The 72,089-nt window shown below is 41.8% G+C and overlaps 1 protein-coding gene across 2 annotated transcripts; it reads right to left on the bottom strand.

The window, feature by feature from the left end:
- Positions 1-14,243: 14,243 nt before the first annotated feature.
- Positions 14,244-46,754, bottom strand: OPRM1 (opioid receptor mu 1). 2 transcript variants are annotated; one of them, XM_073335232.1, is made up of 4 exons: positions 46,219-46,754; positions 24,619-24,971; positions 20,125-20,645; positions 14,244-15,727 (listed from the first exon to the last, which is right to left on the bottom strand). In XM_073335232.1, exons 1-4 carry the CDS (start codon positions 46,521-46,523, stop codon positions 15,689-15,691), a joined length of 1,218 nt encoding a protein of 405 aa, XP_073191333.1. In that variant the 5' UTR covers positions 46,524-46,754; the 3' UTR covers positions 14,244-15,688. The 2 variants fall into 2 exon arrangements, with proteins under 2 accessions (XP_073191333.1, XP_073191334.1); XM_073335233.1 differs by having other exon boundaries at positions 46,234-46,754.
- Between the last annotated feature and the right edge of the window lie 25,335 nt (positions 46,755-72,089).

The raw sequence follows: 72,089 nt of genomic DNA, 5'->3' as shown, positions 1-72,089 counted from the left end.
GGATGGAATGATGACCTTCAATATTTTGGTGTGTGCAGAGAAAGTGATGTTAGAAGTTATTCCTCTGGGCATCAGAGTACTTCTGCTATTGCATTGCACTCCAAGGAAATTCAGATGATACTGACAATCATATCCAATAATATGGATTCACCAAGGGCAAGTCATGCCTGACTATTCTAATTGCCTTCTATGACGAGATAACTGGCTCTGTGGATCAGGGGAAAGCAGTGGACGTGTTGTTCCTTGACTTTAGCAAAGCTTTTGACTCAGTCTCCCAGAGGATTCTTGCCAGTAAATTAAAGAAGTGTGGGCTGGATGAATGGACTATAAGGTGGATAGAAAGCTGGCTAGATTATCTGGCTTAATGGGTAGTGATCAATGGCTCCATGTCTAGTTGGCAGTCAGTATCAAGTGGAGTGCCCCAGGGGTCGGTCCTGGGGCCAGTTTTGTTCGATACCTTCATTAATGATCTGGAGGATGGTGTGGACTGCACCCTCAGCAATTATGCAGATGACACTAAACTGGGAGAAGAGGTAGATACCCTGGAGGGTAGGGATAGGATATAAAGGGACCTAGACAAATTAGAGGATTGGGTCAAAAGAAATCTGATGAGGTTCAACAAGTGCAGAGTCCTGCACTTAGGACGGAAGAATCCCACGCACCACTACAGACTAGGGACTGAATGGCTAGGCAGCAGTTCTGCAGAAAAGGACCTAGGGGAGACAGTGGACGAGAAGCTGGTTATGAGTCAACAGTGTGCCCTTGTTGCCAAGAAGGCCAATGGCATTTTGGGATGTATAAGTAGGGGCATTGCCAGCAGATCGAGGGACGTGATCGTTCCCCTCTATTCGACATTGGTGAGGCTTCATCTGGAGTACTGTGTCCAGTTTTGGGCCCCACACGACAAGAAGGATGTGGAAAAATTGGAAAGAGTCCAGCGGAGGGCAACAAAAATGATTAGGGGACTGGAACACATGACTTATGAGGAGAGGCTGAGGGAACTGGGATTGTTTAGTCTACGGAAGAGAAGAATGAGGGGGGATTTGATAGGTGTTTTCAACTACCTGAAAGGGGGTTCCAAAGAGGGTGGATCTAGACTGTTCTCAGTGGTAGCAGATGGCAGAACAAGGAGTAATGGTCTCAAGTTGCAGTGGGGGAGGTTTAGGTTGGATATTAGGAAAAACTTTTTCACTAGGAGGGTGGTGAAACACTGGAATGCATTACCTAGGGAGGTGGTGGAATCTCCTTTCTTAGAAGTTTAAGGTCAGGCTTGACAAAGCCCTGGCTGGGATGATTTAGTTGGGGGTTGGACTAGATGACCTCCTGAGGTCCCTTCCAACCCTGATATTCTATGATTCTATGATGTGTAACCCAAAATATTTCTTAGTATTTAATGAAGTCCTATGAATATTCAGGTTTCTCAATCTCTGTAATAGTGAGTACTTTCTTTTGAGCATTTACTCACTCTAATTGACAGTGTTGCTAGAGAAATGCACAAGATGTTCTGGTTTAATTATTTTTCTTTATTTGTAAACCTGATTGTATCTCATATGCAAGAACATTACAATACAGAATAACATGTTTGTATATTCTGGCACCACCATTAAAAAAGCAATCCAGTACAAAATAATCCGGAGGTTTATAAATGACTAGATAGGTAATAGTAACAAAGGGCCTTAGAGCTATACTGATCCATCATGATGTTGATCAGGTGATCAGGTGATCCTCCTTTACAACTTCTGATGTGCTGCAACTTCACATGTGGCTTTTTTACTTTTTGCATGCCATGTCAACTTAGGCCACAGTATCCAGAAGCCAGTCAAATGTAAAAGATGGCCAACTGTAAATGATAACTTGTGATGGATCAGTGTGTGTGCAATGACATTATCTCTTGGTAATGCAGAAGCTAGTGTGTCACTGCTGGAGGAGCAATTTGAATGGTGGGCCACCGAGTGGTGATAATTACATAGGGTCTCCATGTCTGCAAGCAGCTCATTATCACACCATATGTATATTTTTCTTATAAAAAATGGTAGCACTTTACCTAGATTTCTTTCTTATCATTGTGTCAGTCCTTGGAATTCAGATGCCGTGTAATCTTAAAAAGAAAAACATCCTTTTTTGGAGGAAAGGCAATCTTTTAGTATATAAATAGTCTTAAAAGTAGTAGTAACAAACATACATATGCAATCTATAACCTCTGTTCAATCTATTAGCTTTATTGTAATAGAGATTTTAAATTTAAAATGACTGTCCAAGTTTCCCTTGGTCCAATACTTTAACATTTTTTTCCTCCAGTGTTTTTCCATGATTTATATCCTCCAGCTATTTTTTAAGAATTGAGGAATTCAAACCAATCTTTGGCAAAATGTATCTAATTATTATATTGGCTTGTGCTGGCTCAACTAATAAAAAAGAGTTAAATTCCCAGCTTATGGAACATGATTTAAATCCGTTGACTTTGATTATGTTGTCCCTTGTTATGTCAGTGGTGAATTTGGCCCAATAAACTTACTACAGTTTGCATTGTCAATATGTACTAGCTATTTATGTAGTAATGTAGGAATACATTCAACAGTTTATTGGCTGCTGAAGTGGTGGGCAGTAACTTCAATACGTGACTTGTTTTTAGAGGAAAGAGAGCTTTTATATTATTAAGGAGATACTCCAGGTAGTTCAGACCCCAAACCTAGATTTTAGTTTAAAATAAAATGTGAGCAAAATATCATAAATTACTTTTTCAATATTTCCCTGTGGCATTTGCCATAGTGCAGCATTGTTCTAGTGCAAGAGAACCAGAAAGTGAAACTGAGTAGAAATCATTGAGTCTACCACTACTGGAGTGATATGCAAAAATGGTGGAAAAATGAGAATATTTCCATTTTTTGTCAATGATTCATTGACTTTTATTGTTTTTAGTCCAGCATGAATCAGTAACCTAGTGCCGAATACAGCCAAGCACATACACCAGTATGGATTGCTTGGTAAGGCCAGGGGCATACATATAAGAATAATGAATGTAGGTCACTCTTACAAGATGGGGGACTGTGTCCTGGAGTACAGTGACACTAGGAAGGACTTAGAGGTAGAGAGTCGACTGAACATGAGCTTCCAGTGTGATGATATAGCTAAGAGGGGGTGAACACGATGCTGGGATGCATAAGCAAGGGAATATCAAGTAGGAGTAGGGATGTGGTATTACCTTATTATACAGAATTAGTGTGACTCCTGCTGGAATAACATTTTCTTATCTGGTGTCCACATTTCAAAAAAGATGTTGAAAAATTGGAATGGTTCAGAAAAGAACTATATGCATGATTACAAGTCTGGAAAAATACCTCCTAGTGGAAGACTTAAGAAGCTCGATCAATTTAGCGTATTCAAGAGAAGATTAAGAGGTGACTTGATTACAGTCTACAAGCACCTATATGAGAATGAGACTATAATGGCAGAGAGCTCTTTGATCTAGCCAAAAAAAAAAGAAAGCTGTTACAAGATCTAATAGTTGGCAGCTAGACAAATTCATTCTAGCAATAAATCACAGATTTTACACTGTGAGGGGTAATTAATCATTAGACCAGATTGCCTTGAGACATGATGGATTCTCCATTACTGGAAATCTTTAAGGATATCCTTCTAGAAGATATAATATAGCTCAAACAGACAATACTGGCTTATTAGGGTCTATGGCTTGTATTATCATAAAAATATAGGGCTGCAAGGGACCTTGAGATATCATCAAATCCAGCCCCCTGAGTTGAGGCAAGACCAAATAAACCTAGATCATCCCAACAGGTATTTGTCCAACCTATTGTTAAAAACAGTCAATGATGGGGATTCCACAACCTCCCTTGGAAGCCTATTCCAGAGCTTATTTACTCTTATAATTAAAATGTTTCTTCTAATATCTAACCTAAATCTCCCTTACTGCAAATTAAGCCCACTACTTTTTGTCCTACCTTCAGTGGACCCAGAGATCAGTTGATCACAGTGCACTTTATAACAGCCCTTAACATATTGGAAGACTGTTATCAGGTCGTGCCCCTCATGTTCTTTTCTCTTGCATGTTTAGTATGTTCTTGTAGACTTTCCTCATAAATCTGGTTTTCTACATCTTTTAATCTTTTTTGTTGCTCTCTTCTGCACTCTCCAAAGTCTGGCATCCAGAATACTCCTGCTTAGGCCTCACCAATGTCCTGTAGAGTAGGACAATTACCTCTCAGGTCTCACATATGACATTCCTGTTAGGACACTCCAGAGTAAGTTTTTGTAAGTGCATCTTATTGTTGACTCATTCAATTTGTGATCCACTACTTCCACCAGATCCTTTCCGGCGGTACTATCACCGACCTAGTTATTCCCCATTTTGTAGTTGTGCATCTGATTTTTCCTTCCTAAGTGTAGTACTTTGCACTTACTTTATTGAATTTCATAATGTTGATTTCACACCAATTCTCCAATATGTCAAGGATGTTTTCACCTGTAATCCTGTCCTCCAAACTGTTAGTAACTGCTCCGAGGTTGGTGTCTTCTGTAAATTTAATAAGTGTACTCTCCACTCCATTATCCATGTCTTTAAGCTGGAGGTCAGACTAGATGATCATAATGTTCCCTTCTGCATTTGTCTGTACAGCACTTAGAAAAATGGGGTGTTGATCTCTGATTAGGGCCTCAAGGTGCTGTTGTTTTCCAGATCACTGGATAGTAGCATGTTAGCAATATTCATTGGGAGTCCCAGGCCTACATGCATACACACTCTGGGTACCATAATATATAAAAATAATTAGAAAAGGGTTGGGGTAAGGTCTTATGGTAGCAGATACAAGGAGTGTGTGAAATGGAGTATCATATTTCTCTTCAGCTTTATGATGAGCCTTTTCTTTTTGCTGTTCTTAGTATTTAAAAAGTTTATGAATAAAGCAGAATGTGCCATGAATATTTGATCATTTTTCACAGAATTCTCTCTCCTCATGGAAGGTCTTTTATGTTCATTGTAATAAATATAAGCATATTCAGCATCACAGTTGACACCCTGGCACCCCAATATTTACCACTATCGTGTAATTACGATATGTTTGTACAAAGTATGCTTTATGAGGTATCATTCTAAAAGTCTTGATCTGCTAGACATTAATATCTCATTGGGTTGTATGTGCTATCCTCATATGTGAAGTTAGGCTATGTATGTGTTACTGAAACATGTTATGAGATTGAAAACACCCACAAGTAGCCTTTCAGGTACAACAGTAAAAAGGCTAAACAATGTTAATGGCTCATTGAGGAAATGCACACAGACACAAGGGTTACCACAGGAACTGTGTAGAAAAGAAACCTCTCAGAGATAGCTCTACACAATGGAAACTGTTTGACCCAAGTCACAGTGAAAGAGCTTTCCAGCAAGTAGGAAGAAGATATAAAAGGGGAAAATGATGGTACCTCACTTTCCCTACAACACCACACCTGGCAACACCGGAGGGGCAAGGACTGAACTGTGGGAAGTGATGGTCCCAGGCTACAGGGCTTTTTAACCTGTGTATGAAAACCTGGGAAAGCCAAGGCAGCTTGTGCCTTAAGAACCTGTCAGTCTGTTTATCACTCAGAGTGAGAATTTGCTAATTCATATCCTACCTATTTAGTGTGTTAAACTCAGTTTGTGGTTTTGTTTATTTACTAAGGTAATCTGCTTTGATCTGTTTGCTATCACGTATAACCACTTAAAATCTATATTTTGTAGTTAATAAACTTGTTTTGTTTAAAACCAATGTGTGTGGGAATTATAACTTGGGGCAGAAAGCTGTTGCATATCTTCCTCCACCTTGAAGGAGGGTGCAAATTTCATGAGTGTAAGCTGTACAGTTCTCTGTGCAGCGCAAAATGGTATAATTCTGGATTTACCCGCCAGACGGGGGTGCATGCCTTCGTCACTGGGCAGTGCCTTAGCTGAGCCTTCCAATGTAGAGCTGATCTCAGCATGTGCGTATAGCTGCAGCTGGGTGTGTCCCTACCTATATGTGTGCTGGTTAAGTGCAGTCGGAAGCCTGATGGAGGGCTTGACAGGCTGCATAGCAGTACAGTGTAAAGGGAACCCAGGCTGGTGGGTCAGGCAGGCTCCGTGGTACCCCAGTTCCAAGTGGCACCCTGAGGGAAACCTGTCACAACAGTGTTAGTAGCCTATATATTGGGGTCCAACAAGTGTTTCACTCTCACAAACTTCTTTTTCATTCTAAAAAGTATAAAGCCTGAAACTATCAAACACACTATCATTGTCAGTTTTTCCTAAAGTGTGACTCTTCCATCTCTCAACCAGAAGGGGGAAAAATAATGCATATTTAGTCCAAGTAGATGAAAAGTGTCACACCATAAGTTAAAATAAGAACACAGAGAGAGTGTGAGAGAAAAATTTACCACCAGTTTTTCAATTAAAGAAGAAGGAGACATTTTATTTAAGTGTAGTCCCTCAAATCTTAGGTAACCAGGCTTATAATAATAATAGTAATAGGCAATAGTTTTTCTTTTAAAAGAGGGGAAAAGATCAATTTCACAAAAAATAATTAATTTAATCCTAAACTGTGAAGGCTGTCTAATGACCCTCAGCAGTACGTTAATGTAAGCAACTGTTCAGTACGTTAGCTGCATCCACTCAGAGGATGTCTCTTATAGTTCCCAAATACAGGGCCTAATCTCCAGACCTAGCCCAAGCTGCAGGAGTTCATGCTTTTAGCTTTTGAGGTTCCCTCATTTGTTCCCGATATCAACCAAGATGTCAATTGTCTCACTAGCAGTGGCTGAGTGAGGGGACTGACTTTAACAGAATACTCTTAAAATAAATAAATAAATAAATTAAATAAAAAAGACCGACATACTTGCTGCAGAGAGGGGACAAATTGTGACTGTCTTAAAAAAATTTCTGAACTGACTTCAGGAAAAGCCTGATGTGTGATTAGACGGGACTGATTCTAGCTGTGGTCGGTTTTGCCATCCAGACAAAATACCAAACAGAAGGTAAAAGGATGTTAGGGTTGGACGTCTCTTCATAGTATAAAACACAAAATGGCAATCAAAGGGTGCTGTGTTTTCAGCAGTATGGGTGAGTTTCCTTTATCTTCACCAAACAATATGTGGCCTTTACTTTCCCAGATTGAGTGTATTCCTAGATTAACATAGCAACAAAGGCAAAATGCATGGATGAAGTCTGAAAAATATATTCCAAGTCATATGGATAGCACATGGATTTTGCTTAGACTATGAAGTGATCCCTTCAAAGGTTGCTGATATTTCATGGAAAATCATTATCTGGAAAAGTGAGTCTTCCCTTTTATTTTATTTCACATTGTCTGCACTTTTCTATGCTTCTTTTACTTCTTTCCCGAGGACACTGACAAAAGCAGGAGGGTTATTTCTAAAAAATCCTTGTGTTCTGCTGATCTTCATCTAAACTTCTCCCTTACCTGAAGTCAAACTCTTCTGTTTGTGGTGTCATATTTATGTCCATAGGAACCTAATAAGTACTGTGATAATTCCTTTATAATTCTGAGTTGTACAGTGATTCTGACTGACAACCAATTGTGATGTGAGAGAAGACTCTGAACCGATCAGGAATAAACAGCAGCAGATGAACACTTCAATACACATCTTCATACAGATGTTCTTAAATAAAGAGCAAAGAGGAGGAATATAGAATTATATCTAAACAAGATACTACATTAAAATAACATTAAAGTTGTAAAAACAGGCACACAAAGGTTAGGAAATGCTAGAATTAAGAGGCAGATAAAATTCAAGTGGTAAATTGCAACAAATTTAGTTCATTCACCTTTGCTCACTACTCCAGATCCCTGGGGTTTATTCTAACTATTCAAAACCCGGAGCTGCTTCTAACAGCTAACATTAAACAAAACAAAACAAAAAGAGAAATGCTTTTGCCTCCCGCCAAAAATTTCCAAAATACTCATATGAGGGTTGAAGTTGGGACAGTGGACTTACTCTATATGTTGGAGTGTACACTCCCTCCTACAAGATTGAAGAGCTAAAATAGGCCAATTAATGTTATAGGCTACACTTGGATGTGATGGCTAATGGCTGATAAAGCCCAGCTGTGGGAGGAGCTGGGACAAGCTTATAAAAAGAGGTAAGAGACAGCTGAACTGGCCTGAGGGTTGCCAACTTTCTAACAGCACAAAACTAAACATCCCTGTTCTGACCCACCCCTTCTCTGAGGCCCCATCCCCACTCACTCCATCCCTCTCCTCTGTTGCTCGCTTTCCCCCACCCTCACTCACTTTCACCTGGCTGGGGCAGGAGGTTGAGGAGGGTAAGGGCTCTGGATGGGGGTGAAGGCTCTGGGGTGGGGCTGGGGATGAAGGGTTTTGGGTGTGGGTGAAGGCTCCAGCCTGGGGAGGGGGAGCGGTGCGGGCTCCAGGAGGGAGTTTGGGTGCGGGAGGGAACTAGGGTTGCCAGCTTTCTACTTGCACAAAGCCGAACACCCTTGCCCTGCCCTGCCCCACCCCTTCTCGGAGGCCCTGCTCACTCCATCCCCACTCCCTATGTCGCTCTCACTCCCCAACTTTACTCACTCGCTTATTTTCACTGGACTGGCTCAGGGGGTTGGGGCCAGAAATTAGGAGTTCAGGGTGTGGGAGGGCAGTCTGGGCTGGGGCAGGGGGTTGGGGCATGAGGGGGTGAGGGCTACAGCTGGGGGTGTGGGCTCTGGGGATGAGGGGTTTGGGGTGCAGGAGGGTGCTCTGGGCTGGGATCGAGGTGTTTGGAGGGTGGGAGGGAGATCAGGGCTGGGACAGGGGGTTGGGGTGTGGGAGTGGGTCAGAGGTGCAGGCTCTGGGCAGTGCTTACATCAAGCAGCTCCCAGAAGCAGCAGCATGTCCCCGCTCCAGCTCCTAAGCAGAGTCACGGGCAGGCCGCTCTGCAATGTGCCACACACCCCCAGCTCCCATTGGCTGCAATTCCTGGCCAATGGGAGCTGCAGAGCCGGCACTTGGGGGAAGCGTGCAGAGCCCCCTGGCTGCCCCAACACATAGGAGCCAGAGGGGGGGACATGCCGCTGCTTCCGGGACCCACGGCAGGTAGGGAGCCTGCCTTAGCCTCACTGCTCTGCCGACTGGACTTTTTAACATTCCGGTCATCAGTGCTGACCGGAGCCACCAGGGTCCCTTTATGACCAGGTGTGCCGGTCAAAAACAGGACACCTGGCAACCCTAGAGAGGACTCTGGGCTGGGCTAGAGGGTGGGGGTGCAAGAGGGGTTTTGGGATGTGGGGTTCTGGCAGCACTTACCACAGCTCCCAGGAAGTGGCCTCCAGGTTGCTGCAGCCCATAGGCATGTGGGCAGCGAGGGAGGCTCATGCCCACAGGTGCCCCCCCACAGCTCCCATTGGTCCTGGTTCCCAGCCAATGGGAGCTGCGGAGCCAGCACTCGGAGCGGGGTAGCGCGTGGAGCCTCTCTGGCGGCCGCTTCCGGGAGCCACGCGGATCTAGGGCAGGTAGGGAGCCTGCCTTAGTCCTGGGTCCCCGCTGCATCGCCGACTGGACTTTTAATGGTTTGGTCGGCAGTACAGAACCGGAGCTGCCAGGGTTCTTTTTGGACTGGGTGTTCCGGTTGAAAACTGGATGCCTGGCAACCCTAGTTGGGCTATGGTACTGTGGCTAGTTGGCTAGGGTAAGCTGAGAGCTTGGATGGGCTGAACAGAGCTGGAAATACAGGCTGAAAGAGAAAGGCTGAAAGTTATGCTGGCAAATGAGGAAGAAGCAAGGGATGAGAAATGGCTTCAGAGTAGGAAGAAGTGGGGGAGGAAATAGAAATATCAGTATCTGAAAAACCGGAAGCAGGCAGGGAATGGGAAAAAAAAAGAGTAAGGAATAGGATCAACATTCTAATCAACAAATCATTAGTGGAAGATATAAGAATAGGAGATGTTAATCCCTTGAAAACAGCAGAATGGGTCACATGAAGTATTGCAGATCTATTAAGCTCTAAAAGAATGCGGCATAGAGACTTATTAGTGGAATGTACACATAAGAAATAGGCTGAGAAAATTCTTAAAACTACAATTTTAGGAAAAAAAAAAGTAATTTGCCAGCCACTTAAATTTATGACAGAAGCAAGAGTGGTAACATAGAGGGATCCACTAGGCATGATTGAGGATGAAATTAAAAGGGCACAAGTCAGGACCAAGTGCTGTTTGTTAAGTGACTGATTAGCAAGAGAGGGGAGAACACACAACGTCTACAACTGTCTGAATAACATTCAAAGGTGCAGTGCTGCCTGATAGGGTTAATATAGGGTATCTGTTCTTCTGGGTTAAGCCACACAGCCTGGCTCCTTTGAGATGTTATAAATGTCGAAGATTTAGGCATGTGGTGGCTCTCTGTAAGGTGTGGAGGAGAACACTTGTATGAGAACTGTGTAGAAGGAACAACTAAAATGCAGCAGTGGTGGGGATAAGCCCAGTGCATCATACAAAGTGTGCGTGGCAGCGGAATGAGCCAGGGAGATACATAAAACTATCCATAAAACAGCCTATGCAGAAGCTACCAAAAAAAATTCACAGCATAATGTGGAGAAAGAGGAAAATGCCAGTGAAGGAAAAGAGCTACTGGTAAAATAATATGCAGTTCAGGGCAGGAAAGATAACATAAGGGGGATAGATGAAAATATATGGCTTGTAGGTAAAGATAAATTTATAGCATTTATGAAAGAAGTGATTAATTGTACTCTACAGACAGGGAAGAAGACTGAAAGAATAAAAATTATAACAAAAGCCACAGGAAAGTATTTGGATATAGCCAATCTCTTGATAGGCTGCATGCATGCAAATTTAAATGAAGGTAAAAATGTAGTTTAAGCAATGTGATTCTAATGGTGTTTTTTTTTTCCTGGAATGCACATAGTTTAATAATGCATGGACAGGAATAAAAGAAAACTGTTTTGTAAAATGGGAAAGCAAACCTGATGTGATATGAGTACAAGAAACCTAGACGGTGAGAAAAGTTATATTTGTTTAGACTGGCAGCTATGATGTCCTCAGATGTGACAGAAATAACAGGAGGAGGAGGGGATCTGTATATTTATAAAGGAAGGTCTTAGCTACATTCACATGGATATACAGAATATAAATCTTGAGTTCAATACTGTTGAGGGTCCTCTGCAGATAACAGTACCTTAATACCTATCTAGAATGTTTACAATCCATGTAAACAAACTAGGCAATCTAGAACTGGAAGAGATAGTTAAAGGTGTCATAGGCCCATATATTATTTGTGGAGACCTTAATAGCCATAATGAATTATGGGGAAGCAGAAAAACTTATTATAATGGCAAATGCCTGGAACAGTTCATTGACATACCCAATCTGGTATAGCTCAATACTGGAGCACCTTCTAGGTTTAATTCAGTGGCTGGAACATTTTCATGTTTAGAGCTGGGAATTGCAACAAGCAACATAATAATTAAATGTAGCTGGGAAATCTGTAAAGATGATGGAAGGGGAAGGCCACTGCAGGAGTTCCTACCTGGAGCCTTAGAAATGAAAACTGGGGACTCTTAAAGAGTAAGTGTGCTGAGAATCTAAGTACCAACTCTATAAGTAAAAATCTAGAGGAATTTCAATGATAATATAAAGGGAGTTGTAGCAGCAGCCAACCTCACCACAGGTAAGACATCAAATTGCCACAAACTCCAAAATCCAGTTCCCTGGTGGAACGAAGATTGTAAAGCAGCAATTAAAGAAAGAAATAAGGCATACAAGCAAGCAACGAGTACAATGAATAGCAAGGACTTACTGAACTATACAAGATGTAAAGCAGCAGCAAGAAGAATTATTAAAAAGGCAAAGAAAGGGTTGGAGAAAGCATTATGAGAAAATGAACAAAGATTTCAAGTTTTCAGAGTTATATAAATAAGTTAACAGAATGAATGGAATATGAAGTAAAAACAAATGTACACCTGTCTATCATAAATGCGGCAGCACCAACCATTCTTTCTCTCAGGTGCTTGGCTAGCGGTTTTCTGTTCACATGCTCTGGGTCTAACTGATCACCATATGTGGGGACAAGAAGGAACTTTCCCCCAGGTCAGATTGGCAGTGACTTTGGGGTTTTTTGGGCTTCCTCTGCAATGTGCAGATGCGGGTCATTTGCCAGGATTGTCAGCGTATATCTCACTTAATCATTTCCCTGTCTTTTCTGGGGGGCCAGAGGCAATGGTGCTCCTCAGGCCCTTCTGTTCTCTGCCAGGGGTAGACATAATAGTCTAGTCTTCTGGGAGCTGTAATACTTTGATCCGATTTTTGGTGGTTGTGTTTAGTGTGGGTGGTGGTGGCCTGTCACGTTTAGGAGATCAGACTAGATAATCTAGTGGTCCCTTCTGGCCCTAAACTGACTATAAGTATAAACACAGAATTTGACCCCTGGTCAGATGTTGATCCCTGCATGTTTGGATGCAAAGTTCACGCTTACATCTGCAATTCCAACCACGTGGGTTGTTTATTAAGAATCCTCTGAACGGAGAGAAGTACAGTACTGCAGTAATTTATAGTAGCTGGATACTATATATGACCAAAAGTCTTTGAGAATTCTTCCAAGTTGGGGGAGGAGAATGCATGGAGTCAGCTTGTGTAACTAGCAAATAATCGGGTATTACTTACATTATTTGGAATTTGTTATACTTTACATGTGTAAAAATAATTTTCCTAACTTGTATATTGCTTGACTGACAGGGATCATATTCTGTTTTAACACAGTAGTCTGTGTAACATTCGTAATTTCAGCATGGTTTCATGTGGTGCAAGTCCAGGCAGAGTTTAGCCCCTATGTTTTGTTTTTATAATAAAACATAAGAAATTTCCATTGTTGCACAAAGAACATTGATTTTCTTCGAAGGCAGCTGGATAGTTAAGAACATGATCCTTCAAGGTGACTCTACTGGAGCACTTCTGAAAATGTGGTCACTTGTTTACATTCCCAAATATTTATTTTGGAGCCAACTTTAAGCACTCATTTTTACTATTCTCAACTGAACTGTGTTGAGGACATGTGGCAGGATACTAGGGTGCCAGAAGTGTGACATTTGTATCCGAAAAGGCCTGTCCACAAACAAATATCAAGGAACTTGGTTACACTGTGTTTGTCCCCTAATGAGGTAATAAAATGGTTCCATTTTTGTAGTGTAGACTGGATCTTAACCTTGTTTCCTAACTAAGCTAAAAGCTTGGACACTGAGACAAGCCTTTAGATGTTTTTGTTGAATGGATGCCATTTGGAATACAGTACATTGTGCATGAATGAAAAGCACAATTATTTTTTATTAATGCATTGCAACAAAAAGTCACATAGTAATTTGTGACATTTTAAATCATTGCCAGAAATGAAGGAAATGCACTTTTCTAATGCTTCTCATGCTTCACTACAATGTCTGCTAATAGGTATTCACACTGAATAATGATAAAAGTACTTAATTATTGAACTGTAGGAAGCCACATTTTTAAAATATTTGACTAACCATGAAGAGTGGACATTATTCCATTCCCAGGCTAAAAGAAACTGGGGTTTTAAATAATTAAGCACTTTGAGTGGAAAACTGAGTGCAGGAAGCCATGACTTCTGTTTTTAATTAATATATTGCTCTTCTGGCTTACCACTAGGGGCTTAAGAAGTTGGTGATCTTTATATTTCACTTGGAGTTTCTTAAACTCCATTAAATGGACTATAGCAGAATGGCGACATTGTTGGTGTTGGTCAGTAACCAAGCAGACTGAGGATTATTCAGTTTTCCTTCCTGGTACAGATAATGTGTGAGATGATTCTACTTCTTGCTGTCAGCCAAGGAATAATAAAATATACTAGCAAAGTGTGCATCACATTCCTCTCTAAAGGCTCACCCATCATTGCAACCAGATCAAGGACTTACTCCTTGAAATCTGTTGTTGTAAAGATGACCCATGCGAGAGGTTCATAGTTTTGTGTTACTGCAAGAGGTGGCTTCCCTGGATTAAATTCTGTGGCAACATGAGGCAGCTTTCAACAGAAAGAAACAAATGGGTTCCATTTTATGTATTCTACTGATGCACACGGTCAGATACTCAGCTGGAAGGAATTGATGTAGCTTCATTGACTTCAGTAGTGCTACCCTGATTTATACCAGATTGGAGTTTGGCTCTCCATCTGTATTACACTATTCATGACAGAAACAAACATGTTTACACTATAATATTAGAATTTTATATGCACTTTAATTACAAGAGGGAGAGTAGGTTTTATTTTACAATGCACGTAAATTCATGTAAGTACGTTTTGCCTCATGAATAACTTGACCATTTAATTATATACAGCAAATACCAAATAGTGGCTACAAAATACCATATTACCACAAATTTATCTACATGGATAGTTGTCTTTTATACCAGAAAGCAGGTTACACAGCAATTGCTTCTGCACAGTGTTTCTTTTGTACATTTTAAAGTGCTTTAGCAGCCAACAGAAAATGGAAATAGAGACTACAATTTTATTACATTGATTAGAAAAACATAAATGTTATGGGCTTGGTTTTAAAAAAACAATTTACTTGCAAAATGTAACTTTACTGTTTTTCTTTTTAAAAAAGACCTAAAGTGAGTTCTGTATTTGCTTAAGCTCGTCACAGATTTAACAATAGTGATTCACATTTTATATAGGTCCTTTCATCCTGAAGGATCCCAGAGTGCTATACAAAAAATGAGTACTTGGATGTGTCTGAGATGTTACTGATTGGACAGGTGAAACTGGAGAAACTAGCTCAAAGAGAATTTATAAACACACTGTGCTAGCTCTGAAAAGATTAACAATATACATATATTCACAATGGAATTTACAGAAAAAGCTGCAGTCCCTTTATTGATCCATTTTACCAGCAACAACAACTCAGAGGAACATCAAACCTTTCCAACTGTTATTCCCACTTGCTTCTTCCTGAACAAATGACAATGCATTCTTTTTATTGGTAAAATATTTTTGTATGTTAAAAGTGGAAAAGGAGGTTAAGGTTTGGGTTTTTGAAGTGAGCATTGAAAAAAGTGAGTAATTTTCCATTAAAATGCTGAAAGGGTCATACTTTTTGAGAAAGTTCTCTGTGTGACACAGGTAGCTTTGATCTCCTTTGTTATTGTAGCTGATTAAGTGATGATTGTTCATATAAAAACCGTGTTGTAACCGATGCAAGAAAACACCATTAGAAAGCACATTTCTAGCTGAAACTGTTCCAAAATATCCCTTGCTGTGTTGTATGCAATTCTGCTTCCATTTATTAGAAAATGACCTCCATTAAGCAGCCTATATTTGTCCATCCCTTGAGTTTTTGCTTCCAACCTAATGCTACTGTAACCATTCAGAGCAAAACTCAGGCCATCTGACCCCACTAATGTCCAGTATTCCCCTTTTAGATAAATGTATATATTCTGGATGAATATGTATATTTGGTACACTGGAGCATGCTAAGCCCCCATTTCATCTGACTCTGCCTGCTATTAGGTTTCATGCTTCTGTAACGAGCCGTGCAGATTTGCTTAGTGGCAAATCACTTTTATGGATTTTAAAAGCAAGCACTTTCCTCCAGGAGGGAAGAAGTGTCTCCTACACATTCCCCACAAACACACCTTGGCACTGGTGTTGTGATTGCTTTGAAGGCTATGCGGCAGGACACCCTCTCATGGCAGTGGTGTGGCTTCAGCTTCCAGAAGTTCCAACTGAAAGGAAAGAAATTGTAAATACCATGAGTAGGTCATTGATTTCCCCTCCCATGTGTTTCTTGCAAATATTTTTTTGGGGTGAATTTACCCAGCATTTGCTGCTACTATCTCACTGTGCAAAGCTAAAGGCAAGAATTTCCTTTCAGTTTACATCAGGAAGGCAGAGGAAACTACCACAAAAATTGTGGTTTGAGCTAGTGATCTGACTCTGATTTCAAAATAAGCGTAGTTCTTCCACTTAAAACCTCTTGCTGGTTCTCAGTAACGTAAGGTGGCAACAATTGTGTTCATTTAATTGTTTACTCACATATTTGAGTGGGCTAGACTGGTGTGAATCGACATAGTGCCATTGAATTCCACTGAGTTATGTTGATTTACACCAGCTGAGGATCTGGCCCAATATGTTTACAACAGAGGAATTAAAATAGAGAAATGTCTTCTCCATGACATACACTATGTTACCATGTTTAAACTAGAATACATTACATGCCAAGTACATAATGGTGGCAGTTTTCTTTCTGTACGGAGAATCCTATGTGAATTTCATTAGTAGAGAACAACTTTGGTCCCTTCAATGCACTTTTTGTAGTCATTGCTGAAAAGTTAGTGTTCTCTGTGATACATGAACATCTTCTTCTAAGCTTTTGCTTCCTATTGTGCCAAATACAATCAATTGTCACTCTGCTAAATTAAGAGTTTTAACTTTTCTATAGCTCATCTGTAATAGTCCAAAAGTTCAGTCTGAGACGGGAATTAAATCCCCCGCCCACGAAGCCCCCAATAGCATATCATATGGTAGATAGCTATAGTTTTCTTTGTGATCAGTGCTGCACCTGTGCAGAAGGGCACTACCAACAATTTCAACAGCAAAACCTGCCAGTTTTTCTCTCCTTGAAAGCCATTTATCATTTCTATGCTCTGACAATGGGCTATATTTTTCAGTGTTGTAGCAAGTTGAAATCAAGGTGAAACACCTTCCAAATGAAGTGTTTGTTGCTCAAAAAGTAGAGCTCCTGATTAGACTTAGACCACTGGTTTGGTTGAAACAGGAAAGGAGAAGCTCTCCCTGCACCAGTCACAGAGGAAGAGGTGCTTCAGGGCAGCCCTGCTCACCCAGTGAAACACAGGAGAGGAGCCTCTTACTTTTCTTTTAGCAAGGAGGTGTTTTCTTTAACTCCTGGTTTAAAATAAGATATGACCTGAGGTCAAACCCGAGCTCAAATTTAGGTTTAGCAGTGTCAAAATTTCACAAGCTTTATTTCAGCTCTGTCTGCAACTCTGTGGTGGAAATTCCACTAGCAGCTACTTAGTTAGAAATGGATTATAATCCTCAGATCTGAATATTCCTATGCTTTGGGGAAATCTACATCCAAAAATGAATGTTGTGGCTTAGGCCCATCTCTAACTTTTATCGATCAGTTAAAGCTTTCCATTTTTCATATACTAATGAACATGTGTGTTTCCTGATCATTTAGTTCATTTCACACTTTTAAAAACTAGCTTCAGCAATTGCATGCATTTTTATAAGAAAATCAGTTAGTTCCAGTCCACCGAGTGTCATTTATTCTTGATTTTCTTCATGAGTAGTAAGCCAAACAGATTTGAGAATCACATACATTAGAGAAAAAGCAATGGGCTCATTTCTAGAGCCACTCCATGTACAACAGTTATAGAGCTTCAGAATAGGGCCCAGTTCTAAAGAGCTGCTGAATTTAGCAATAAACATTCACAAAAATGACACTTTTCTGCCAACCAGGTTATTTAGGAGTATTCCATTGGATCCCCCCCCCACACACAATGCTTTATAGTAATTGAAGTATGCTATTATTTATAGTGTGGCTATGCCCATTTTTAATAATATAAGGTGCAGTTCTCCCTTAAGATATACAAAGCAGAATTTGATCCACAGCATACTTCTGAGATGGTGCAAAATAATTTAACAGGGGAAAAAAAAGATAGGGGCTACTCTACCTTGCAAACACTGGGCATAATGTAAAGGTGGCATGCTCCGCTCCTGGGAGATGAAGCAACTTGTGTCACTCTTCGGTGGTTCTCCCTGGCTAACTCAAGGGATGGAGCTGATGGGTTCTGAAGTGAGTACTTGTCTAAACCTTCTTGGTTAAGGGAAGCTTGGCACACTTTGATTTTTTTTTTTTGACTGTGGGGCTGTATATAAATGTATAAATGCACTTACAGTGATGTATAAGTGAGGAAGGAATAAAAAGCAAAGAAGGAATGGAGGGATCCTGAGGAAGTCCCTTTCCCCAAATAAAACTGCTTAATGTTAAAGTACTTTGGACTCTTCTATGAATGACCCAGCATAGGTATGGAGTATAAAGGAAAGGTCAGACACTCAGCTGGTGTAAATGGCATAATAGCTTTTTGTTGAATTTGATGGGACTATTCGGGTTAATATCAGCTAAGAATCTGGTCCAAAGATTTTAAAATCACTTCTTACCCCAGTCAGGTGAACACTATCTGCAGGATTCTGTTTCCTAGGTTAAAATCTGCTTGAATATTTTTCCTGCATCAAGGATGCTAATGATCCTATTGTTACTGAAAAAGACCTTTTTATTATTCTTTTTGGCAGCTGCTGATTATCTTAACAAAGATCAGCTGTTAACAAATTGTGTTGATGATGACTGCTGAATTCTGAAAAGTCCAATTCATTTTGATGGATTCATTTCTAGCTAATTGATTGTCATCGCCACAGTATCTGAGCACCTACTTCAATGAACGCAAGTGAGATACTGCCATCTTTTCGGAACAATTCAATGAATTGTCACTTTCTGACACACAATTCTTTGTCAAATTCCCAAGCAGCTCAAGTCTCAAGCACTTTGGGCTTAATCTTGCTTGGGTTCTCAGTGCCTTCAGTTCTCATTAACTTTAGTGGGAGTTAAGAGCATTCAGTCAGCACTTTGTTACGGTCCTTTGTCTGTTCCACTGAAAATGATATGAATTGTGCTGAGCAGTCTAAGGAATTAGTACTCATACGAAATCCCCTCTAAGGCTTTGTCTACACTAGAAAGGCTTGTTGGTATAGCTATAGTGAGAGTTCTGTCAAACCCTCCTAGTGTACTGTAGATGCCGCTTATACTGGAAACAGAGTGCTTTTGCTGATTAAGGGTCAGTCTACACAAACACTTAATGTTTGCAGCAAGTTGGGGTGTGAATCTACCCAGCACCAGCAGGTTTTGTGCCCTTTTTCTTTTTTATGTGAATTGTAAAGAAGACTCAGAAGATCTTGATAAAGGTTTATTTTTCTGCTTCATTTCTTTGATCACAGGAACGTTACGTTTTTCTTTCCCTGTTTAGCTTGATGTTTCCCGGGGAAGACTCAGATGTGGAATAGAAGCTCTCAGACCTAATTACAGGGGCATGGGTGTTGAATCACAAACAGAAGAGCTTCTTATCCAGCAGTTTGACAATTGAATTAAATAGGTGTCAATAAAAAAAAAGACAAAACAAACCCCAGAGTTTTAAACAGCTTGAATAAAAATCTCTTCCCCTCTCAATAAATCCAGTTTGATTTCCTTGGTACCTGTGATGCCATAAACCTACTCTTTCTTTAAGGCCAGTCTTCACACACATGTTGTACTGCTTTAATTATACCAGTATAGCTGAAGTGGCACAGACCTCTTGGCACAGACCTGTGGACGCACTTATTTTGTCATAAACTTGGCTTGCATTGTAATAACTTATTCTTCTATGGGAAGGGGTTACAAAGCTTCTTTATACTGGCAGAACTGTGCCCACACTGGGGGTTTCACTCGTATAACTATATAGGTTAAAAATATCACACTTCTAACCAACATAGTTGTACTGGTACAAAAACTGTGTGACGACTGGGCCCAGGCTTGCATAGACTGCCAGGAAAAACAGGACCTTTCAGAACTTCTTCATAGACCATAAAGAAGCAAAAAGATTGCACAAATATATTTTCTGCCTTTGAAAATCATCTTTAAAATGGGAGGAGGATAGGGATATCTATTTGGCTTACCACCATGCACTAGTGGTGTGAATAGAAAAGTCTATGATCCTTCATCAGTCATTCACAGAATGTTCAGCAGTTGCAACCATTCTGTAAGTAAGACCATTCGGCTTCTTTCTGTGTGTGTGTGTGTGGGTGTGTGTGCGCAGCCACACACACACACACATGGCCTGATCATGCAAAGTCCTTTTGAGAGCCCCCTACTTCCAAACTTCATTGGGTATTGCGAGCACTTAGCATCTCACTGGATTGGGTTGTGTGTACGTGTACACCAGCTGTAAAGATAAACCAAGCTACCTCCTGATACCTATAAATCAGTAAAGACTGTAACTTCGGAATACATGTCATCTCCAGGAGGGAGGCCTGAATCCAGAGATGACATCTCCACTGCTAGTCATACCTGATGGTTAGTCCTATCCACAGTATTGGCAGTGGAGGCATGATCACGAGTGTTTTGTCGGATGCGGGTGGAGTTTTGTTGCTCGATAGTGGAGGAAGTGGGAATGCAGAATTCTCTGAAACATCTTTTGAAGTTTTCATCTAGAAATGCATAAAGGACTGGATTAAGGCAGCTATTTGTGTATCCTAAAGCGATACAGAAGTGCCAGGAGACTGTTTGGAACGTAGTTTCTGGAATATTGATCAAGGCTTTAATGATGACATAAATGTGGATGGGAGTCCAGCAGACAATGAACACCGCCACCACTACAAGGACCATTCTCGTGATTCTCCTCAGGTTTCTATCCTTCTCTTTGGAGCCAGACAGCATGCGGACACTCTTCAGGCGTAAAATCATCAAGCCATAGCACACGGTAATGATCAGGACTGGCATGATGAAGGCAAAGATGAATACACAGATTTTCAGTAGGTTCTCCCAGTACCAAGCTGGGTGAGAGAACGTAAGAGTGCAGTCAATGGAACCTAAAGTAAAACAAAATTATAGAGAAGAGTGAACAGTTCAGTGTTTAACTTGCTTTGCTTTAGTCTTTTCCTCCCCTCCCCGCGCCCCACAATATTGTACAATGCAATTTTATAAAATGAGTAACTGAAACAAAACAGTTTGAATGGCTGATGCATGTTTGTTTGCAGCCATGCAGGTACTTTACCACAGGTCTGTACATTTCCTGAAGAATGCAGTGTTATTGCTAGAGAGTTGTGACATTTTTGTTTGAAAGCCAAAACCAAAAGATTCTTGCTTTGTTTTTTTTGTCAAAAGGTTCACTTATGGTTTACAAACAAACTTGGGAACAATTTTCAGTTTCAGCATGAAATCTTTTGAAACAGGGCAGTTTAAACAGTGTTTTGTTTTGAGGATTTGGGGGTTAAAAGAACAATGAGGAAGGAGGATGGTTTTCCAGCTGTAGAAAGCAGCATGAAAAAGACACAAAAGCAAGAATGGGAGGAGGGGAGCAACAAGATGAGTGGGTGAAGCAGAGGGAGTGATAGGAGATGAGTTGCAAGCAGGGGATCTCAAAAGTCAGGAGAAGTTTGAATTTTATGCAAAATGAGACAAGACAGCATTGGAGAGATTTGGGGCTCAGTCCTGCAAGGTGCTGACCTGCATGCTATCCTGATCCAGCAAAACACATAGACACATGCTTACACACACTGAAATCAATTGGACCATTGTAACAGGGCAGGCATCTCTCCCTCCCTGGGGTCCCTTGAAAACAGTCTTGGACCACTTCTTTATTGTCAACACCTCTGTTTTCATTTGTTTCCTCCACCAAGCCATCATCAAAATTCCTGTGCAGCACTTTTACCTAGAGTGTCCTTCAATCCTCAGCCCTTTCTCCAGGGAGGAGAAGAAGACAAAGCAATCTCACCAGCCAGCAACCTGGCTTCCCCAGGGCCCTGCTAGCCCTCTCTCCTCCCTTTGCACTTCCTTCTTTTGGTTTTTAACTATCTTATTAGCGGATGGAATAGTTAGCTTCATAGCTTATCAGCCCACAGTCTTCTGCCCCCCAAGTCAGGCACTAACTACTTTCCCCAGAGAAACGTCTATGCAGGGATAAGAAACCTGTAACTGGCCCAGGTCAACTGACTCTGGCTCCCAGGGCTCAGGCTCCAAGCTGAAAAATTGCTGTGGAGACACTGGGCTCGGGCTGGAGCCTGAGCTCTGGGACCGTGCGGCCTGAGCATCTACACAGCAATTTTTCAGCCAAGAGCCCGAGCCCAAGCCAGTTGGCCCAGGCCAATCGCCATTTTTTTAATCCCTGTGTAAACGTATGCAAAGTGACCAGAGTGCTGGCTCAGCTGCTAGCTCCCAGCAGTCTGTCACAGTCACCTGCACGCTCACAAAAAGCACGTGCTTAAGTCCATCCCTAGTTACTACAGTGTTTACATTTGTGCATAAGAGCTGTGTTGACTCAGGCTCAGAGTGGTCAGCACCTTGAAGGTTTGAGGCCTTAAAGAAGTGCATGGATGGCTGAGGGAGGGAAAGGAAGATTAATTTAGCTGCTGATTGTTAGAGTAGAGCGGCAAGAGCCCAGGAGGCTGGAGAGGAGGTGATTATACCAGTCTTATTAAACATGGATAATAATATACACATTCAGAAACATAACTCGCTGGCTGAAATGATCAGGTAAGATGTCATCAATCAGATCAAATGTGATAAATATTTCCACTGAATGTTGGGAGTGAAGGTGATTTTGTGTGTTTATATGAAATCCCAAATGGTAGAATTCAAGAGATTCCCATAAATATTTTTGAGAGTGTTTTCTTTGCAATTTAATGTATTTAACACACATGAAATGTATTGGCTAGGCAGTTCTTTTTCTGTTATCCACATAAAGACAGCAGTTGCAATGCAAGATTTTCCACACTGCCCTCAAACCATAAAATGGGTATCTCCACATCTGTGGATTTTTCAGATTTCCCTCTCATTTGTATTATTGCTGCACTTGGAGTTCTTAATCTGCGTTTCTACATGTGTGTTTAAATTATCTTAACCATGACAACTCATCTTTTTAACTCTAAATTGTGACAATCATAGTGGCTACTCATGTTCCAGTGTGAAGTTCCTTTCTTTTGTTTGCTCTTTGGCTGGTAGCCACAACTCCCAAATGTCAAGCCGTAGAAGATACTTCTGCTCCACAGCATCAATATCTTAGCTCTCGTATCTTGTTGGCTTTTCTTTTTTAGTCCTGGATCTACTTCTGCGTTTGCTAGAATTATTATGCAGATGAGTTTTCTACATGGCTCTGGTGTTATTCTGGGTAATATTTCCTGTTAATGTGCTCGTTAAAAAGAAATTCTGAAATGCTAATATGCTATTATATTCTGGCATATGAGGGAAATGTAATGTTTTATATTATGGTGAATGTAAATCACTAGGTGAGTGTGCTTGATTACAAAAATAAGTTCTGTAATAAAAAAGGAATATTTTTATAAAGGCAGAATAGGCAAAATCTGAGTTGCATTGTAGGTGCTTTATATGTCATAGGAGAACTTTATTTACAGCATTTCTGTGCATCTAATATATGTATGTGTATGTGTGTGTGTGCACACACATACATACAACGAGAACAAAGCTCTTTAGTGATCTAAGCCAAAGTTCTCAAATATTTAAAGAGGGGAAGTGACATACAATGCCTTCCATATATAATATACACAAACAAGTTGTGCACACAGCTATTACCGTAATGCAAGTTAACATAACACCTTACAGTTTCCGTATGAGGAGAGATTAATAAGACTGGGACTTTTCAGCTTGGAAAAGAGATGGCTAAGGGGAGATAAGTTTGAGGTCTGTAAAATCATGGTTGCTGTAGAGAAAGTAGATAAGGAAGTGTTATTTACTACTTCTCATAGTACAAGAACTAGGGTCACCAAATGAAATTAATAGGCAGCAAGTTTAAAACAAATAAAAGGAGGTATTTCTTTACAGTCAACCTGTGGAACTCCTTACCAGAGGATATTGTGAAGGACAAGACCATAACAGAGTTCAAAAAAGAAATAGATAAGTTCATGGAGGATAGGTCCATCAATGGCTATTAGCCAGGATGGGCAGGAATGGTATTCCTAGCCTCTGTTTGCCAGAAGCTGGGAATGAGTGACAGGGGATGGATCACTTGATGATTACCTGTTCTGTTCATTCCCTCTGGGGCACCTGGCACTGGCCACTGTCAGAGGACAGGATACTGGTCTTTGGTCTGACACAGTAGGGCCATCCTTACGTTCTTAAACCATATCTTCAGATTGTGTGCAGTATCACTAAGCTAACTCATGCTCTTGTCTCTGTAATCCTATTCTTTCTATCATCCTTCCGCTGTCCTACCCCCCTCCCCGGGTCATATTTTTACTTGGAACTTGATTGGCTATCTGAGACTCCTGAACCCCATGAGGAGTTCCAATAAAGTCAGTGTGGGGAAATCTGTTTGCAGGATTAGACTGTAAATGCTTTGGTTTGTACTAGTGGTGCCCTGCACACTTTTTGATAGTTAAGGCTTGATCCGGTGCATTAAGGCTCTTTCCTTTGAAATCAATGGGAACTTTGTTACTAGCTTCAGTTGGCTCAGGATCAGATCCTAGGTCAATGAGTGTCTTTCCACTGATTTCCTTGGGCTTTGGATGAGGCTCTTAATAGGTCAATAATAATTTTTTTTACATGAAAACTGGAAGCATATTTTAAGAAACAAAAGCTCTTGAAAGTATGTTCCTTACTTGTCAACTATAGTTTGTGTACATTTCATGACGTGACAGGCTTCATCTACATATGTGTTCATCTGCAGTACTTGGTGTATATTTTGTAAATATAGATTTTTGTTTTTTGGAGGGGCAGAGTAGATGTGGAGGATAAGACTTAAAACCATAAGTCTGGGGACCTTATGGTTTTAAGTGAGCATTTAAACATTCAGTTTAACTCAACCCCAGTTATGAAAGTCAGACTCACCGTGCCTGTATTTTGTGGTTGCCATGAACATAACTGGCAGACCTATGGTTGAAGAAAGAATCCAGTTGCAGACATTGACAATTTTGGCATTTCTGGGAGTGCGAAAATCAAGAGCCTTGACTGGGTGGCAAACAGCTATGTAGCGATCCACACTCATGGTGCAGAGTGTAAAGATACTTGTGAACATATTGTAGTAGTCTATGGATATAACGATCTTACAAAGGATTGTACCAAATGGCCATGTTCCCATCAAGTAATTCACACTCTGGAATGGCAGAGTACTTGTTGCTAGGGCATCTGCCAGGGCAAGGTTGAAAATATATATATTGGTGGCAGTCTTCATTTTGGTGTACCTAGAAAAATCAGCAAAGTGGGTGAATGAACACAGCTATCAGTATTAATCAATAAAATCAATACCAGTGACTTACCTGTAGGAAGCAACTGTGAAACAACAGTATTGGCTTTGAGATTATCAGAGACACATTTTATAATTAATTTTATTTAATCAAGAAACTGTCTAATGCACAGGCTTCAAATGAAATATTTTTACACACCTCCATGAATGTTTGTAAAACAAAATGAAGTATTGCTCTAATAAGTGACAATGCAATCTAGGAGAAAATTTGCAGAAGAACCATTATGGCTGAAGCAGAATTGAGACAAAAACTGATTCAACAAATATTTTTAGTATCCACTGGGCACTACACTAGATGAAAAGAACTGCTGTATCTACTAAGTATTGGAATTGCAGTATATAAAAGTGGAGACCTAAATCATATATATTGTGGCATTGCAATGGTTCAGATTCTTGGTGAAGAAGTAAACAAAGAGAAATGTCCAATATGTCTAAAAATCCAATTTTATTTTAAAAGTTTTTGGCTTGCTACTAATTTTAGGAAAGTTATATTTAAAACTTACAATATTACATAACAAATTTACTATAATTATGTTACAACAGTGGAAAATGTAAGACGATCTCATATCCTGACCTGGTATATTGGTCTGAGTGACTTACATAATTAGGAAAAATTGAATGAGAAAAGAGCTGCTGTTAATATAAGAACTAACTCTTTAGAAGTGTACACTTAGTAACCAGCTTTAAAAATCAATCAGTTAGTTTTAAATCTACCAAGTACCTTTCAATCACAGCTGAACAAGTAGGTTTTTGTTGTTGTTGTTAATTTAAATCTTAATTTGAGTTAGGCCTGGCCTGCACCTCAAATGTAGGTTCACCTAGCTACGTTGCTTAAGGCTGCAACAAATGTTGTGCCCTATATGACATAAGTAGGCTGACCTAATCCCGTAGACACAGCTAGGTCGATGGACAGAAGGATTCTTCTTCCACCTAGCTCCAGTCTCTCTAGTGGGTAGATTTACAGGGACGGTAAAACCCCTTCTGTTGCTGTAGCAAGTGTCTATGCTATAACTCTCCAGCGGCATCGCTGCAGTGCTACAACTGTGCTCCTGTAGTGCTTGTAGCATAGATAGACCCTTAATATTGCTCTGAGTGGTGCATTAACTTCCCCTTTTGTTTCATTAACCTTTGTGAACATCCTACAGTGTAGTATTCCCTAAGCCATTTGATACTGCATGAGGTCGTTGAGTTTAAAAGATTTGCAGTGGTAAAATGAAACTTTCTCTCACAAAGTAAGTTTCAGGCCATTCTGCTCGGGAATTCTGATTGCTTCCTAGGTTGCTAAGCACATTGGTTGTCCTGTTCTCAGTGGATCAGATGATCTTTTTTTAAATTAAACTCCTTTGTGGTCCCACAAAATAACATATAAAGTGCCTTACCAAACAGAAAATGTCTTTCATTTTAAGGACTGATTTGTAAAAGAAACAAATTACTAAAGATCTTTTTAGGAGGCCCTCTGGGGAAAGACGTAAAAGGTGTAAAGGAAGATATTCTGTGTTTCTTTCTCTTGCCTTGCTCTGTTTAGGAGTTTTACTGAATAGCTGCTGGTTGTAAGGAATTGGTGGCCACCATTAACTAGTGAAGGCAGATTTGTACAACCTGAACATGGTTTCAAGAACTTTGTTTAAAACTTCTGATCTAGCAGAATATCTGAAGCAGCTACTCATCTCCTAATTTTCTCATTTTATAGCACTGTGTATGTACAGCCATAAGCAACCTACATTTAATGTTTTTGTTTTTTTTATAGTTTTCTCATAGTTTAAAACTAAAACAGCAAGCGGTTGGTATCATACTCATTTTGCTTTTTTGGGGAAATTATGATACATAGTTATGTATCTAAATTATAAACCAAAGCACAGAATGAATTCTGCAACAATAAAGTACCCAGGCTGCTCATTCTACTGCTACTCCCCACACTGCCAGGACAGAAGGGTTAGTACATAGGTTACTCAACAAACATCAAGGTGATCAGAGAGAGACGTAGGTTCTGTGCGAGGTTCTCAGAGTACCCTGTGGAGACTTCTTTCCTGTGGAGAGGTACTTAGAAGAAGCTGCTGTGATCCTAAGAGATACTGAAACTGTTGGGGGAGATTCCATGTAGGAGAGATTCAGAAAAAGCCAGAGCTATCAAAACAACAGATAGGGAGGAGGGAGAAAAAATTGGCTGGTAGGTGATGGTTTGCTGGAGGGAAAGGGTTAATATGGGCCTGAGAGCCAGTTAACCAGCCTGTTTGCGCCAGAGGGTGGGCCAGGCCTAACTGGAAATAAATCTCAGATGGGGGAAAATAGAGCTTGTTGCCATAAAGAGGTGGGTGAACCCAGCTGAAGGAAGAAGACTCACAGGAATGAAAGTGGGAAGTGTGCATGTGTACTCACTTGTGTATGTATGTATGTGCTTGTGTGCGCTCTCTCTCTTGCAAGCAGCCTGAAAGAAGGCTGAAATGGAGGAAGGAGAGCAAACAAGCTACTCCAAAGATGAGCTGGAGACAAGGGTTTTGCCCACATGCTCAGGGTTCAGCTGATGACCATATTTGGGGTCGGGAAGGAATTTTCCTCCAGGGCAGATTGGAAGAGGCCATGGGGGTTTGTCCCCTTCCTCTGCAGCATGCGGCACCGGTCACTTGCTGGAGGATTCTCTGCACCTTGAAGTCTTTAAACCATGATTTGAGGACTTCAATAGCTCAGACATAGGTGAGAGGTTTATTGCAGGAGTGGGTGGGTGAGATTCTATGGCCTGCATTGGCAGGAGGTCAGACTAGATGATCATAATGGTCCCTTCTGACCTTAATATCTATGAATCTATGAAACTGTAGTCTCCATGAATCCCTGAGTGAGGGGAGGAGTGTGCCAGCCCCTGAACAGTAGGGTTGTTGAGGGAACAGGAGCTTGAGGCTTGGGATAGGGACAAACTGTAGCAGATTAAAGCTACTTGTGAGGAAGAGGTGGCTTGCTGAGCCCAACTGAGCTGAAGGTTTGGTTTTCTGTTTATTTTTTGTTGGACTTTGGCAAAGGAAGGCAAAGGCTGTCAGGGGTGCAGCTCTACAAAGGGGTTTGGCTGAGGGCCAAGGCACTTCTACAGCCATGGTACCTCAAAGGATGGGGGGGGGGTGGAAATTGAGGTAGCACTGCTGCAATGCCACATCTGGCCATGACGGGGCATGCTGGGACAACAACATGCCACACCACATAAAAGGGCTTTTCTACACTTAAATGCTGCAGCTGCACTGCTGTAGTGCTTCAGTGAAGAAATTGGCTATGATGTCATTTTGGGAGTTTCTTTTCAGGAAGAAGGTTCTTATGAAACTGTTAGGCTGCTGTTGTGCTCATTGAAATAAGGGGGCAGGCAAACCAGCCATTAGGAAATGTGCAGGAAAGACCCGTATACAAATAATGGACACGGTTCCTACAAATCTCTCTCTGCTGTGCTCGGGGACATTAAATTATCTCCCCAAACTAACACCCTCTGTGCACAAATGACGTGTTAAAACAAATGAGGACTTATTACGTTCAGATGGATGCATGCATTAAACTAGTTTATGCAGTTGAGGTCTCCTTGAATGGGCTTCAGAAGATTAAAATGCATGAAATACACCAAGCTGAACTAATTTAAATTAGCATTTATTTTCATGGCTGCTCTGATTAATCTTGTATACATGCCTAGATAATGTATCCCCCCTAATAAAGCAATAATTAGCAACAACATGTTTTCTTTTGGGGCTTTTACCATTGTTAGTTCATGGCACTTTAACACAAGTTGTACAACTTACTGAAGTTGCTGTTCCTTTGCTTACTGAAAGGAACTGCAAGGAATCGTTCTGTTCAGAGGTATTAGATGAGCGTTAGTTAGCACATGCTTTTTATATTGATACGTACAGCAAACCTTGCAGCACAATGGCGTGGCAGCAGCAGTGCTCTGTGTTATACTGTTAAAGAGCTGGATTAGGAAATAGACACTTCTCCAGGCCAGTCTTGTCCAGCAACTTAGTTTTGTACCTGACTGTATGAGGATATGTGCTACAGGTCCCCAAACCATACAATAAGCACAGTATTTGTGGCCTATCGTGGGCTCAGGGCCCAGTTCCGCATGGTCCATAGTGAGTCATTGAATAACAAATAATTTCAGTTCTCACTGGGCCCAGCACAAATACTGTTCAGAAATATTTTTACAAGCATCTGTCCGTTCTGCTGCCCCCCCCTCCCCCCGGCAGGAACTAGTGTCATTAAGAGCCTATTGAAAATGAAAGTTTGAACTCTAAAAATGCACACTCAAGTGGGTGAGGGTAAAGTCAGGTAAGGCCTGGGATGTGAGGAGAAACAGAGTCTCTGTGCCAAGGAAAGGGAGTGACATGGGCTTTCCATGTCATGGCTGCCTGGGTGTATTGGCATGCTGAAGCAGCAGTTTAGAAGGAGCTCAGTGTCTCTGCATTGGTGCTTGATGGGCTTTGTATAGCACTGTTGCTTTTGGGCTCTGAGGAAGTGAGGCAGAAGTACCAGGGCGAGCCCTTCAAATACCACTATAGTGGCAAAGAGACACTGGGCTTCCTCGCTCTGGGCCTCTCACACAGACATTGCCTCTGCACACAGGCTTCTCCACTCCAGCTAAACCCAGCCCCTGCCTCCCTAAAACTTGTACCCCTCATGCTCCCTGCCTGACTCACCAGCTCCTGCCATACCCCTTACTGCCAGGACTGCTTCCCTGTCTCACCAGGGGCATGTACAGAACACAGCTGGGGAGTTGGGAAGAGCTGGTTGAAATAGCATTTTGACAAAAGCTGAAAATGGACGTAGCTGAGAGACCTGAGCGGTTTCATCAACTTATCCTGACCCAACCCAGTTAGATGATGATGAGGAAGGGGGTTAACTAGCTATGTGTCTAATTATAAGAGTTCAAAAATGGCGTGTGTGTGTGTGTGAGAGAGAGAAGAATGTACCTCTGGGTTTTAGGGACTATGATTATTTAATTAGAGGAATCCAAAGAAGTGTGGCGGTGGTGAATGGGGGGGAAGAGAGAGTCAGGACAAATTTCAAAAGGGAGATTTAAATGTTTGTTCTGCAAAAGTTTAATAGATATGCAGCCACTTCTGGGATGGAAGGAGGCAATTTGCTGGACCGCATCGGTTAGGAGAAAGACACATTTTGAATAGGATGTTGAGCCAAACTGCTGTTCTAACAAAATGGACCATGCAATCCTTATGATCCAGGCCAAGCTGTCAAGACCTCTGTTTTGTGTCTAGCTTTTAAATTTGCTAACCATAATCTAGGAAGCACGTGTAAATGCAGGGACAATAGTTGGTTTCTACTTAATACTTACAAAAGTGATAAATGCTGTATGGAGGCCAGGAAAACCGCACTGATTTTTAGATAACTACACAATATGTATAATACAGTCCAAATGCCTTCTTTGGAAATATGGAACTTATTTGTTTTCCACTACCTGCTCTGTAATTCAGTCATGAGCCAGGGAGCATCACAGAGAGGAAAGAGTTGCCAAGACATACGTGCAGCCGAGTGTTGGGAGGGTATACCAGAACTGAGATCACGCTGAACAGTTATAGTTCTTGCTGTGCTCAGCATGGAATGAAGTAGTGCCACCAAATAATCCAATTTCTGGCTTTACTGTTGGAGGCAACCCCCTTCTCTCCTTACATAACTGCTAGATGATGTGCAGCTTCCCAAAGGAATTTCTGCAGAGGCATTTGAAAAGATATACAGTAGATCTGAATGTAGAATGTACTGGACCAAAGCATAGCTCCTATATTCAGGGCTTTGGAGCTGTGCTCCGGCTCCGCTCCAGCCCCAGGCAAAAACCTGTAGCTCCACTGCTCCGGAGCTGCTCCGCGGGCTCCGCTCCAAAGCCCTGCCTATATTGGTGGAGGTCAACTGGTTAGGTTAGTTTAGACCAGTCTTTGTTCACCCAACTCCTCCCTCCCATTACTTTGGTCTTTTATTCTGTGGATTCCCCTCCCCACAATGTCCTTTCTTCACCTCATTCTTTCCCCTGGACTCTATTCCCCTTCCCCAAGGTGTCTCTTCCCCTAAATTTTCTTTCTTCCTCCAAGTCTCTGCCCTCCGAGCTACTCTCCTCCCATACTAGAGGGTGCAATGAGAGGAGGAGAAGCATCTCTAGGAGACAAGAGCAATGCTAACCCCCACCCTGAATTCAAAGAACACCTGCAGGATAGGAGAAGGAAGTAGCTTCAAAAGACTAAAATTTACTTTGGAGAAGCCTGTGTGTTCACTGCCCTTTCTCACGCATTCAGGGCCAATTAGCAGCTTCAGCAGCAACCCAGCTTCTGGAAAGGAGGGCATGAAAGCTGAGGTAATTGTTGGTTCCAGTTGATTTTTAGCACCTGCCACAGCTCTTGTAGGGAATGATGTGACACCCATTTGCATGTCTCACTGGGGGTGTCTGACTCATTCAGGTTTTTAACTAATTGTTTTAATATGTTTGGCCTTGGGCTCAAGCTGCCCATTAATTCACTAAAAGAAAAGGAGTACTTGTGCCACCTTGATTTTCATACACATTGTAAGGAGAGTGGTCACTTTGGATAAGCTATTACCAGCAGGAGAGTGAGTTTGTGTGTGTGGTTTTTGGAAAAAAAAGTGGGGGGGTGTGAGAAAACCTGGATTTGTGCTGGAAATGGCCCACCTTGATTATCATACACATTGTAAAGAGAGTGGTCACTTTGGATGGGCTATTACCAGCAGGAGAGTGAGTTTGTGTGTGTGGGGGGGGGGGTGGTGAGAAAACCTGGATTTGTGCTGGAAATGGCCCAACTTGATTATCATACACATTGTAAGGAGAGTGATCACTTTAGATAAGCTATTACCAGCAGGAGAGTGGGGTGGGAGGAGGTATTGTTTCATGTTCTCTGTGTATATAATGTCTTCTGCAGTTTCTACAGTATGCATCCGATGAAGTGAGCTGTAGCTCATGAAAGCTTATGCTCAACTAAATTGGTTAGTCTCTAAGGTGCCACAAGTACTCCTTTTCTTTTTGCGAATACAGACTAACACGGCTGTTACTCTGAAACCTGTCATTAATTCACTAGTTGCTTTTTTTTAATGGCTCCTCTCCCCCTACCTCCCATCACTTGCTCCCAATGGAGGGACCTCTCACATTTTGTCCATGACTTATTATGCATTATTTACTGATATTAGTCCTCCCCCAGATGGAACAAAAAGCGTTTTTCTTCTCAAAGAATGGCAGTTTGTCTCCATTCAGAGAGGAAATCTTATCTGCCAGCTGAGGCAACATTTTCTGCTTTGACTGCAAAGACTAGCAGTCAGAGAATAAGGAATTTATTTTAGCTAGCATGTGCCATTGCTGCAAAGCTTATATAATGTAATTATTTTATCACTGTTTTTATCTCATGATTTTATTTCCTCTTTTTTATTGCACATATATGTATGGAAATAGCCCTAGCAGGAGCCTGCACTAAATAAAAACAATCTGATAATGTGGTGTTTCTTTATTACAATACATCTCTAAAAGCGAGAGAACCGCCAGGGGAAAAAAATTCTTTGTTTTTTTATGTTTCAGTGCAAAAAAATTCTTATTGTCTTAATCCTCCTCTTTTCCCAGACTTGCAATGAAGAGCAATTTCATTTTAAAAAGAAATTACTGTAAAGTGAATGCTCTGATACACAAACTAATAAACAGTAAGAACATTTGGAGCCCTATCAACTCTAGTGTAAATGGGTGAAACTTCCCTGCAGTCAAAAGTGTTTAGACTGTTGAACTTCCCTGCAGTCAAAGGAGGTAAGACTGTCAAACCACCTTTAACTCAGTCCCATTATGACTAGGTAGTATGACACAAGGTGGGTCTCCAGTAGTAACTGTTGCTCCCATACGAGCTGTGTAATACACCACTGAGAAAAGATGAATGTTGCTAATACATACTTCAACTACTCACCTTCCCTCCCTCCCCCATGCTTCCAGTGAAACGTATTTTTGAGAAAAATCAGTGGTTGCACCCATAATAACAAATACAACATTTGCAGGAATACTCCACAGGACCTGTGTGCATATAAGCAATGCGTCATGGCTGCTAGGAAATTTTTTAATTAAAAATTATTTAATAATATTTTAAACACCAATCAAACATGGATCAAAACAAAATGCTTCCCTTTTGTCTAAAAGAACCCTTTTGTTTGCCCTAAAACAATTCAGTTTTTCTGACTTGTCAATTTGCCAAGAATTTTAAAAAAATTCTGATCTTGATAGCTGAACTTGATGTCTCAATGTCTTCCCATTAATTATAATGGTCCACCATTGACTTTTCCTGGGCTGGACAAGGGATGGGTAGTTGTTGAAGCTGGTTTCCTGTAAACAACTGGCTTGGGAGGTGCCCCTCCCTGCTGTGAGGTATAGCTGAAGCTGTACTGGTTAGGAGTAGTTTTCTACAGATTCATAATCACAATATATAATACATATCTCAGAATCACCATCAAGTTCAGAACATCACAAGCTTTCATAAAAGGCCTTACTCTTTTGTAGTACAATAATACAGTATGCAATCAGTTGGTTTAACTGCTCAATTTGGGGGTGGAAGTAAACCTGTTCTCCCCCTGTGCTGTGTGGACCCTGATTGACACAGTCATGATCAGACAGCACACTGGACTAGATGAATTATTGGTTTGAACTCAGAAGGAAATTTCCATATGAATCATGGTCCATAAAAATAGAATCATTCTGCATTTAACAGCTAATTACTTCATGCGTCCTGGGCTAAATCCTGTCCTTAGGCTTAACAGGGTAAATTCTGAGTAATCCTTCTGGAACAAATTGATTTACTACAAATTTCCATTAGCGGAGGTAAGAGCAGAATTTGGCTCAATAATAACTCTAATTTATTAGTTGAGAACAACATGTAGCAAAGTGGAGTGACTTTGGCTTTGTAATATATGGGTCAAAACTGGTCATCAGATGTGCATGCAGCTTCATGGATATAATTTGGTTCTTAGCTTTTAAGGAAAATCGGCAAACTCATCACTCTGAGTTGTATGTGAAGTGATTACAAATGCCTTAAATCACTTAGTATGATATTTGCAAGACAAATAACTTTAGATGATAAATGTTGATCTCATCCTGTCAGTGTTATCTGACCACAATTGTTATCATTAACATGAAGTTGCAGGATTTTTACACAGTTGCATCTAATGAGAAAGCTAAATAAAGCTAATTCGCACAGCCCAAAGTAAGATATGGGGCACAGATGTATTGCCCTGGGGGTGGTCTGGGAGGCATTGTTCTTCAGGGACATTCCTCAGAAGCACAGTTCTTCCTGGAGTTCGTGTGTTGCATGGTGTGGTAATTTGTGTAACACTCCTTTTATGAGACGCAACATTCTCTCCACCCAGTATTTCCTTTAAGGTATGATATCGTAACGTGCGTTGCACCAAATCATCCAGGGGTGTAGCAGAGGTATTAGATAACCTCACAGGATTGACCTCTAAATGGTAACAACAACTTTTGATCAGTGGCAGTCTGAACTAGACTTAAATAAGACGATAGCTTATGTGGACCATTACCAATCCCCCGAGGCACCCAATTTATCCTAAATGTGATTAAAAAATGTTAATATAGATTTTGTTAACGAGGCTGAATAAAGGCAGAGAAAAGAGCATTTGAGTCATGTTCATCCTTTGTTCAAGTCCTAATAAAATAAATACAAAGGTATAAATGCTTTTCGTCAATTTGGTTCCCTTGATCTCTAGGGGGAAAATGGCCTGATAGTCAAAGATTTACCAAGCTGTAGAGATTACACAGGCTAAATTTCAACCACAGGATGGTATGCAAACACAGACACTTGTCTTTCTGTAAATATAAAATATATGGATTGATAGACTGATAGCTACAATTGTGTTCAGGTTATTTAACATGAAATACCAGGTGGTATTTTCTCATAACTGTTCAATAACTTCATAGTAATAATGCTAGCCATATGGACTTTAATGCAACATATAACGGGTGCATTTTTCATATCATCACTGGGCTAACTGTTACTCAGGAACTGTGATGGTTTGAATTCTCAAAACATGCACTATTTTCTTCTCAGTTAGCCTATTTTTGATAGAAACAAAAATCACCCTCCACCCAACCCACAAATACTGAAAATGTGTTCTACATTAATTGCTATTTACCATTTATCTAACCTCCTAAGTGTGCTCGGTTTCTCTAAGAACATAGAAATGTCATGATCCGTGACCCAAAGAGTTTACAATCTAAGGGCTTACATTGTACTGACCTTGCTTATTTTGAATACCTTGGGGATAATGTAAACACGTGTGTCTGGATCTAAATAAAGAAGGGTTACAAACAGAGTTAATGACAAACTTAGGAGGGGTAAGTCAGAGGCCAGGGAGAATAATAATACAAAAGTAAGAATGTGTGGTACAGACCATGATATACCCGCCTCTTACTCCTCAATGTGTATACAAAGTAAAAAAAAAGAAAAATTTGGATCTAAAATATTTCCAACCAGCCCATGAATATTGATAAAATTTCCTTTACAATAATTTTTGTCTGGTTATTCAACCTATGCCTGGTCCAAACAGTTCCCATCTTAAGCTATGGCTACACTATATACCGTGCCCCTGTAAGATCCGTAGCCACTCTATGCTGGTGGAAGAGCATAATTAATCCACCCCCAGTGAGTGGCAGTAGCTATGTCAGCAAGAGACTTTGTCCACACCTGCACTTTTGTCAGTGAAACGTATGTTTTTTCACACCCCTGACTGACAAAAGTTTTGCCAACAGAAATGCTAGTGTTGACAAAGTCTTAGAATGCCTTAATTCGTAATCCCTTGCTATCTGTCAGTTTTGGCCCCTATTCTTCCCTGTGAATAATGACTAAAGCTTTAAATCTTGTCAGAGAAAGAGTTGTTGAGTCTTCTTCCATCACACGCACAGCATCCTCCGTCACCTTCACTGACCTCCTATCTATATCAAAATTCAGTCCAAAACTACCTTTCTTGGGCCCAGTCACCCCATTCCCTTGTGCAAAGCACACAAAGGAATGAAAAGGTATAAATTGGTATGAAACAAAGGGTAATTCATACCAAATCAGCAGCACTGGCATGCTATCCCTGCACAATTGTAGTGCCAACAGTACAGGATGTCTGCAGCACTCCATTCTTGTGCAGCTTCAAGACAGTGAGCAAGTAAAAATTAGAGTTGGAAGAAATATTTTTGACAAAGTGTCAAAGCTGAAACACATGAGAGAGAGACTTTCTCATACTCTATAGCCTTCTGATCACTGATTTGCACTGACTTGAGAGAGTCCCAGGTTCAAGTCCTTGATTCACAGCAGAGTCAAGGAACTTGAAGCAGGATCTCCCACAGCCCAGCCAGTGCTCTACCCAGCAAGCTATAGAACATGAGAGTTGCTCTCTGTGGTCTGAAGTATCCAGCGAGCCATGGACTCAAAACACCTTCCTGACCAGAAAACCTCATGTTTCAATCTGAAAACAGACATTTCAACACAATTCTATTTTTCATAAAAACATTCAAAAGGTTTTGGTTTTGTGCTAGTGTGGATCAAAAATTTTGAAAGCTGCCACAAACCAGAATTGTCCTCCAGACAGCTCTCATAAAATACTAGTATAGTCTTAAAGGAAAAGCTTAAGAAAGTCAGTACCCTGGTACGACTACTAAAACTAACAAATAATTCAGGCTGTCAAACCATTAAAAAAATTAATCACGCTTAATCGCAGTTTTAATCGCACTGTTAAACAACAATAGAATAACAATTTAAATGTATTATAAATATTTTGGATGTTTTTCTACATTTTCAAACATATTGATTTCAATTACAATGCAGAAAACAAAGTGTAGAGTGCTCACTTTACATTATTATTTTTATTACAAATATTTGCACTTTAAAAAGATAAATAATAGTGCAATCTACAAGTCAAAGCATGAAAGGGCATATGAATGTTTAGCATATCTGGCATGTAAATACCTTGTAATGCCAACTACAACAGTGCAATATGAGTGCCTGTTCTCACTTTCAGGTGACATTGTAAATAAGAAGTGGGCAGCATTATCTCCTGTAAATGTAAACAAACTTGTTTGTCTTAGCAATTGGCTGAACAAGAAGTAGGACTGAGTGGACTTGTAGGCTCTAAAGTTTTACATTGTTTGTTTTTGAGTGCAGTTATGTAAAAAAAAATTCTAAATTTGTAAGTTGTACATGCACGACAAAGAGATTGCACTAAAGTACTTGTATGAGGTGAACTGATAAATACTATTACTTTTGTTTAGCTTTTTACCGGGCAAATATCTGTAATAAAATTATATAAAGTGAGTAGTGTACACTTTGTACTTGTGATATAATTGAAATCAATAGATTTGAAAATATAGAAAAACATCCAAAATATTTATAATAAATGTAAATTGGTATTCTATTATTAACAGTGTAATTAAAACTGCAATTAATTGCAATTAATTTTAAAAATTTAATTAATTTGTTTTGAGTTAATCACTTGACTTAACTGCGATTGACAGCCCTACAAATAATAATACCATAAATAGAAAAAGGGATGTTAGTGTCCCAGACACTGCACATAGTTTTTATCCCACTTGAAGAAAGTTAAAAGTGCAGCACTATTGCAACCCCCTCCCCCAAAACATTCACAGTGGGATTTGGTTTTAGTGCTTTGCACTTGGAGCGATTGTTAGGTATGATTTCATGAAGTAGGTTGTCCAAATAGATTTCTGACAGAATTCCGTTGTTGATAACACATTTATTAGACCAGGGCTTTCGCACTGCAGAAACAAGCACAAAACATACAAAACCAAAAAAACCCACAGTAGAATTTGCTAATCCACACTCTATAATTTGCACAAAAATGCAGTTTCTTTCCGTTACTCTGCAAATGCCTATTATCAAATACAATTACAGTGAGGTCACATACTGCCCAGAATTAATTCATTTTACAAATTCTACTATAGTAGTGTATCCTGGAACATTATCCAGTAATTAATAACAATAAGTTTAAGTATTTGAATATATAAAACATATTTTGTGATACATCACCTTTGCTTTTTCACAGTGTTCTCCTACCGGGCCTGATCCAAAACCCACTGACATCAACTGAAAGAGTTCCATTGATTTCTCTGGGCTTTGGATCAGGCCTTTTGACAATTTCAATAATTCAGTAGTGGGTCTCTTAGTCATTAATAAGTTAATGGGATTCTAATGTACAGCATTCCAAACAACAAACACTCCCAAAAACACTGTTTCACCACTCAAAAAAGCAATTAAGAAAACCAAGCATGATAAACCCCCTGTTGCCATTAGGAAAGAAAAACACACATACCACATGTCAAAAGCAGAAAGAATCTGAAGAAATCAGCAGCATTATTTTCCACAAAATAAGCAAAGAAAAAATTACCCTCACAATATTGACACATAACACAAGAAAAAGAATCATTGAGTCCCCTTCTAAAACCCTTCCTATAAAAAATACACATCAGCATCAACATTTTCAATCCCTTCTGTACCCCACTCTGAGTCTGGATTAAGGCATAGGCACTTTGGCTCCAGATTTAGGAGTCCTGTGATTACATGAGAAACTTGTCTTTCAGTTAAAAAAAAAAGTTTCTAGTCTTCTTGGTTGTGAAGAAAAGTTTGAAAATGGCACCTGCAGTGCAGCTGATGCAGAGACATTAGTCTGAGTTTGCAGAGACCCTGAAATTATACTCTGAGAGGGATGAACCTCACAATGCATATCAATGAGGTGTTAACTTCCAGATCCCTGCTTTGAGGCACCCTACCAACACCAATCCAGCAAAGCACTGTATGGGTGGCAGGAGCAGACGAGTGCAGTGTGTCCAACCAACTCACCCAAGGAGATGCACCTCAATTACCGAGCTAAGTACTGGAGGGACCCCAGTGCTGCCACCCTACCTCTTCAGATAAGAGAGATGATCTTGGTTGCTACAAAAGGGGTGCCATAGCATTAGGTCAATTTCTAATAGTGTGGTGTGCTTACTGCCCTGGATAGGCTTAATTTGGCCCTAGACCTTCTCTCTGCCTCCCATCATGAGCTCCGAGGGCTCTTCCTTCTACACCACGGCCCCTCACTATCCCACTAAGCCCATTTCCCTCCTTTACTGCCCCTCATCAAAATCCTGAACAGCCTGTCTTCTGCCTCCTGCCTCTGATCCTTGAGGGCTCATCTTCCTCCTCTTCTCCTGCCCCATGCTAACACAGGATGACCTATCCTATTACAGACTAGGGACCGAATGGCTACAGAGTAGGGACCGAATGGCTAGGCAGCAGTTCTGCGGAAAAGGACCTAGGGGTGACAGTGGACGAGAAGCTGGATATGAGTCAGCAGTGTGCCCTTGTTGCCAAGAAGGCCAATGGCATTTTGGGATGTATAAGTAGGGCCATAGCGAGCAGATCGAGGGACGTGATCGTCCCCCTCTATTCAACATTGGTGAGGCCTCATCTGGAGTACTGTGTCCAGTTTTGGGCCTCACACCACAAGAAGGATGTGGATAAATTGGAAAGAGTCCAGCGAAGGGCAACAAAAATGATTAGAGGTCTGGAACACATGACTTATGAAGAGAGGCTGAGGGAACTGGGATTGTTTAGTCTGCAGAAGAGAAGAATGAGGGGGGATTTGATAGCTGCTTTCAACTACCTGAGAGGTGATTCCAGAGAGGATGGTTCTAGACTATTCTCAGTGGTGGAAGAGGACAGGACAAGGAGTAATGGTCTCAAGTTGCAGTGGAGGAGGTTTAGGTTGGATATTAGGAAAAACTTTTTCACTAGGAGGGTGGTGAAACATTGGAATGCGTTGCCTAGGGAGGTGGTGGAATCTCCTTCCTTAGAAGTTTTTAAGGTCAGGCTTGACAAAGCCCTGGCTGGGATGATTTAATTGGGGATTGGTCCTGCTTTTGAGCAGGGGGTTGGACTAGATGACCTCCTGAGGTCCCTTCCAACCCTGATATTCTATGATTCTATGATACTATGATTCTATCGAGGGGTCATGGCTACTTAAATTGCTAGATGCCAACTCACCACTGAATCAGAATTCCCAGCTTTCACATGGAAAATGTTGGTAATAGTTTTGATAAAAAAGTGGGATAACTGTGAAAAATGCCATGGCAAGCAAAATTCTTAGAGAAAGTTATGAGTTTTGTATGAAATGTTTGGTTTTAAAAAGGGCCATTTTTCAATCGTCACTTTTCTTTTACAAAAATTGACCTGTTTTAGCTGTAACTAACACACGGAGATCAGCTATGTGCAGGTTGGACTTGCTGTTGCCTGCTGCTTCCTTCTTCATCTGATCACAAAGGGATGACTCTGAAATATGTCCTGGCAATAGATTGGGCTCTAACCACCATGTCTTGACTGAAAGAACAAAATAAAATTTTCAATTGTTTGAATATTGTGATACAGCATGGCCAGAGGGCAGCAGGAGAGTACTAGAAGGGAGCCTTATTCCCTGTAGAGGGAAGAAAGTTTGCTATAGACTAATTAAAGCACCTCAAGCCAATTAGAGCACCTGAAGCCAGTCACATGATAAAAACCCCCTGCTTCAATCAGACCAGGAGCGGTTGGAGCAGAGAGCAGTTTGAAGGAGTTGGAGCAGAGGAGAGTTTGGAGAAGTGCTGTGGCTGGCTAGAAGACTAAGACCCTAGGTAAAGAGACACCAGGCTTGTGCAGAGAGAGAGGGCAGGAAGCCCCACAAGCTGAAGAGCAGGAGAGGGAAGTAACTCAGGGGCAGGAAGCACTAGTTCAAGTGGTTTACCACTATCCCAAGGGCCTCTGGGCTGGGACCCGGAGTAGAGGGCGGGCCCGGGTCCCGCCCCCTCCCCTCCCCTTCTCTGGGTTACTAGTGGGACAGTAGATACCCTAGTTCTGGGGCAGGAAACTGCACCCTGACCCCCCCCCCAGAGGAAGCGTGGGACCCATCATAATCGTACCAGCAATTTGCCACAATATATAAAGCATATTTTATGATAAAAACTAAAAGTAATGTTATTTTTTATTCATACAGAGCCTGATCCAAAACCCACTGAAGTCAACTGAAAGACTTCCATTGATTTCAGTGGGCTTAATCGTAGCTTCTCTTTCCTTTAAATCATTAGTAAAACAAAAAAAATGTCCTCAGAAATCTGAAGGGAGGAATTTTGTTTTCTATCATTTGGCAAAGACTCTTTTCATCTGGGTGTCCTAAGCGTCTGTCTGCCAGAAGCTGGGAGCGGACAACGGGATGGATCACTTGAAAATTGCCAGCTCCTGTTCATTCCCTCTGAAACACCGGGCATTGGCCGCTGTCAGAAGGCAGGATACTGGGCGAGATGGACCAGTGGTCTGACCCAGTATGGCCATTCTTATGTTGTAATTTCAAGTTTGTGGTACTAGGCAGATCATTTACCGTCAAGATACAAGGCATTTCTTGTTAAGAACACATCACCAAGGGAACTTCAGTCTTAATTTATGAGAAATGCAGTTAAGGCTTCAATCCTGAGAAGTGTGCTGTGCCTTCAGTTCCCATTGACTTTACTGGGTGTTGTGGGCACTAAGCTCCTCTCAGGAGGAGTTCAGTACCTTGCAGGATTGAGCTCTGAGGTAAATATTCCGTTTTTCCAGACATCCATGTAGTGTCAAGGATAATTGACTACATTTGTATTATATCTTTCTAACACTGGACATGCTAAAGTCTCAGATCCTCAAAGGTATTTAGGCAGTTACCTCCCATTGAAATCAGTGGAAGTTAGGTGCCTAAATAGCTTTGGAGATCTGACCCTTAGACGCAATCCTCCTCCCATGCACATCCATGACAAATCTCCCACTGACTTGAATGGGAGCAGGACAGGGCCCATAGATTGCTTTGGTAACTGAATTCATTGTGTTACTAATAGCACACTGTATCTATGTGCCACTCAATAGCTAGAAGTCACATATGTTGTTGCCTAACAATGTTTGCCAACGAAAATGTTAATTTAAGAAGAAAATTATAATTCACCTTCATGTCTTTTGAAAAGCATTACAGCATCCTATTCATTTTGGAATTAATATTTATATGGAATCCATAAAGAAAATAGCTAATATAGCACCAAAATAGTCAAGAAATCAATGGAGGATGATAAAATGGAGTTCTATTGTTCACTCAGAAACACAGCAGAGGAGCTGCTTGATCATCACTGAGAAACAACTTAGAGTTGGCTACACAGGACTTGATCTGACAGGATGCAGGTAAAGAATGGTGTACATATAAATTCAAGGTAAAGTGACGAGAGAGTCAGGATGTGCTGGAGAATCTGATCCTGCATCAATGAGAATGCTGCCGAATAGCTGCCAAGTCACTCCTCCCTATTGGCAAAAATTTTGTCAAGGAAAAGAGCAAACAGATAAGCAAAGCACCTAATTTGCAAACTGAGATTCACATTTAAGCCTATGTCTTTCACTTTTTGACTTGACCCCTTTTGCTCAGGAGAGTAAGGGAGCAGATGCAGAAGTGGCTTGAGTAGTAGTATGGAGGATTACAGTTAGACCTGAACATTATGCAAGGACTTGCATGATCAAGGCCCCAAAACCATAATTTTAAAACCCCTTTTCTTAATGTTATCAAACTTCCTGGAAAGATAATGTACCCAGGGATGAAATGTGGTGTGCAAAATTTCAGAAAGACCTTTTCTTTTTGGAGGAGCTAGGGGTAGATGTTTGACTACTTCTAATGGAGCTTTCACCTTAACTATGGGGCAACTCTACGTGCTTTCGACTACATTTCCAAAAGAGCCGGAGTTATTGAAGCTCAACACCTCTGAAGATCAAGTCATTACTGTTCTTGCTGGGCCTGACCCTCCAAGGTACCCAGGCCCAGTTCCTCAAAGGTATTTAGGTGCCTAACTCCCATTGAAGAAATAGAATATTCTGGTGCGTATCTCTCTCAATCTCTCCAATTGAAGTTGTTCCATTTTAATTAAATAACTGAATATTAATTGAGTCACAGACAGTTAGAATGACTCTACTGCTTAGTGGTTAAAGCACTTACGTGAAAGGTGGCAGATCCCTATTCAAATCCCTTTTACTTATCAGGCAGAGGGGTGGACTTGAACCAGGGGTCTCTTATATTCCACCTGCATACCCTAACCACTGGGCTAAAGGTTATAAGGGAGGCCTCTTCCCCTTCATCCCTTGCAGTTTTGTGTGAACTCACCTGAGGAGCTCAATGTGATAGGCAATGCTCATTGCAATGCTCATTGCATCAAATCCTGCCCTCCCACCCCAACTTAGGCAGCCAAACACGTATCTTCCCCTGGTTTGCAAATGACTCTGGGGCTTAGGTGGGAGATAGGTACCCAGATGCCTAGAATGAGGCAGCAGTGCACATGTCCACAGGTAGGAACATGGGCGCCTGGGGAACGTTTACTGCAAAAGCATACGTGCTGAGTGACTGTAGCCACTTATAAGGTTATGTGGCAGCCAAGTAGGAGTTTGGTGGATCTCACTGGTGCCTAAAACTGGGACTTAGGTGCCTAAGTACCTTTATGGATCCCACCCTTAACCTCTTTGTGCCTCATATCCCCATCTGTAAAATGAAAGTAATAATACTTCCTTTCTCCCACTCTTTGTCTTGTCTATTTAGATTGTAAGCTCTTTGGGGAAGAGACTGTTCCTTAAAATGCCTATGTACCATGTCTAGGACACCGAGGCTTCTTGATGCTGCTGTAATACAAATAATAATAAAAGCAAAGATTGTTAAAATGGTACTATCAGTTATTGGATATTTAACAGGTTCAGTCAGCATAACTAAACAACCCCAAACCAATACTTATTTGATTACAAGCATCCTTACTCTGTTATATTATGCATCTGATTTTCCCCAGTGGAATACATTCAATACATGCATCATACAATTACGGTCATCATGCCATTTGGAAGTATTTGTACAGCTGGAAAGTTGCCAGGAAATGGCATGTCTTGCTGATTGGATAAAATCACAGAGTGGTACAGAATCTTTCCAGCTATTTCAATTCAAAATTCAGTTCCTAAAGGGTTATTTGAAACAACAGCTCCTTGTCCTGGGATAGGACTACTCCATTTAGAACCACTGATGTATATTACTGAATCTCCATTTCCATTAACCCTGTCGGCCAAGTTGTCTTATTAATTGGTGTACCATAAATTCACTAGCATGATATTTCTGCTCTTAAATATATACTGTGGGTGAGACAAATTTCTACTCTCATCAATATCTCAAATCCTGTATTTCTGCAGTTAAGATTTTCAATATTGGGAAATATGACCACTGTGAAGTTTCTGTGGTTGCTGCTGTAATGCAAGCAGATGCTGTGGGACTGTCTCCATCCTGCTCTTTCAGTTACAAAACGGCTCTCATCACTAGCAACTAGTTTCCATGCCATTCTTGCTAATTGTGCCCTGCTGCACCAATCTGCCAAATTAGTCCCAGGTTGAATCAGACATTAAAAAGTTCCCTCCAGTTTGTATTCCCTGGAAAATACAAATTTATTTTAAAACAACAAAATTAAATTAGTGAAAAACATAACAATTTTAGAAAATAACTACTAATCTGGTTTTGCCTTTGGTAAGGCATCGTATTATTTTTATTTATTTAAAATACTAACTGTTTATAACTTCAGGACCACTCAGGAAAACAACATATCACCTTGCTTTAATATATAGAATTATTTCTATTTCCTCTTCTCATCACATCATGAAAACCTTTAAAAATTACATTAAAATTAATGCAAGAAAGGTGTTGTTTCTCAAGAGAATACGTATTCTAAATGAAACCCCAATTTCCTCTACAGCAATTCCATCTGTTGCGATCATTGCTTTCAATAGATGGTGCTGTTTTCTCAGAGAAAGTGATTGTAATCTGATTTCTCCCAAATGTTAGACAAATGTAATGAGCAAATTTCATTCCTCTCTTACTTGCCTTGTATTAAGAAATCTGATTTGCAAGTGTGGCAGGCTCACTCATGAAGCAACTGCAACTTATTTAAAAAAAACCCCTTTAAATCTTAAATGGCTCCTTTGAATAACAGTTGTCCCACTAGTAAATATATTTATCTGGAAGTGGGATTATCTGTGAGAAAGCTAAGAAAGATTGCAACAACATCGGAAAAACAGTAATTAGTTTTAATGGGCCCAATCCTTTCCTTAGTAGAGGTCAGTGGGAATTTTGACTTTAATTTCAAGGGGGAGACTACAGAACCCCAGGAAGAAAGGGCTATGTGTGTTAAAAAGGTTAGGTGTTATAATATTCACGAGTGTGTGTAGTGTTAAAGAATCATAGTTTTAAAGCCTTCTGTCTCTTTAGCTAGTATGCTAGAGTTCTGCGTGAAAGCACATCACAAATGTTCTGAGCAAATGCATTTCTCTCCACTTATTTTAGAGCATTGGTTTTGGACTCTCAGAGAGTATTTACCAGATTATAAATCACAGCCATGAAGATTACAAATTGCCACGTAAACAAATAGATGTCACTTTTGCCTCTGTGACACACTGTGCTAATTTCTTTCTCTCTAATTTAACATTATTCGTTTAGTTAGCTCACCTCTGAGCCTTGCTGAAATTTCCTTCATCAGGCAGAAAGGTCCGTTGCCTTCCTCTGATCTGATCTTTGTGAAATATTTTTCTCTCACTACCAGACCTAGAGTGCAACTTTTCCCCTTTGCCCCTGGCAGAGGCGTCATGCCCCCTCATAGGGTATTTTAGCAATACATTAATATCGTCTCGATTAGCCACAAAGCAGAAAGAAGAACACAGAGAGGTCTGTCTAAAAGATCCGCCCCCCCCCCCGTCTGAAGCAGGAAGAGGCAATTTGCGAGCATCTCAGACCCTCTCCAGGTGGCCAGCACAACCGCAGCGGGAGAGACGGAGCTTGGTGTGGAAAGTATCTCCAAGCAGGACCCTACTTTCAGCCGAGCCAATTCAAGAGTGATTAACGCCCCCCTTCCAGCCCGCCTCATCAAGGCAAAGACATCCTGTCCTCTCCCAGCCCCGGGGTCAAGCAATTGCACTGTCTGGCGCCAGGTAGCTACTCCCGGGTTGCGGGCAGTGCCGAGGACAGTGACTAAGAACAAAGTGTTTGGTGCTTTATAGCCTCCTCGGTCTCTCTCCCTCCGTGCTCCCCCCTCCCCCACCCCGGCCCCGGGGCAGCCTCCTTCGGCCCCCTGCCCAGCCCCTTACCTGATGATGACATACATGACCAAGAAGTTTCCGAAGAGCCCCACCACGCACACGACGGAGTAGAGAGCCATGATGGTGATGGCGGTGATCATGGAGGGGCTGACCCCGCTCGCCGGGCACGGGCCGCCGCCGCCTGCCCCGTGGCTGCTGTTGGCGCCGCTGCAGGCGTCGGACTGGTTCCAGCCGGGCTCCTCCGGGCGCCCGGACAGGTTGCCCCAGACGCCCGGCGGCAGGGGCGGGCAGGCGGCGGAGGGGGGCGCGAAGGGGCCGCAGGCGCTGGAGTTGGCGGGGAAGGCGCTGTCCATGGTGCTGGGCGGAGGAGCGCGCAGGACGCGCCGCCGAGCAGCAGGTAAGCCGCGGGGCGGGCAGCGGGCGGGCTCAGCGGCGTCCCTCGCAGGCCGCCCCCAGCTGGAGAGGGAGAGACCCCAGCCCGCAGCCAGCGAGGCGCACCGGGCGGCGGGGAGAGGCGAAGTGACACCTGCACAGCGCGCCTCGCAGCGCCTGACACGCCACTGTCGTCGGCTGGAAGCTGCCACCCCCCCTCGGCCCCCAGAAGAGCGGCCGGGAAGGGGCGGGGAGGGGGCGCCGGGGAGCAGGCGGCAGCCTGGCTGGGGAGGGAGAGCGGGATCTTGCGCCAAAGGAACCGCAAAGCTTCGCTCGCCCGCCCGCCAGATGCGCGCGCTCGCCCGCCCGCCCGCCCGCCGGCCGGCCGGCACGTGCGCTCCCGCAGCTGGATGGGCGGCAAGTGTGTGTGTTGGCCGGACCAGCGTGGAGAGGCGGAGCCTGCGGGGGGAGGGGAAGGGCCGTGAGTCGCCTTTTCCTCTCCTGGCATTTGTTCTTTTTAACGGACTTGTACCAGGGGGACACGATGTGACCCCCACTGCTGTGTCCCAGCCTCCCAAGACTGGGTGACTTTCAACTCCCCCCCGTCCCTCTTGTACAGCCCCCGGGCAGAGGAAACGCGGGGGGGGGGGGGGAGGCTGAACTTACAAATCCCCTTTGCCTTCATTACCTTCAGCTTTGTTCTGCTCCGCTCCCTCCTCACCGAGGGGTCCTACCTCATGGGAGGGGAAGGAGGAACAGAAGGGCAGGTACAGTACTAGGACAAACCACACCGCTGTCTTTCCCAAATGCAGCACATTCTTTTGGACCCAGCCCCTGGCAGCAATGGCATTTATAATAAAATCATTTCGAATCTGCCATTCCCCAGGAGCTTGTACCTGCTCCTGTTAGATCTTGGAGCACAAGAAGGCACCAGCAGCAGTACAGAGAATGCACTGAATGCATCCGACGAAGTGAGCTGTAGCTCACGAAAGCTCATGCTCAAATAAATTGGTTAGTCTCTAAGGTGCCACAAGTCCTCCTGTTCTTCTTAGTACAGAGAATGTGACCTGAAGCTAGGGATTCAACAGGCTGAGCTTATAAGGTGTTTACAATGCAATTGATTAACATAATGAGTCAAGGGATCTTAATGGGGGGTTGCCCTCTTATTAGATAGGATCACCGGGAGTTTGCTGTACCGAGTAATAAAATGTGATTTACCATATGGCAACAGGTTGTGAAATGATTGGCAAACAGGCTTGTGTTCTGCTTTTCAAGAAGCCTAAGACTGTGACCAGAGAAACTTCTGCTTGATCAATGTAATGATCATTTTATCAATGTGTGGAGATTTTAAAAGATTTGCTAACATTACCAGGAACGGACCCAAAGACACCACATTTGAAGGCTGTGGGCATGTATTTTATGTACACATTGCTTGTTTGGACAGGTTGGCATTTTTAAGTGGAACATTCATTCCAAAGCTAAACAGAGATACTCCTGTGCATTTCCAGAAGCAGCCTGCCCGCTCAGCATTTCTTGGACCAAATTCTTTTGCTGTCACATTCCTGAAGTCGGAGGGGCTCGAATGCAAGTGAGAGAGAAAAGTTAACTCCCAGTGAACAGGAAGCAGGAAACATAGCTGGCAGTGTGACTGCTCCATATTATGCATTACATTGCTCAGGCCTAGCTCAGCCACTGCTCAGTGTCAGTGCACCTCCTTCATGCAGAGCAGGGAAAAATTTCTAGTTTATTATTTGTAGTGGGGTAACACCCCTAGAGCCCCAGGCAGGTGCAGTATAAACTGCCGAGGCCTTGCCCTGGTAAGATGTTTCCAAAGTTAAATGATAATTTCCAAGCTTGGTGAACTCCAAAAAAGTGATAGAAAGTAATCTAGATTTTCTACAATTGTTTCAATTGTTGTGTTCAAGAGTTAGCAACAAATTAAAAATATACTGTGACAGGGTCAGGCCAGATGGCTAAAGGAGAGTGATCAAAGGCAGATATATTAGCCCCAGGTTAAGTAGGTCCCTTTTCCCTGGGTAAGGTAAGAGGGAAGGTTCCAGAACAATCAGGAACTTTCTGGAAACAATTAAGTCAGACAGGCTGATTAGAACACCTGCAGCCAACCAAGAAGCTGCCAGAATCAATTAAGACAGGCAGGGCACCTGGGTTTAAAAAGGAGCTCATTTCAGTTTGTGGTGTGTGTGCAAGGAGCTGAGAGTGAGAAGGCATACTACTGGAAGACTAAGAAGTACAAGCATTATCAGGCATCAGGAGGAAGGTCCTGCAGTGAGATAAAGAAGTTGTTGGGAGGAGGCCATTGGGAAGTAGTCCAGGGAGATGTAGCTGTCACACAGGCGTTACACAAAACACTACAGACACCTGAAATCCACAGGACCCTGGGCTGGAACCTGGAGTAGAGGGCGGGCCCGGGTTACCTCCATCCCCCCAACTCCCTACTTGATACCGGAGGAGTTGACCTGGACTGTGGGTTCCACCAGAGGGGAAGGTCTCTGGCCTGTTCCCCGATCCACTAGGTGGATCAGCAGAGACTGTGGGAATTGTTCTTCTTCCTTTTCCCCATGCTGGCCAGTGATGAGGCGAACTGAGTGAACGGCAGATTTGAGCCACGAAAGTGGCCAAATTGAGGGCTGCCATGAACCTCTGAGGCGAGCAAATTCGCCAATAAGCGCGGGACCCACCAAGGCAGAAGAGGAACTTTGTCACAATACATTAAAATTTTAAACCTAACCAGCATTCCTTAAGTGACTTGTCCCAAGATGTGAGAACATGTTAGTATTAGAGCTGAGTGGGTCTAATATTTATTTAATTCTGTTTTTTTTATATAGGAATTAGATACAGTGCTCCTATGAGCTAATTTCTAAGTTATTATTTAAAAAATAACAACCCTACAGTTTTCAGGTGCCTAAGTAGCCCCTGGAATCATGGTTAAAGTTGCCCCCCAAAATCTGAAATGGTGCCCCTGGTGTAAGGCTCCAAAGACTAGCCACTGTACATCCAGGAAAGGCAAGATGGCTGAGTAGCATCCATTTTGGGGGTTGGGAGTTATTTTCACTCCATACCAAGAACAATGTGTCCCATGCAGGTGCTCTATTTGCATTCCTAGTGGAGGTTAAAGTGGTTACCATAGGAGGGAGCAGCAAATTCTGATGAAGTACCTCGGTTCATTGGCAGTGGGAGGAGAAGGGGAAGAGAAGCTATAGGACTTCACAGTTGGAAAATAATTATTTGAGATATATAAATCTGGATAAGGGGGATTATTCTTCCTTTTTCAAAAGTGATGTATCATCAGGGGGTATTGGAGTTGTAAGGGAAATGGAGGGGAAAGGTCAAAGAACCTGCTGTGTGTGCAAACTGGTGATTATCAGCATGCACTTTTCTACACCCAGGTGATTATTTTCAAAAGCCCCATGGTCTGTGTGGATTGGGCATAGCCAGTTAGAATAATATTTTTAAATGGTGCTTTAGAATAGGAACATTCCTCTTCAGTGTGAAAATCTACAGGAGGGGGGAAAGTATAGCAACAACTTTGAGTTTTTTTCCTTTCAGAGTTGATGTCTCATTCTCCCTCATGAGAAGAGGGACTTTCTGGCATGCGGAATGAGTAAATGAGAAGGCCTTGAAACTAAGCCACTCTCAATGCAATGGATCTTGGAGCATGCATGCAGTGGAGCAGCCCCTCCTTTTGCTCCCTCAGCCCTCATCAAAGCCATCTGACAGCTTAAGTCAGGACTGGAGCCAGGTGGTCATTAATCTGTCTGATGTGCCATTGCCTAGGCCCCTTCTCAGAATAAGGTGTAGGGGAGAAGCTAATGCAGCTAGGAGAGCCTGTTCACATCCCTTCTCACTCCTTAATTATCACAACCACCTGTTGCCTGTTTTGGTCTTTGATTTTAATGAAGCTCAATGACTCATCAGACTGGTCATTAGGAAGACCTTTGACATTTTAAAATGAGTTATTGATGCCTAGATAAAGGTGGTGGTACATAATAATCTCTGTTACATGACACAGAAAAAATAGCACGTTAAATGAAATTAACCTTTTGACAGGTGAAAACCTTGACTGCACTGAAGACTGTCAAGAAGCCCCAGGGATTAGTCCCATTAAGAACAAGACTCATTAAGCAAAATTTCAGAGGTAAGTGAAAGAAAAAGAACACTGGTTAAACATAGCATTTTACAAACGCAGTACAAACTTCATTACTGAAGCGGCATGGGAGACACTGAATAAATCTGAATAATCAAGGTTTCAGTTAATTAAGTGGATTTTTAATATGATTAATGCATGTGACCCTCTTTTTGATAACAGGGGATTTAGGATAATTGAGGGCAGGATAATCAAAGTTCTGCTGAGTATACACTTGCAAAGTTGCTGAGTCAGGTGAGAAGGGCTAGCTGGCACACACAGGAGGTAGAGGCATCGCTTTTAGCTTGCACATCCCTGAGAACCTTTGGACAATGTAATTCTGAACCCCTCAGATTTTGGGGGTACTTGTGATATTTCCACTTAAAACAGGAATAGTAGGTGAACTCCTGGCCCCACTACTCAAATGGACCAGGGTTTCACCTGGTGTGTTGGAATCTCCAATGCTTTGCACATTGTAATTTACACCTGTTTAAAGTGAGTGTAAAATGCTACCAGAACAAAATACACAGGTGTAAATAACTATATAAAGTCAAAGGGGGTGGACAATGAGGGCCCTGTATCTCTTTATTATGTACAAATAATATAGTGTATCCACCCCAAATGTACAGAATGAATATTCCTAAGAATTTACAAATAAATAGGTTAATTGATTTAATAGATTATAAGATCAGAAGGGACCATTATGATGTGACCTCCAACATAACACTAGCCATAGGATGGGGAACTGAGGCAGAGGGGGTGGGATACACAAAGGTACTTAGGCATTGCAGTGTTGAATGTCACAGCACCTAGAAAATCCAGGAACAATACTGTGGTACACAAAGCTGAGTTAGGCACCTAAGCTCCCTCTATGTTGAATGGGGAGAGATAGGTGCCTAAGAATGCTACCCACAAAAGCCAGCATGCTAGTTGGGGAAGTCATCTAACTTAGCCACTGGGAGATGCCAACCAGAGTGTGGGGCCATAAGCTCTGCCCCTGCTCAGATACCAGTGTGTAAATCTGGGCTGCAGGCAGGTGCCTATGTCTGTTTAGCGATCCATGAATGGGAACTCCCTGCAGTTAGATGGCTTAGGCACCTAAGGCATTTCTTGCAGGAATGAGTTAGGATGACCTTTAAAAGGGTCCTTGAGTTATTTCAAGGAATAAGTCACCTTGGACAGTGCCAGTGTCCTCAGTGTCTCTCCTGCAGTGTTTGTCTCTGCCCATCTGGCCCAAGTCAGAGCATAATTTCTGGAAAAAGCCGCATTTGATCCATAGGGTGTTCTGTGTGAAAGCCAAGTCCCATATGTTCATGGCATATATTTTACATTTTGTATGAATTGATGAAATGATCAAACACTGAAGGAAATGTTGATGCCTGGAAATAAATGTGCAGCAATACAAACATAGCTGTGTACATTTATCTGGAAGACTGCACTTTGGCATGCCTTTGAAAGTTAAGGATAGTGTGGGCCTGGAGAGTTACAGTTCATAATCTCAGTGTACCTAGATCAATTTTCTTCGAATTGCTTGGATGATTACATGCGAGCAAAGTTTTCAGTTTAGAAAAACAAGCCATTCTGAATTGTCAGAGTGCAGAGGAAATGCTGAAAAATACGTATTTGTCCATGATACAGAAAAGGCCAAACAGAATTTTTTCAGACTTTCACCCCAAAATCTTCATCTAGACTCAGAACAAGCATGATGCATTTTTAATCAAAAGGTTTTTTTTAAAGGAATATTTTATGTGCCTGGATACAGGAACTTTAAATTCGTCACCTGTGACAGGGTAGACAAATCCTGCACCAGATAGGAAGGGGTTAAAAAGCAGCCCTTGGCTCAGTTTGCCCCATCACACTACACTTAGGCTGTGGGTGTCCAACTTTAGAGGAGGAATGCCAAGCAATTGAGGACTGTCAATGAAGGAGAGCAGGCAGGCTTCTCCTGTGTAGAACAAGGAGCCTGACTTGCACCAGGGATTGTAAGAGGTCTGTAGCCTGCTTGAGCACTAGGAAGGAAGGCAGGCCTGGCCTGGTTTGTAGATTTGAGAAGAGCCATATTGCTGGTCATAAGTGGGAAGACATGGGGATGCTCAGAGTGCTCAAGGGTTGGGGTGTCCCTATTGTTGACTTGTAAAGAGAAAGTGAGGGCTGTGGCTTGGAGGATAGTGCTAGCATTGTCAGAGGCTGGTGGTGCTGGAGAACTGACCCATAGCAGGCAAGGACAATGCTTCCTCATGTTAAGGGCAGGTGGTTGATAGTGAGATGCCTCACAATCCTGGGTATGCCCAGGAAGCGTCACAAGCGCCTTGCTGGGAGAAATGTAGAACTGCATTGTCCCAGTGGGGAGTCCTGGGAAGGACTGTGCTTTAGAAAGGCATGGTAGAGCATGATCAGTGCTTCTTGTGCCTTTTGCAGAAGCAAACACCGTCAGTAGCTTTTGTGCTCTCTTGAGTGCCATAACTCTCACTATGCCCAACCCAGTGTAAAGCTGAAAGATTTAATAAACACTAATTACCTTATTATTATCTATAAGTAGTCTTCAATATCATTGACCTCTATTTAATGTATACAGCATAGAAGGGTTGTAGTTTTAGAAATCTCTTAGAAGATAGTTTGTTTTTTCTGTCAGAGAAAGAGGCATAATTTAAGTCCCGTTGCTATTATTGCTTTGCATTATCTTACATGTGTCAGGATTGATCCCAGGTCACTGGGTCAACCCCTGAGCTTGTTAATATTCATTGAGAAGGTTGGCAGGATTTCATCAAGGAATCTTTTATGAACACATTTTCATTATTTATCCAGCTATAGTCAGAATTCAATCAATAAAAAGTCTGAAATGGGGATTTAGAAGCAATGCAATTAACATATGCTTCTCTCTTCAAGGAAGAGCTAAATTATACTCCCAGGAAGTTCAGTTAGGGACCAATAGACTGATGTCCCTGTAAAAGAATTCAATATGTCTCCCTTTGTAATTTTAATTCACCTTTCTTCCATATTCATAAGAATGGTCATACTGGGTCTGACCAATGGTCCATCTAGCACAGTATCCTGTTGTCCAACAGTGATCAGTGCTAGATGGTTCAGAGGGAATGAACAGAACAGGGCAATTATTGACTGATCCATCCCCTGGTGTCCAGTCCCAGCTTCTGGCAGTCAGAGATTTAGGGACACCCAGAGCATGGGGTTGCATTTCTGACCATCTTGGCTAACAGCCATTGATGGACCTATGCTCCAGGAACTTATCTCATTCTTTTTTGAACCCAGTTATTCTTTTGGCATCCCTTGGCAATGAGGTTGACTGTGTGTTGTGTGAAGGAATACTTCATTGTGTTTCTTTTATTCCTGATGTCTGTTAATTTCAGTGGGTGACCCATGGTTCTTGTCTTATATGAAGGGGTAAATAACACTTATTTATGCGTGCATCCGACGAAGTGGGTATGCACCCACGAAAGCTTATGCTTCAATACATCTGTTAGTCTATAGGGTGCCACAGGACTCTTTGCTGCTTTTACAGATCCAGACTAACACGGTTACCCCTCTGATACTTATTTATTCACTTTCTCCACACCATTCATGATTTTATAGATCTCTATAGGTTTCAGAGTAACAGCCATGTTAGTCTGTATTCTCAAAAAGAAAAGGAGTACTTGTGGCACCTTAGAGACTAACCAATTTATTTGAGCATGAGCTTTCGTGAGCTACAGCTCACTTCATCGGATGCATACCATGGAAACTTCAGAAGACATTATATACACACAGAGACCATGAAACAATACCTCCTCCCACCCCACTGTCCTGCTGGTAATAGCTTATCTAAAGTGATCATCAAGTTGGGCCATTTCCAGCACAAATCCAGGTTTTCTCACCCTCCGCTCCCCCACACACAAACTCACTCTCCTGCTGGTAATAGCCCATCCAAAGTGACCACTCTCTTCACAATGTGTATGATAATCAAGGTGGGCCATTTCCTGCATAAATCCAGGTTCTCTCACTCCCTCACCCCCATACACACACAAACTCACTCTCCTGCTGGTAATAGCTCATCCAAAGTGACCACTCTCCCTACAATGTGCATGGTAATCAAGGTGGGCCATTTCCAGCACAAATCCAGGCTTTCTCACCCCCCCCCCGCCCCGGGGAACACACACACACAAACTCACTCTCCTGCTGGCAATAGCTCATCCAAACTGACCACTCTCCAAGTTTAAATCCAAGTTTAACCAGAACGTCGGGGGAGGAAAAAACAAGGGGAAATAGGCTACCTTGCATAATGACTTAGCCACTCCCAGTCTCTATTTAAGCCTAAATTCATAGTATCCAATTTGCAAATGAATTCCAATTCAGCAGTTTCTCGCTGGAGTCTGGATTTGAAGTTTTTTTGTTGTAAGATAGCGGTCTGTGATTGCGTGATCAGAGAGATTGAAGTGTTCTCCGACTGGTTTATGAATGTTATAATTCTTGACATCTGATTTGTGTCCATTTATTCTTTTATGTAGAGACTGTCCAGTTTGACCAATGTAAATGGCAGAGGGGCATTGCTGGCACATGATGGCATATATCACATTGGTGGATGTGCAGGTGAACGAGCCTCTGATAGTGTGGCTGATGTTATTAGGCCCTGTGATGGTGTCCCCTGAATAGATATGTGGGCACAGTTGGCAACGGGCTTTGTTGCAAGGATAGGTTCCTGGGTTAGTGGTTCTGTTGTGTGGTATGTGGTTGTTGGTGAGTATTTGCTTCAGGTTGCGGGGCTGTCTGTAGGCAAGGACTGGCCTTTCTCCCAAGATTTGTGAGAGTGTTGGGTCATCCTTCAGGATAGGTTGTAGATCCTTAATAATGCATTGGAGGGGTTTTAGTTGGGGGCTGAAGGTGACGGCTAGTGGCGTTCTGTTATTTTCTTTGTTAGGCCTATCCTGTAGTAGGTGATTTCTGGGAACTCTTCTGGCTCTATCAATCTGTTTCTTCACTTCCGCAGGTGGGTATTGTAGTTGTAAGAAAGCTTGACAGAGATCTTGTAGGTGTTTGTCTCTGTCTGAGGGGTTGGAGCAAATGCGGTTGTATCGCAGAGCTTGGCTGTAGACGATGGATCGTGTGGTGTGGTCAGGGTGAAAACTGGAGGCATGTAGGTAGGAATAGCGGTCAGTAGGTTTCCGGTATAGGGTGGTGTTTATGTGACCATTGTTTATTAGCACTGTAGTGTCCAGGAAGTGGATCTCTTGTGTGGACTGGACCAGGCTGAGGTTGATGGTGGGATGGAAATTGTTGAAATCATGGTGGAATTCCTCAAGGGCTTCTTTTCCATGGGTCCAGATGATGAAGATGTCATCAATATAGCGCAAGTAGAGTAGGGGCTTTAGGGGACGAGAGCTGAGGAAGCGTTGTTTTAAATCAGCCATAAAAATGTTGGTATACTGTGGGGCCATGCGGGTACCCATAGCAGTGCCGCTGATCTGAAGGTATACATTGTCCCCAAATGTAAAATAGTTATGGGTGAGGACAAAGTCACAAAGTTCAGCCACCAGGTTAGCCGTGACATTATCGGGGATAGTGTTCTTGACGGCTTGTAGTCCATCTTTGTGTGGAATGTTGGTGTAGAGGGCTTCTACATCCATAGTGGCCAGGATGGTGTTATCAGGAAGATCACCGGTGGATTGAAGTTTCCTTAGGAAGTCAGTGGTGTCTCGAAGGTAGCTGGGAGTGCTGGTAGCGTAGGGCCTGAGGAGGGAGTCTACATAGCCAGACAATCCTGCTGTCAGGGTGCCAATGCTTGAGATGATGGGGCACCCAGGATTTCCAGGTTTATGGATCTTGGGTAGTAGATAGAATATCCCAGGTCGGGGTTCCAGGGGTGTGTCCAGCAGGAGAGTGAGTTTGTGTGTGTATGGGGGTGGGGGGGTGAGAGAACCTGGATTTGTGCTGGAAATGGCCCACCTTGATTATCATGCACATTGTAGGGAGAGTGGTCACTTTGGATAAGCTATTACCAGCAGGAGAGTGAGTTTGTGTGTGTGGTTTTTGCAGGGGGGTGAGGGAGTGAGAGAACCTGGATTTATGCAGGAAATGGCCCACCTTGATTATCATACACATTGTGAAGAGAGTGGTCACTTTGGATGGGCTATTACCAGCAGGAGAGTGAGTTTGTGTGGGGGGGCGACGGAGGGTGAGAACCTGGATTTGTGCTGGAAATGGCCCAACTTGATGATCACTTTAGATAAGTTATTACCAGCAGGACAGTGGGGTGGGAGGAGGTATTGTTTCATGGTCTCTGTGTGTATATAATGTCTTCTGCAGTTTCCACGGTGTGCATCCGATGAAGTGAGCTGTAGCTCACGAAAGCTCATGCTCAAATAAATTGGTTAGTCTCTAAGGTGCCACAAGTACTCCTTTTCTTTTTAGATCTCTATAATATCCTTCACTAAGCCTTGGTCTACACTGGGGCAGGGGATCGATCTAAGTTACGCAACTTCAGCTACTTGAATAACGTAGCTGAAGTCGATATACTTAGACCTACTTACTGCGGTGTCTTCACTACGCTCCCCCGTCGACTCTGCTTGCGGCACTGGAGTACAGGAGTCGATGAGTGAGCGCTCGGGGGTCGATTGCTGCCCACTGATCCGGTGGGTAGTGTTGACATACCCTTAGTTAGTCCTTTTCTAAGCTGAACAGTCCCAATCTTTTTATCTCTCCTTTATATGGAAGCTGTTTCATACCCCTAATAATTTTTGTTGCCCTTCTCTGTACTTTTTCAAGTTCTAATATATATTTTTTGAGATGGGGCCACCAGAACTGCATTCACTATTCAAGGGATGGGAGTACCATGGTATTATATAGTGGCACTATGATATTTTCTAACATTGCTAGTTTTTTGACTGCCTCTGCACTTTGAGTGAATGTTTTCAGAAAACTATGCACGATGACTCCAAGACCTTTCGGGAGTGGTAACAGCTAGTTTGGACCCTATCATTTTGTATGTATAGTTGGGATTATGTTTTCTAATGTGCATAACTTTTCATTTATCAACATTGAATTTCATCTCCCATTTTCTTGCCGAGTCACCCAGTTTTGTAACTATCTTGAATAATTTTGTATCATCTGCAAAATTTGACACCTCACTGTTTACCCTTTTCCAGATCATTAATGAATATGTTGAACAGCGCAGGTCCAAGTACAGATCCTTGGGGGTACCCTGATATTTACCTCTCTTCACTGTGAAAACTGACCATTTATTACTAACCTTTGCTTCCTGTCTTTTGATTAGTTACTGAACCATGAGAGGACCTTCTCTTTGCTTAAGAGCCTTGGGTGAGGGACCTTGTAAAAGGCTTTCTGAAAGGACAAGTACACTATGTATTAATTTGATCACCCTTGTCCATGTGCTTGTTGACACCTTCAAAGAATTCTAATAGATTGGTGAGGAATGATTTCCCTTTACAAGAACTGTGTTTGCTCATTCCCAAATTATTATGTTAACATATGTGTCATAATTCTGTTCTTTACCACAGTTTCAACTAATTGGCAAATCTAACTTTAGTACCAAGCAAATCTGTAATTGCCAAGATCACCTCTGGAGACTTTTTTTAAAATTTGGGGTTACATTAGCTATCTTCCAATCATCTGGTACAGATGTAGATGAAGTACAGTTCACCGCATTTATCAGGACCTGTGTTAGTTTATGGGAATAATTTCAGAAGTTCTAATAGACTGAAAAAGCAGTGATCCATAATAATAGCTGCAGCAGGTAGCAATAATAAGGACAAGTGGGTGCAATTAAGCATATGCATTACATGGACTTGTTTCTCATCATTCCAGAGTGATCTGTGTTGTCAAGTTGAATTTCCTTTAGTCTAGTAGATAAATATTTAGGTCAATTAGTACAAGAGAAGGTTCTTTATTGGACTTGGCCATCTCGTGACTGTAATCATTGTTTTCTACTTGATTTGCCTGCCATTAAAATAAATACTGAGAATGCAAACTCAGTGTCTCATTGTAGAGTGTGTGTGCGAGAGAGAGAGAGAGAGAGAATGACCGAGAGTCCTTACTGGAGGCAATGTGCCTTGCTTTTGACCAAATGAATTTGGAAGACTTCCGATTTTCTGTGCTTGTCCATTTTGCTTGCATTTTACAGAGGGAGGCCAGACGATGGAGGAAGGAGAAGATGCTAAAGACAAAATAAAACACAAGGAGTGGTCTACTGTTTAAATATGCCTTCCAGAGGGAATTTTCTGAAGACTCTCATTTCATACTTCTGTAACTGCCTCTGGAGACCAGGTCTATGCCTGAAAGTGAAATAGGCCTTGCGACCTTGATCAAAGCTGTGGAAAAATGTTGCATCGAATGCAATGTAGTTAAGTCAACCTAACCACACCCACCCCTTGTAATTGCAGCTAGGTTGATGGAAGGATAGCTACTGCATCTCAAGGGGGTGGATTTACTACAGCAATGGAAAACCCCCTTCTGTTGCTGTAGCTAGTGTCTACACTAAAGTGGTATTGGTGCAGCTGTGTCACTGTAGTGCTTGGAGTGTAGACAGGAATTTTCTAGCTCCCGGAACACTGAACTTAGCCTCCGAGATGCTACCCTTTGGACTACAGCAACAGTGGCTCTATAGCCTCCACATACCATCTCCCAGACTGCTTAGGATCTTGGGTGGGGACAGAATAGACTGGAAAGGCCTACCAAAGCCAGCGGGGAGCACTGGATGGAGTGATTTATATAGGCAATTTGCTAGGCCAATGAGAAGTGAGGGCTGCTCAGTCTAAGGGGGTAGGGATGGGCGAATTCAGGCTGTCTCAGAGACAAAGGGACTCATTCAGATTTCAGTTTCAGGCTGTTTGAGTTTGGAATACTAAAACATCATTGGCATTTCTAAACATTATAGACAACAATTTCCTAACTCAAAAAGCATTGCAGCCACCCCAGTGGAATACTTTATCTTAACAAATAAAGAAGAACTGGTCACCTCTCTGAACCTCAAGGGTTCTTGGCCATATGCCATTTAACATTTTTGTCAATGATCTGGAAGAAAACATGAAATCGTCACTGACAAAGTTAGCAGAAAGCATAAAAAATTGGGGAAGTGGTAAATAATAAAGAGGACAGGTCACTGATTCAGAATGATATGTATCACTTGGTAAACTGGGCACAAGCAAACAATATGCATTTTAATATGCTAGCATAAATGTATACATCTCGGAACAAAGAAGCAGTCCATACTTATAGGATGGAGGACTCTATTCTGGGAAGCGGTGACTCTGAAAAATATTTGGGGGTTGTGGTGGATAATCAGCTGAACATGAACTCCCATTGGGAGGCTGTGGCCAAAAGGGCTAATGTAATTCTGGGATGCATAAACGGGAATCTCGAGTAGGAGTAAAAGTATTATTTTACCTCTGTTTGGCACTGGTGAGACTGCTGCTGGAATACTGTGCCCAGTTCTTGTGCCTACAATTCAAGAAGGATGTTGATAAATTGGAGAGAATTCAGAGAAAATCCACAGGAATGATTAAAGGATTAGAAAACATGAAAGAGTTCAATTTATTCAGCATAACAAAAAGCAGGTTAATGGATGACTTGGTTGTAGTCTACATGGGGAACAAATATCTAATTATGGGCTCTTTAATCTAGCAGAAAATTGTATAATAAAATTAATTGAAGCTAGACAAATTTAGACTGGAAATAAGACAAACATTTTTTAACAGTGAGAGTAATTAACCATTGGAACACTTTAACAAGGGTCATGGTGGATTCTCCACTATTGGCAATTTTAAAATCAAGATTGGATGGTTTTCTACAATATCTGCTCTATGAACTATTTTTGCAAAATTCTCTTGCCTGTGTTATGCAGGAGGTGAGACTAGATGATTACAATGGTCCCTTCTGGCCTTGGAATCTATGAATCTATGGAGCAGAGAGAGGAGCAACTGTCAACTCCCATTCCTCACACAAAAGGAGACTTTGAATTATTGTGGGATTTAGTATGTGGTCAAGTTGTGCCAGCCCTTCAAAAACCAGCAATCAGGGAGGCAGAGAACCAATCCACTACTGACTACCTAGAGCCAGCCAAGACCTCCACATGACTCCAGATTAGGGATCCAGGAGAGAAACCGGTCCCAGGGGTGAAGACACAATAAGGGAAGCCCTTTCTTTTTGTCAAGCTGCCCAACATTCACAGTGCTGCAGCACTCATCACAGGATTTATCCTCTGTGCCCCATCTGCCTGTAAAGGTGGTAGGCAGGGAATGGGGGTATATGTGCAGTGGGGAATGTAGGGAGAAGGGGAATTTGTTATATTGTTGATCTAGTATTTTAGTTCATCTTAATCCTTTCTTTGCCTAGAGCCTTTGTTTCCTGTCTCCAGTCAAGTCCCCTGTGTTATATTGTTCTAATCTGAGTGTGGCATTTAATTGGTGGGGTATTGTGTTTTGTTATCCATGTGCTGGGTTATATTCCTGGTGAATAGGGAGATGATATTAGTTATTTTCCCAATGGACAGCACCTCTTGTGTCCCAGGCACAGAGAGGAGTCACCTTGCATGGAGGCACCAGGCTGAAATAAAGGACCCAGGACCTAACCCCTGCGAGGAGTGGAGAGAAGCCTCTCTTATTAGTGAGCATGAGGGAAGAAGTTTAAGCCAGGCCTTGTGGGAGGGACTACTCTTGCTGCTAGCATAGACTAGTACAATCAAAACAAAAGCAATATGTCTGGATACTAGTGAGGACTATTAAACCTAAATTTTGTGTCATTTGTTTGAAGTGCAATCAAATGGGTTATGAGGACACAATACAGTTCAGTACATCTTAAATTTAAAAATTAAAGGTCAAACCACACTCTCAGTCACAAAGATATTTTATTTTTGCTTCCCCCCCCTACTTTTTCTCTCTTACATCTTACCTCGTTAATTTTATAATAGCGAGCAGGTACATTTGGGAAAATAAGTCCACCACTAAAAGACAAATGCCTAGATTTGTTGCTATGCTTTGGCTGCTTTTTGCTATCCCAGTTGATACAAAACAGCTGTAAACCCATCTTAACCTGCCAGGTAAACTGGGTTTATGGGTGCTTTTGCATCATTAGAGAAATGCAAAACAGCAGGCGTGTGCTGCTGAATCTGGCCCAAGGTTTATATTTACCATTTGCTAAAGTATTGTATCCCGCCCCGCCGTTTTATTTCACATTCCCTCCGTCCTGTAGAGTTACGCGTTCACAGATAATATGACATTTAGGTGGGGGTACCTCAGCCCACCTCTCCCCTGAGCTTTGCTTTATATCTTATGAGGAAAAAATCACTTTCCCTTCAGATCTTGTCCTTTTCTACTCATTCCTGCTGTATTATAGAACACTCAAGATTGCATAGTAACCTCTATTCAAACTCATTGAAATGTGTCTCTGTGCCTTACCTTGCACCAAGGACAGGCACATAGATCTCCTATTTCCTTCTTCGGTGCACATAGTTTTCTTTGGAATTGTGCTTCCATCTCTATGACCAGCTAGCTCCATGGGCTGAAGAAGGGTGTTTGTGTGTGTGAGAGAGACAGACAGAGAGAGATTATGGCTCTGCTCCTTATGTATCCATCTTTGGGTTACTGACACCCCTCAGGAACTCTAGGAGGAGTGGTTTTCCCAATGCTCTTTTCTTTGTGTAAGGGATGCCTCACCTTAGCTCACCCATACTATAGCCAGGAATAGTCTGGTCCATAATCATTAGTGGGAGCTATTGGACTGAACACTGGAAGCACTTGAGCCCTTGCACAATGTGTACAATTTAGGAACATGAAGTACTCTATCTCTCCCTGCACTATATGGCAAGGGACTTCAATGGAACTCAAAAATCTGTGATGCTCATTCAGCACATCAGTGGGTGCATCGATTCTGAGTGTACTCTTCTCTGGTACTTAGGGCACTAATGTGCATTATTCTCTTCATGCTATCTGTGAACCAGGCACCCCATGTTGGTCACAGATGGGGGATACACAGTCTATACCCAGGGACTTGCCTAGATATGGCCCACGTTTCCCCTGGGTTCATCATCTTCACAATATTTCACCAAAGGGGGACATGTATGGCCCCTGCCAATAGATAAGTACTTGCTGGTTACCATGGCTATTGCAGGATTTATGTACATGAAATATTTTAAGAGTTATGTAACATGTAGACTAATGTATTCCAAAGCGGCTGAAAGTTGAGCTGGTCACTTGGAGCAGTGTGGTTCTGAGAGCTAACTCAAGGAAAAGTCAGAATAATTAGCATCTTTTGACCCAGCCCAGCCAAATGTTGACAATCTTGACAAGTTGGAGGCTTGCACCTTTCCAAAACACAAAAGAGCCCGGGAAAAAGATCTCTAATAGGGAACCATCAGGAAGTGAAGTTAACCAAATGCCCTGGGTATGAAAAAAGACAAAAGGCCGGGAACTGCATAATAGAAAAAATAAGGGTGCAAGATGGTATCTATTATAGAGGTAACACTCAGCCAGTATGAGAGTCTCATGAAAAGTGGATCCCAGCTATCTTGACTGGACAAGTGCTGTTCAGACTGACTATTGGGTGAGAAAAAAACCTGATTAGGCAGGAAAGGGTCTTGTTAATAATTATAGGCTCTAGATTGCATTTGATATTTTTCTTGTTGCATTTTTTCTTCATGTTTCTAATCCCTATACTTACTTCTATTTGAATCTTTGTCTTAAGCTTTGTCAAATAAACTTGTCTTTGTTTTTACTATAGACACGACTAAGTGAAGTGTGCTAAGGTTAAACTAAGGCAAAATTAGTGAACTGGCTTTCATGAAAGCAACAAATCTGTGTGCATTGTGGGTGTTCAGAAGTTGAGGGACTGGCACTCGAGTGTAACAAAGTGGGGTGTACTGACAGGTTGGAGGGACCTGTGCCAGAGCAGAACCCTGGGGGCTAACTATCTCCATAGATTTAGCCACAGGTTGTTATCTTTGCTTTGTCCCAGGGACTCACTTAGGGGCCTAAGGACTGGGGTGTACAAATTGCTAGCCTGCAGAGGGAAAGAGCAGAGCTTGTGGATTCCAGCCTGGGGGTTGTTGTTGCCAGCAGCTGATAGTTTTGGGGGAGTTTCCAAGGGTGGACAAACAAGGCTGGTTTGTGTTATAAGCAGATAGTAGCAATTCACCCTGTGCAAGTCATTTAACCTCTCTATGTTCTAGTTTTCCCACCTGTGTAACGGGGATAATAATACTTGTTAGGCTTCATTAATAATTGTAAGTATCTTTTGTGAAACTTTTTTCTTATTACAAAATTTTTCCTGGAAAATTTAAAACATTTTCAGATTTTTCAACAAAGAAGAAAAGCTGGAAATTTTTCAATTTTTTTGTTTTGTTTTTTCCCCCTTTTATCTCCTTCCCCACCTTTTTATTCAGCCAAAGTGGGACCTTAAAAAGAATTAATTAATTACAATGGAATACATGGATTTTGCATGGGGGGGGGGGAAGTGACAGGGTAGGCAGTCCCACACCATCGGATAGGTCTAGCTGCAAGACATGGTAACACAGTAGCCAATGGTCAAAAGGTTACATAACGTCTCCACCCATTGTTTTAATGGTAATAAATTAACATTTAGTATTTAATTAGTACTTTAATAAATGTATTAGAATAGAATATATGTTGAATTTAATTTGTGGTTTATAGGAATGAAGTAGCTCCTTTGATTGTTTCATAGATACATATTTAGGGGTAAAAGCAAAGAAACAGTGAAAGTATATGGCAATAAAGATTGTTTTTTAAGTTGCTTATTTGTGTTTTAAGGCAGGCATTGGTTTCTGGGAAAGGGAGGTGGGAGGAGGCCATATCTTATACTGACATGTTCCAACCTTTTATAAACTCAAGGTTGGATGTGTGGGAAGAACATCTCCCTACAGAAGAAACTAACACAACAAAAACAGGGCTTCTTTATTCTATTTTCAACTTTGAATAAGACACAATTATTGCCCCTAATATTTGGCGTTTTGCTGACCAGACATATTTTAACAAAAACAAGGTTATCTTTGGTTATTCTGCTTTTTCTTAGCTAATCATTATTTGCTAGGCCTCTGACCTCTTGACCAAACTCTGGACTTTGAGCCTGTACACAAATCCATATACCAGGTTATTACATCAACAATGGATTTTAACCCTTCAAGGGGTTAAGAAAAAATGGGGAAAGGGAAACAAACCCCTTTGCTTTCAAAAACCCTTTTAAAAAACAAAAACAAAAAAGAAACTGGAACATTTTTAAATGTTTCCAAAAAGTCATTTAGTTGAAAAAAGTTTCAAATGAAACTTTTCAAATGAAAAAAAAAATGTGACTAGCTTTAATAACCTCTGTATCACAAAGCATGGTGAAGTTTGATCAATTAATGTTTGTAAGCGACTATAAAAACATGAAGAGCCATGCAGGAGCTGAATATTATTGCTTAGCAGGTCAAGTAATCTGGGTGCTAGCAGCCATTAGAAATAATTAGGTTCCTTGCTCCCTAAAGAATACTGAAGTTTCAAGGAGAGGAAGATCATTATTTTTGTATATTAACCCTAGAAATGATAAAAATTTTAATTGTTTTTAAAAATCATCCTTTCAAATGTGAAGGAAACTACCGGTATTACCAAAGTGGCTTCTTCTCTGTTTTCCACTCCCTCTGGCTCATTATGAAATGTTTGTAGTCTAGGTCTTCTTTGAGCTGGGATTGCTGGAGGTTTATGGCCTCTGGTGCATGAGTATGATACTTGTCTTTGCTTGAGAGAGTTAAGAGAGTCACGAAGTGTCTGGATTTATGCCTGATGGGTAAAAGAGCTAGTATGGGGAATATAGGGGGAGGAGATGCAATGATAAAAAGCATGGCTGGTCTCATATTCACATGATTATTTTTTATAATTCTTTTTGTATGAATTCAGTGCCTCTGAGTGGTCATTGAAATGAGAGATTAGCAGCATTTGTGTTACTCCAGTGAATACTTGCTTCTGCTAAGCTACTACTTGCAGCTGACTTGGACTAACAGTAATTAATCAGTACTCGGATGCCATCATCTTTATGTACCATATATAATATGAAGGAACACATTTTGTCATGACTAAATTTAATGTGGTTGAGTCAGAAAGGCCTAATTCTGCTCAGTTATGCTGGGGTAAGTAAAGAATAACTCAGTTGAAAGCAATGCAGTTACAGTGTGTGAGAACAGCATCAGATGCATTATTCTTACCTTGGGGAAGGCTTCTAGTGAGTAATCTTATGTATTTAGATTGTAAAATTTTTAGACAGGTATTATCTTTTTGTTATATGTGTACAGTGCCTAGCACAAAGGGCTGTGATCCTTTGATTGGGGGCCTCTGTGCACTACTACAATACAAACAAATAATAATGATAGCAGGAAACACTTTCTCTACACTATATTATCTGTAGCCATGCCACCTTGGGCTGTGATCCTGTTAGATCACACAAGGTCAGGAGTTGAGCTGAATCCGTATTTAGACGTGACGCCTCCAAGAAGCAGTGATGGCTCTGCAATAAGTGGTGTAGGCGTTTCAGTAGCTGACCCTCTTCCATCAGAGTTCATGCCAATCCAATACCCCAATTTTAGAGGGCACTGCTGCTGGAGATGGAGCCTTTCTGATAAGCACTTATGGTCATTAATGATTCCATGGTCTCATATGTAAAAATAAGATTGTTAACTCTGGTGTCCTGTTTGAGGCCTCTACAAACTATTGCTACCACAAAACAGGTAATTATATTCCACACACTCACACATGGTTTCAACTGGATACGTTGTTCTTCATTTCATGGACTAAAGCTGTTGTGTGCTGTCAAGCAGTAGCCTTGTTCCACCCCAGAGGTGGCTGCATTTAAATGGTGGTTTAGGGATCTCTGTGTATCCTTTATCTACCTTCTAAGGATGTTATGTAGTTTAATTAATATTTGTAAAGTGCTTTGTGCTCCTCAGATGACAGTTGATGTGGAAATGCACAGCATTATTATTCCATATCATATGCAGAATTTTTCATACGTGTATATACCATTTCATAAAGTTACTCTTGGCAAAAGCATTCTCTTTGGTTACAATACCACGTGAAGTTGTGCAGTAGCACTAATCAAAACCAATTTGAAGAGGTTAAGGATTTCTTTTGCTAATTGAAAACCATCACTGTTTGACATGGAGATATTCATTATTCAGACAATTTACTCACACATGACTAATACGGGTTAAGAATTCTCAGTCTTGAAATTTGCAAAAACCTAAAAGGTCAACACCAATCCTAATGCAAAGGAAACAAAGGCTAAAAAGCTGGCACTGCGATTCTAACAGCTGGCAGCCAACTTGTAGATTCTGCTTGACTTGAGAATCTGTCTGCCAGTTCCCTGCAATGCTTCTTAGGTCAGGAAGAACAGACACAATAATTAGAAAAGGGATTTGAGATCTCAGGTCACTACCAGCAGACAAAAGTTTGCCCTTTGATGTGGCTGATTGTGGAAGGGTAGACTGGGGGGGAACCTGAAGTGTTATTGCTGCGTTAGTGACTGATTTGTGCAGTTGGAAATCTTGAAGTAGGGTTGCACTCTTTGATATATAAGGGTTTTCTCTGGTTTGGAGAAGCCGGTTTGAGAAAGAGGTGAAAAAAGCACCCAATGACTCATTATTATTACCAATAACTCATTCAATTAGTCAGTCACTTCATTTTATAGACCTCCCTTAGTACAAGCACCCTTCCAGAGCATTGCACCATCAACTAGAGTTCATGAGCAAAGCACAAGCACAAAATAGAAATCTAAGCAAATGCTCAGACAAGTATATAATACAGAAGATGCAACAGCAGTCAGGGTCTCTCATTCTCAGATACAAAGCTAGATATTTCTAGAGGCAGATTGAGTGGGAGTGGGGTGCACAATTTACCACCACTATTGCAGAGAGCAGCAAATTGCAACTCATTGAGACAGCAATGGCATTCCCTCGCCTATGGGTTCTGGTGGGGAGGGAAGCTTTCATTTGTGGTTGAGATACCATAGAAGTGTCACCAACAGAGATTAACACTACTGCTATTGTTGTAGTATTACAACTGATTTCAATGAGACTCCACCAAAATCAGGGCCACCTTGTGCTAGGTCCTGTACAATCATACAGTGAGACACAGCCACTGCACCAAAGAGGAAACAGAGGAACAGAAAAGCAAAGTAATTTGCCTGGGGTCACACAACAGTTGAATGGCAGAGCTGGGAATACACACTCAAGGTATGTCTTCATGAACATTTAGTTCATGGCACACCGGGTCTGAATCTACCCTATACTAATGTGCTACAGACCAGCTATCAATGTGGACTCTGTTGATGTACATTAACAAACTGTTAATGCATTTTAATCTAGTTGTTTCAAAGAGAACCAGATCAAAATGCATGAACAAACTGTTAATGCATGTCAGCGGAGTCTACATGGACCGCTGGTCTGTGGCAGGCTAGTGCAGGGTAGATTCACACCCCAGCTGGCCACAAACTAATTGTTTTTGTAGACAAGCCCTAAGGCTATGTCTACACTATCACTTTTGTTGGTATAACTTATGTCGCTCAGGGGTGTGAAAAAAACCACCCTCCTAAGCGACATAAGTTACACCGACATAAGCAACGGTATGGACAGCGCTATGTCAGTGGGAGAGCTTCTCTTGCCAATGTAGCTATCGCTGCTTGTTGGGGGTGGTTTAATTATGCTGATGGGAGAGCTCTCCCATTGGTACAGCAATGCTGCTGTAAGCTCTCTAGTGTAGACATGGCCTAAGTTTTCTTACTCCTTGCGTAGTGCTCTATCCGCTAGATCATACCGTCTTGATCAGCACATACTCTACCCTATCTTCTGCCTATAGCTCTTTTCAGAAACCTTCCCCCACTCCTCCAGGCACACCTACACTTGTGGTATTATGCTAGCTGGGTTCAGGGTGCCTCTAGGTGGAGTTTCTGCTGTTGGGACCATGAACCTTGAGTTATGATCCACTGGGATTTCTTACACACACATCCATATTCATTCCCCATTATCTCACTTGGTGTTGTAAACTCTACATAGTGTCAGATCTTCCATGGGTGAAAATTGACCTAGCTCCATTGTTGTCATTGAAGGCATGCTTCTTTACAGCTACTGGGGATCTGGCCCATAATATCATCTCCCTTTAATTATTTCTATAATCTACTCATGTCTTCATTATAATTCTGTCTTGTAACAGTCTAACAACTTTTTTTTCCCTTAGATTCTGGCTTTTGTTGCCAGAGGCACAGTGAGTGGGAAAGCGATATAGAGGAGCTGGATTAGCTGCGTGAAAGCGTCATGAGTCATTCTGCCTGCCAGGGAGCAGCACACTCAGCGGCACTTGTTGAGAAATGTCCAAAAAAATAATTGTGCATTACACTTAGTTTCTGCTTCCAGGCACTGCCAGGTGTGCAGAGGGGCCAGGCCCTGGGCCATACCTCCAGCTGCATGTCTGCTCATGTTCCCTGTGCACTAAGAGAGCACTGCTAGGTATATTAGCGTGCACAAAACACCCAGCCTAACACTGCTTCAGTGGAGCATAAAATGACCATTGTAGCCGGTGCCTCTTCTAGCGCACACACCTAGCGCATGCCAGAGCTTAGGTCTATGTTTACATAATTTTTCTTCCTAAAAAATGTCTTCCTGGAAAAATCCAGAAAACATAAAGACATTAACATAAATGTTGTATTATCCAGTGTTGTTCGATAGATATATACATACATACTTACTGTAATAGTCCTGATCTTTTGTTTCTGTGTATTTATGAAACATCATTAAAGGGATAGAAAATGTCAGAAGATAATAGTCTTCTACTACTAGATAGTACAAAACACTTATTTTTCAAAGCAGCAGCTATTGATTTTTGTAATCATTTTCTCTTTAAATGAGCTAATTTCTGCTATTTCAAACTAACAAGATTATATCTATCTTTCTGTCAAACAGATGTTTGTATAGTGGAATGATTGAGGTTTCATTTGTGTCAGTGAAGCATTGTCACATTGTAGCCAGATTTTGGTGGTTTTGGGGAGAGAGAGAGAGAATTGTGTGCTTCTGGCTATAACATGAAGCTTATTTGGAAAAGTAGGATTTAATTTATCATTATAAAATGTATTTTAGAAGAGTATAGGCTTGTGTCAGAGTAGCAGCCATGTTAGTCTGTATTCGCAAAAAGAAAAGGAGTACTTGTGGCACCTTAGAGACTAACAAATTTATCTGAGCATCAAATAAATTTGTTAGTCTCTAAGGTGCCACAAGTACTCCTTTTCTTTTTGCATAGGCTCGTGTGTAGTTCAAAAGGATCTTTACTGTAAAGATGCATCCAGCATAACATTATTTTTTCATAGAACTGTAGGGCTGGAAGAACCTTGAGAGATCGTACCATCCAGCCCCCTGCACTGAAGAAGGCCCAAATCCTAGATCATCATGGATACGTGTTTGTCTAACCAGTTGTTAAAAACCTCCAATGATGGGGATTCCACAACCGCCCTTGGAAGCCTGTTCCTATGCTCAACTATCTTTATAGTTAGAAAGTTTTTCCTAATATTTAACCTAAATCTCCCTTGCTGCAGATTAAGCCCATTACTCCTTGTCCTGCCTTTAGTGGACATGGAGAACAATTGATCATCATCTTCTTTATAACAGCTCTTAATATATTTCAAGACTTTTATCAGGTTCCCCTCAATCTTTTCTCAAGACTAAACATGCTCAGTTTTTTTAAACCTTTTTTTATAGGTCAGGTTTTCTAAACTTTATATTATTTTTGTTGCACTCCTCTGGACTCTCTCTCCAATTTGTCCACAGCTTTCTTAAAGTGTGGCACGCCAGCTGAGGCCTCACCTATGCTGGATAGAGTGTTTTACATATGGCACTCCTGTTAATGCACACCAGAATGACTTTAGCCTTTTTCGCAACTGCATCACATTATTGACTCTCATTCAATTTGTGATCCCCTATAATTTCCAGATCTTTTTCAGCAGTACTACTGCCTATTCAGTTATTCCCCATTTTGTATTTGATTATTTTCTTCCTAAGTGTAGTACTTTGCACTGGTCTTTATTAAATTTCATCTTGTTGAATTCAGATCATTTTTCCAATTTGTCAATTTGAATTCTAATCCTGTCCTTCAGAGTGGTAGCAACCCCTCCCAGCTCAGGATCATCTGCAAATCATAGAACCATAGAATCCCGGGGTTGGGAGGGACCTCAGGAGGTCATCTAGTCCAACCCCCTGCTCAAAGCAGGACCAATCCCCAATTTTTGCCCCAGATCCCAAATGGCCCCCTCAAGGATTGAACTCACAACCCTGGGTTTAGCAGGCCAATGCTCAAACCACTGAGCTACAAGCGCACTCTCCACTCCTTTATCTAAGTCACTAATGAAAATACATAATGGTACTAAACCCCAGACAGACTCTTGTGGGATACCATTAGATAAGTTGCCGTCCTATGAGTATGTTCTTTCAACCAGTTTTGTACCCACCTGCTAGTAATTTCATCTAGACTACATTTCCTTTGTCTTCTTATGAGAGTGTCATGTGAGACTGTGTCACAAGCCTTACTAAAATAAAGATACAGCATGTCAACAGCTTTCCTCTTATCTACTAGGCCAGTAAACCTCTCAAAGAAGAAAATGAGGCTGGTTTGGCATGATTTGTTCTTCACAAATCCATGTTTCCATTACTTATCACCCTGTTATACTCTAGGTGCTTACAAATTGATAGCTTAAGAATTTCTTCCATTATCTTTCCAGGTATAGAATTTAGGATGACTGGTCTGTAATTCCCCAGATCCTCATGGTTCCTTTCTCCTTTTTGTTAATTTTAACAACTAACATTAACAACAAGGGGGAATGAACTCAAGCCAAAATAGGGATAGAACAGGTTAAAGAATATTTAAATAAATTTTGAGGTATTCATGTTGGTAGGGCCTGATGAAATTCTCCCTATGATAATTAAGCGACTAGCTGAAGCAATTATCTTTGACAACTCATGGAGAACAGGTGAGATCCCTGAGAACTAGAGAACTCATGAAGGACAAACATAGTACTTATCTTTAAAAAGGAGAACCAAGAGGACCCAGAGAATTATACACCAGTCACCCTATATTTGGTACTGGAAAAAAGACCAACAATTTCCTTCATCTTTCTCCTAATGTATTTACAGAACCTTTTTTTATTGCCTTTATGCAGGACCGACTTTAGGCACCAGCAAAGCAAGCACGTGCTTGGGGCTGCACATTTCCAGGGGCGGCATTCCGGCCAGCCTTTTTTTTTCCAGGGCAGTTGCGCTCTTGGAGCTGTGCCACTTAGAGGGGGCGAGGGCGCCGCACCCCTGGCTGCAGTGGGAAGGGGAAGCTCCAGCCCTGGGATGCTGAGCTGCCAGGGTCCAGCCGCTACCTGGGGAGGAGAGGAC

This window comes from Lepidochelys kempii, chromosome 3, assembly GCF_965140265.1.
Source record: "Lepidochelys kempii isolate rLepKem1 chromosome 3, rLepKem1.hap2, whole genome shotgun sequence".
Classification (NCBI taxonomy): domain Eukaryota; kingdom Metazoa; phylum Chordata; order Testudines; family Cheloniidae; genus Lepidochelys; species Lepidochelys kempii.
The sequence above is the reverse complement of the archived record's forward strand: the minus strand, read 5'-3'. Positions and strand labels throughout refer to the sequence as shown.

Bases quoted from the DNA above. Each gene is read 5' to 3' on its own strand.
- OPRM1 (XM_073335232.1), bottom strand. From the start codon at position 46,523: ATGGACAGCGCCTTCCCCGCCAACTCCAGCGCCTGCGGCCCCTTCGCG. The intron at 24,972-46,218 runs GTAAGGGGCTGG...TGATTTTTCTAG, and splicing joins GTCATGTATGTCATCATCAG to GTACACCAAAATGAAGACTG. The intron at 15,728-20,124 runs GTATGACTAGCA...CTTTCCTTTCAG, and splicing joins TGGATAGGACTAACCATCAG to TTGGAACTTCTGGAAGCTGA.